This window comes from Arachis hypogaea, chromosome 16, assembly GCF_003086295.3.
Source record: "Arachis hypogaea cultivar Tifrunner chromosome 16, arahy.Tifrunner.gnm2.J5K5, whole genome shotgun sequence".
NCBI classification, from domain to species: Eukaryota; Viridiplantae; Streptophyta; class Magnoliopsida; order Fabales; family Fabaceae; genus Arachis; species Arachis hypogaea.
Window position 1 is genome coordinate 89,348,170 of NC_092051.1, and position 72,089 is coordinate 89,420,258.

Genomic DNA, 72,089 nt, shown 5'->3' on the forward strand with positions numbered 1-72,089 from the left:
CAAGCACAAGCCACCTTGATTAGAGCTTCCCATAAGTCCAACTTAAGGATAATAAATAAAAGTGCTAGGTGGGAGACACTCCACCATGGTAACATCTTTTCATTTTTCTCTTTTGTTAATATTGGTAAAATAAGTTTAATTTCATGTTTAGTTTTGTTTGTTGAGTTTAGTTAGTAGTATAGTATGTTAAATAAGGTTTTATGGTGTTTTGATAGCTGTTTGGAGGTTTGGAATGCTTGGTTTGGTACAAGAAATTGAAAAATTTTGAAAAATAGAGCACCCAGCCACGCGTACGCGTCACCCACGCGTACGCGTCACCCCAAGAATTTCAACCCCTCATGCGTAAGCCTCGCCCACGCGTACGAGTGACATTCAAAATTTTTAGGCGCAATACAAAAACCAGAGAGTTGCGCGCGTAGTGTGCTGAAATTGTGCCTCTAGCACAATTTTGACCCATGCGTACGTGTCACTTATCTCTCTCTTCACTCATTCGTGCACGTCGATGATGCGTACGCGTCGCACCTCACTTCTGCAGCTCATGCGTGCACGTGACATGAAGCGTACGCGTGACCCCTGTCCTGTTTTACCCACCTTCTTTTCTTCTCTTCTTTCCATTTCTTTCCTTCTTCTCTCTTCTCTTCTTTTCTTTCCTTCCCTCAACCATCATCCAACACTACAAATCACCATCAATCACCATCTCTTTTAGCTAGTTAGTAAGTTAGTTATTTAGTTAGTCTAATTTCTGTTTAATTTTCTATTTTTCATGGTAAATTTTGGATTATTGATTTTGTTTGCTGATTATTGCTGCTGATTACTATAAGATGTTATTTTAACATCATTGTTGTTAATTTTCATTGTTGGATTTCTTTATTGAAGTTACAAGTTGTTACTTGGTTTTGAATTTTTCATGCTTAACATTTGTGAATACCAAGTACATGTGACAATGCCTTCAAAGTATTTTAAGTCTTTTGAATTGTATGTTTTGGCCAGCATTTAATTTGATTTCATTCACCATGATAACGGAATTACTTTTCTTCAATACATTTTTTATTAGTTGATGCTTGTTTATGATTGATCCTTATTTACATCACCTATTTCATGCATTGAGACTGTGGAATTATGAAATTGGATCAAAAGCTTACCTAATGACATATTTTTGAGCTTTGTAAAGCTTTGTGGACCATGCTTCCTTTGTGATTGAGTTTAATTTCTATCTTCTTTTTCCTAAGTTCTATAGCACCCATGTGTTCCACCTCTATGTCACTTAGGTGTTGCAAATAAATTTCAATATGTGTCATTGTTTGATGTGTGAGTTCTATATTTCATTTGGTTCACTAAGTTTACTTACATACCAATCAATGTCCATTCATTATCCAATTCACAATTTGATTATTTGCTTGAATGCTTTCATGCTTCTTTATTACTTGTTTATTTATCTTAACCTACAAGTTTTCTTTGAAGTATTTCAAGCACACTAGAATGAGTGAAGTGCACCCTTCTTTTGTATAATTGTGACATGGCTTTTAAATAGTAGGGTGTGGGTTCTAAACCGTGCGCAATCTTAAAACTCACACACCAATTTTTTATCAATGTCACATTAATTCACCCACTCAATTCTAGTGATTATTACCTCATTCCAACAATCTATGCTTCCTTGCTTGTGCATTCACTTGTCTCATTATATCCTGTTTCCTATTGCTCAGGATGATTCACCATAAGCAAAAACGGAAGTGGAGGAAAGAACATGCAGTAGCCGTTTGACCCACCAACTGAAGGTGGCAACCCGCGTATCTGCCATACCCCCTTCCTTATCTCTAAATGCACCGAGGACGGTGCAAGATTTTAAGTGTGGGGAGGTCGTCCGACCGATCGGCCATTTTTGGGTGACAAATTTCTAATCCCAACACTTTTGTATTTCATTTTTAGGTCATTTATAACTTTTAGTTACATTTTCTTATTTTGTATATATATATATAATAAGCTTAGTCAAAGTAGTGAAATTTTCCAAGGATTTTATCTATAGGGCACCTCAATTAATTTGAGTAAAAAAATTTTTTTTTAAACTTGCTTGAATTATATATCGTGGAACATGTTTTTGAGCTAAGAACACATAAGCATGTGAGTTTTGAGCCTAATTGTGTGGTTACATCAAATAATCACTTTTTTCATTCTTGTGTGTATTATTCTCTTCCTATGATTGTAATCTTTGATTTGTTTGATTCTTTATGTCCATTACTTTGTGTATGAATGCATTTATATGACTGAGGCCATCGTTTCATTTAGCTCACTTACCCAAATAGCCTACCTTTTATCTTCCATTGTTAGCCAACTTTGAGCCTATGTTAAACCCCTCTTGTTCTTAATTTTAGCACACTACAAGCCTTAAAGCAAAAAATAATAAATGTCCTTTGTTTGGACCTTTGATTAGCTTAGGCTAGTGAGAATGTTTATCATTTAATTTTGGGAGAGTTGGGGACATTGGGTGTGATAAAAGTGTATTTTGTAGTTTTATTGAAAATCTTGGAAATTGGGTACACACTCATGCATTAAATGTTAAACCATATGCATTGAAATTCTTGTATATATTTTGGTTGAAGAAAAAAAATGAGAAAAACAAAAAGGAAAAATAAAAATAAAAAAATAAAAAAAAAAAGAAAGAAAAAAAAGAAAAGCAATAAAAAGGGGACAAAAATGCCCCAAAGTAAAGTAATAATAACAATGCATATGGGTTGTGATAAAAAAAAGAAACATGAGTATGTGAAAAAGTGAAGAATGGGTAGTTAGGTTTGCATTAGAATTGAATAGGTTGTTGTAGGTTAGGTGGGAAGCTCAAGTTAATCAAAGATTCAAATTTCAAGCTCACTTGACCAAATACAATCTTACCTTGACCTAGCCCCATTAAACAACCCATGGATAAGTCCTCATGCTATTTGTATGCATGCATTGAATAATTGTTGATTGTTAGATGAAAAACAAATCTTGGAAAGCATGATTAGGGGAAAATTGAGTGAATCAACCCTATACACTTGAGCGACTAGAGCGAACACAGATCCGGTGAGGGTTCGATTGCTCAATTACATGTTTTCACCTATGATAATCTCTTTTCTTGCAAATTTGTAAACTATTTCTAATAACTCAATTCAATTGTGGGTTTGATTTGATTGCTATTGCCTTAGCCCTCATGTTCACATATGCTCTCTTGGGAACCGATTTATTTTGACTAAGTAGATGCATTCATGTAGATAGATTGCATGTAGGTAGATTGCATATAGATAGTTTGCATTGAATAAATGCTGATACCCTTTGTCTCTTTCTTAAGTTTAGCATGAGGACATGCTTAATTTAAGTGTGGGGAGGTTTGATAAACCCCAATTTTGTGGTTTATCTTGTGCTTAATTTAGAGGATTTATCAACTTATCTCACATTTATTCAATGAAATAGCATGGTTTTGTAATTCTCGCTAAATTTGTGCTTAAGAGTGAAAATATGCTTTTTAGGTCTTTAATTTTCTAATTTTAATTCACTTTAATTCCATTCGATGTCTTGATTTGTTTGTAGAGTGATTTCAGGTTCATAAGGCAAGTATTGGATAGAAGACATGAAGAGAAAAGCATGCAAAGTGGAGATTTCATGAAGAAATGAGCATTTGGAGAATTCAGGGCCACGCGCATGCATCATCCACGCATACATATGATAAGGGCATTCATGGCCATGCGCATGCATCACCCACGCGTACGCGTGAGGAGCAAATCTGCACGGGTCGTCCACACGCACGCGTGACGTTGGTCACGTGACCTCATTAAAGTGAATATGCTGGGGGCAATTTCTATGCTTCCCAAGCCCAAATCCAACTCATTTCTGAGGCTATTTCATGCAGAATTGAAGATTGGACAAAGGGGGAGCAATTAGATTAGCTTAGGACCATGCTTTAGGTAGTTTCTAGAGAGAGAAGCTCCCTCTTCTCTCTAGAATTAGGGTAGATTTAGGGTAGATCTCTTCTAGGTTTAGTCTTTAATTATTGTTTTCATCTTGTTTTCTTTACAATTTCTTGTTCCTACATCTTTGTTGTTTTTAGTTCTCTTGTTAATTTTCCTTTTATGTCATTTTTATGTTGATGCATGATAAACCCATATTTTATGATATATTTTGTGCTTAATCTGAGTGATTTATTCAATCCTTCACCCACTTATTCATATTAATTGCATGGTTTTACTTTCCCTTCCTTATTATGTGATGTATGTGAAAAACATGTTTCCTATGCTTTAAAATTAACTATTTTAATTACCTTTATTTCCATTCGATGCCGTGATTAGTGTGTTGAGTAGTTTTAGATCTTCTAAGGCAGGAATGACTCAAAGGATGGAAAGGAAACATACAAAAATGGAAGGAAAGCATAAAATGGAGTTTGTGAAGAAACTGGCAGCCACGCGATCGCATGGACGACGCGGACGCATGCCAAGCGCGAAGAAGCAACGACGCGGTCGCATGACTGACGCGACCGCGTGACTTAAGCATAACACATATGACGCGGCCGGATCACTGACGCGACCGCATGACAAGGAAAACTCCGAATGATGCGACCGCGTGACTCACGCGGACGCGTGACAGAGGCCACGCACCAGAAATTGCAGAAAACGCTCCCAGCGAATTCTGAAGCCCTTTTTGGCCCAAATCCAAGTCCAGAAGGCATAGACCAGAGGTTATGAAGTGGGGGAATGCATCCATTCAAAGGAGAGTTTACTATGACCTCTAAACCATCAATCTCCCGCTCTTTCAAAATGGCGTCGTTGCTAGGGAACTGCAATCGTGTGCCTTATTATTGGTTATTGTAAATATTTTTCTTTTACTTGTTTATTTGTCTTTATTTTTCCCCTCTTTATTTCTTTTTAGCTACTATGAATTCTCACCCCTTCCACTTTTAGTTTGGTTCTAATGTTATTGAAAGGAATGGAAGTTATAACAGGAACATGCATCAAGTTCAGAACAATCAAAGATGGATGGAGCCAAGAGGATCTGATCAACCCTTTAGGCAACAACACCCTCCAAGATATCATGGACAAAGACCATTCTACAATGCATACCAAGCAAATAGACGTGGTGGACAACCTTGTAATTACCAACAAGCCCCACCCTGTGCTTATAGACCATCCTCTCAACATAACTTCGAACCACCACACTCACAAGCTCCTTTTCACCATTCACCACCGTATGATCCTTATTTACCCCAGTTCCAATCCAATCACTCCCAAACACCACCACTTCCCCCTGTACTATATCCAAATCTATCACCCCGAGAATCAGAGGCTCGCCTCAAGGAAACAGTAAATCAACTTCAAACAACCCTTCATCAACTGGAGCAAGCAGTAAGTCAATTATCTTCTAGACGTTCGAACATTCAAGGACATCCCACAGCCCCATGTGGACAATCTAACGAAGAGCGTAGTATGAAGGAGATACTAGAAACTCCAGTGGACAAGACAGAGCATGGCTTCGTACTGGAACAAGTAGAGGGAGCTGTTATTATTGAAGAAGAAGAGTTGGTTGAAGACTTAGGAGACACTGAACCTCCATAGGAATCCAAAGTCGTGGAGCATTCTATCCAGGATGTTACAATTGATGCTAAGGAGGATTGTGCGCAATCCCCAGAGCAAGTCTTTCATGAAGAACTAGACAAAATAACCAAAGAAGTAAATTTCCTTGATGATGATAGTCACAAGTCAAGTTCTCCTAGTTATGAACTTACATCCGCAAATGACTTCTCTGAGATCGAAGAATCTTCCCCAAGTGAATACGAAGATGATACAGAGGTAGATTTCTCTCAACCTCCAGTCTATGACTTAAGTGATGAGGAAGACATAGATGGCTTTGATCAAGACATGGATACATTTGAAGAGTCTTGCAAAGAAGTGGAGAATTTCACAGAAGAACACAAGGGAGTAGAACTCACAGAACCACTAGAACCACCTATCCCAAGGCCATTACCACCCAATACAAGCTTCAAGTAGGTACAATCCTTAACCTATAACTGTATTTTTCCACTTGAATATGGTTTGCTTGAAATAGATGGCCAGCTTAGAGCTCTCTGTGGCTTTAAGAGTAAAAAGGAAATGGCTCGTGCTCAGAGCTGGTGCACAAGGTTTAATAAGGTTCCACGCTTCAACTCGAAGCGCACGGATTGGCACCATGATCAATCGGATGGATCTCAGAAAATGTTTGGTTATCCTGGTGAGAATCTAATTTCTAAACCGCCCAGATGGAAAAGTATAGATCAAGACGAAGGTGGATTTAAAAGCAAAGTTTGGGATCCTGGAATTTATGCTGACATTCGTCTCCCCGGGAGCCTGACAATCTGTTTGAAGCTACTCAGAAGCTTCACATGCCTAGTTTGGGACCCCGGAGGCTATTGGCATTCCAAGCATTGGTGGAGATTTATGGATGAATTTAAGCATAAGCCGCCATAACAGGAAGCTCATCCAATGTCCAACTTAAGGACTTTAACTAAAAGTGCTAGGTGGGAGACAACCCACCATGGTATGATCGTTCCTTTTTCAATATTTTTTTTATTTAGTTTTATTTGCTTTCAAGTTTTATTTTATTTTATTATATTGAACCTGGAGTTTTGCATCGCATTCATACTAATCATTGCATTCTGCATACTGCATAACAAAAAAAAAGGGTGCGACGCGACCGCATCATTCATGTGATCGTGTCAAGTTGCAAAAAACACTTCCCACACGACCGCGTCATCCACGCGGCCGCGTGACTTGGAGATCGGCGTAAACATCCAACGTCCAGAAAGTTAGGCTGGAATCATGCGGCCATTGTGCGTTTTGCACAAATGACCCACGCGATCGCGTCACTCACGCGATCGCGTCACTTGCACAACCTCAATCCCACGCGACAGCGTGAGCGACGCGATCGCGTCGCATGGATTGCACAAACACCCCAAAGGAGACAGAGAGTTGCACTGAAACGACGCTGGAATTGTGCGTTTCGCACAAATGCCAGCGACGCGATCGCATGCCCCTGGCGATCGCGTCATTCACTCTTTTTGCCCTCTACGCGATCACGCCATTCATGCGATCGCGTCGACCTCCATTTCACCCCAACCACGTGACCGCGTGCCCCACGCGATCGCGTGGATTCAAATTTATAACCCCCCAGTCACGCAAACCCTATCAGTCGCGCCCCCCCAAACCCCTCTCCTCCCTCTCTTCTTCTCCAATCACACCACCACCACCCAGCCACCACCACGCCACTGCCAGATGCCGCCGACCACCCAGACCCTGCCGCCACCCACCCCCTTCCTCCTTCCCCCTTCTCTCTTCTTCTTTTTTCTTCTTCCCCCCTAACCGCCACTGCCCACGCTGCGCCACCACCACCACCGCGCCGCCATCACCGCCCAACACCACCCACACCCCCCTTCTTTCCCCTATTACCCCCTACCCCCATTACCCCTACCTTTCCCTCCCTTCCTCCGAACAGCAGCCATCGCCGCTGCGCCACCCTCTTCCGCCGTGCCGACGCCACCGCCGTCATCCTCAGCCACCTCTCTGCCCCACTCTCTTTCTTACGCCTACCAGGTTTCGACGAACGCCACCCTTCTATCCTTCGTAGTTAATTCATAATTTTTCTGTTTATGTTCATCATTAGGCTAGTTAGATATGCATGTTGTAGTGGATTCTAGGTTGTTAGGTAGCCTAGGATGTGGTTAGTGGATTTAGGTCTGTTTAATTGCGCTGTTCATGTTTCTTGTTTCATTATTTTCGCAATTCTGCTGTTACTGTGATGTTAGTTTTGTTCATATGCTGTAATTTCTCATTTCATGCTGCTCTTTACTCTGATTTTTCATGTTCTTATTCCTTATATGTAATTGCAGCTGTATTTTTTTTTCATATGAACTATTCTGTTGTTGTTTATTTTCCGGGAGAATCCAATTTTAGCCGGAATGCTGCCCAAATTTCTGTAAAATGTCTCCATTCATGTCTTGATTTTGGCATTTTCAACTGTGCTTCCCTTAGATTTAACCAAAACAATTCATGAATGCCAGGGCAAGCTTTCTTATTCTTTTTTATTTCCTGGTTCATAATTTGCATTTTTGATGTTTGATTCCAATTTTTGCTATTTCTATATCTATTTTGAATCATCATCAACCTGTTTTCCTTATTTGGATATGAGTTACTTATAGCTTCTAACTGTGAATACTTGTTACTTGGAATATTTTCATTATGCCACTTACTTTAACCTACTTTTTACTAACTCACTAATGTTAACTTCCTAAAATCTTTTTCAATTCTAACCAACCTAACCTTTCAAAACTTCTTTTTTGATTTTCTTTCACTTTCTTTTAACATTCTAACCATGGCATGATGTTAATTTTTCTATTTAACATGAATTCAATTACATTTTGGATTGTAAATTCTTCTTTTCAGACTTTTAACTCCTATACAATCCTTAATGCACATTTCCTTAACTCATTTTCCTTATCCTATTGCTCCTTTGCCACTTTGTATTTCTTTTGATTATTTGCCTCTTTGTTTTCCTATTTTCACTATATCCTGGTTTTCTGTTTTTCAGAATGTCTGCCAGCCAGAGAAAAGGAAAAGGAAAGGCTACTACTGGCAAACGGAAAAGAGGAGAATCCTCCATGTCCATTATGGATATTATGCACGATGACTCCTTGTGGGAGAAAAATTTTATCCCGCAGGAGAAGGCCGACCAGCTAATATCTGCTACTGATCCAGTGAAATTTGCAAACCAATACTGTGAGCTGAAGTATTCGGTGTTTGCAAACTCCAGGAACCTATACCTGGAGAGAAATTTGAAGATCCCAGAAGAACTCCAGCAATATACCTCTGACCAGATCAAACAAAGAGGCTGGTTCTTCCTGGAGAGAAACCTGACTGAGGTCAATGCATCTTGGGTTAGGGAATTCTACTGCAATTACTTCAAAACCTCCCTAGATGCAGTGAACCTTAGAGGAAAGCAGATTCTGGTCACTGAAGAAGCCATTGAAGATGTCTTGAAACTTCCGCCTAAAACTGATCAGCTGGATGGCTATCAAAAAGCTGAGGAAGATATGCGCTTCATGAAATTTGATTGGGATGCAGTCAAGGCCCGGATAGCCCTTGACCCAACCGTTCCTTGGATTATGGGTCAGAACACCACCATGCCAAAGGGAATCAAGCGGATTTACTTGAATGATGAGGCTCGGCTATGGCATCAGATACTTAGCAACTTCATTATGCTGAGTACTCACGAGACTGAGATACCAGCCGCTATGATCACCCTCCTATGGTGTGTGATGGAGGGTAAGGACCTGTACCTGCCACGCTTTATCCGGTACCATATGGCCAGGGTCCACGTCCGAGGCACTCTTCCCTTTCCTTATTTGGTTACACAGCTAGGCCGTCGAGCTGACGTGCCTTGGGAGGATGCTGATGAGAAGCCGCCTGCTGCAGAATGCAAGAAGATTATCCCTCACAGCAGGAACTTTCTAGCTTTGGGCTACAGACCTCCATTCCTCACTGCTACTGCCGACATAGCCACACCATCTGCCGGCCCCTCTTCTTCCACAGCTACCCCTGCCACCACCACTGCACCTCCACCTGCCCCAGAGCCCATCTATCATCTAGTGCACCGCCTGTTTCGATGGCTTGACCAGATGGAACGTCGCAACAAGCGACGCTATGAGCACCTGAAGCTGATGATACGATCTGGCGACATCCCTTCCTAGCCTGACATACCATCTGAGGCATCTGAGGAGGAGACGGATGATCACGAGGCAGAGACCCATCCCAGAGCGAGGCAAAGCAGGCAGGCACAGAGCAGGCCACATCACATCAGGAGGCTCTGCCTCAAATTTAGGCTGTAGACCCCGAGATCCCTATCCAGTCAGCACCTCCTCTGCAGCAGGCTGATCCTCCGACCGCCACCACAGAGACTCCAGCTACCTACCTTTCCAGTGATGACACCCCTTCATACCCTGCTTGAGTGAGCATCGGGGACGATGCTACATTTTAAGTGTGGGGAGGTCGCCATCTCTGGCGTTCTTTTTTGGTGAACCACTACATACTCTTTTTATTTATTTTGCTACTTTTCTGTATTTTTATTTTTATTTTTATTTTTATTTTCTCAGTACTTATATATATTGCTATTTTTATGTATTTATTTTATGTTGCACTCTAGTTCATATTTTAGCCATTTAGTTTTAGTAGCAATTCTAACTTATTAGTTATAGAAATTGTGGATTAATTAGTATAGTTTACCCTTTTTAGCATAAGATAGCTTAGTTTAAATTGAAAAATATAAAAAAGAAGTAAACTAGGAACTTGAACATAATAGAAACAATCCACACAACTTGTATATATAGCATTACATGTTAGTTAGTTAACAACATTTCATCAAGGAGAAACACTAGAACTTTAAAGCCATTCAATATAAGTTTTACATTGAGAATAATGGGAATTTTTAACTAAACCTGCATGACAACTGATAAATGATTTTTGAGCTAGAGAACACACACCCTGTGAGTTTTGAGCTTAATTGTATGGTTACATTCAAACCATAATATTTTATTCCTGTGTGTTCTGCCCTTCTTTTTTATTCTGATATTCTTTACTTTGTTTTAATCTATATGTCCGATTATAGAATATAACTACATACCAAGAGAGTGATTGAGGCCATTATTTGATTTTAGCTCACTTATCCCAAAATAGCCTACCTTTTACATCACCCTTGTTAGCCCCCTTGAGCCTTTAAATCCCCTTTTATTCTATAAACCACATTACTAGCCTTAAGCAGAAAAACAAAATAAAAATCCCAAGTTGAATCCTTGGTTAGCTTAAGATAGGAAGTATGTATGGTTTAAATGTGGGAAAACCTATTGGGAACATGGATGATGAAAACAAAAGGGTAGAAAAGTTAAAAAGAATGAAATAATTCAAAATAAAAAAGTTTTGGGAAGCATGCTCATGTAAAATCAAAATAATTGAATTACCATGTGCATTAAAAAAATTTAGTTTTCAGTATTTAAATAAAGGGGACACAAAAGAATTCCCCAAATGTGAAATAAAGCAATGCACATGGGATAAAAATAATAAACATTGAAACATGAGCATGTAACATCAAAAGTGAAAAAATATGGGAAAATAGGTAAAGAAGCTTTGCTTTACAAAGTATGTATGTTAGGTGAGATCTTAGACTAATTAAGGATTCACTTATTAGCTCACTTAGCCTTATACATATACCCTTACCTTTACCTTGGCCCATTACAACCTTAGCTAAAGACCTCATGATTTTTGGTATGTCTATATTCTATAATTGTTGATTGGTTAGATGAAGAACAAAGTTATAGAAAGTAAGAATAAAAAGAAGAATAGAGTGATTAACCCAATAAACACTGAGTGACTAGAGAGTAAACACAAAATCCAGTGAGGGTTCAATAGCTCATTAACATATATCTCTGCTAAAATTATTAATTGTTTTGCAAGTTTATAAAATGTTTTTCTCTCCCATCTCAATTGTAAAGGCACTTTATCATTATCTAAGGTTTGGCTCTATATATATGACTCCTTGAGAATGTGAATTAATTCAACTACATGTAAGCTTTATATACAAGTGAATAAAAATTAGAATTGCATCATTCATTTAGGTAGTTGCATTTAGATTAGATTGCATTGCATGACATTCCACCACTTTAACCTAACATTACTCTTGGACTTAGCATGAGGACATGCTATTGTTTAAGTGTGGGGAGGTTGATAAACCCATATTTTATGATATATTTTGTGCTTAATCTGAGTGATTTATTCAATCCTTCACCCACTTATTCATATTAATTGCATGATTTTATTTTCCCTTCCTTATTATGTGATGTATGTGAAAAACATGTTTCCTATGCTTTAAAATTAACTATTTTAATTACCTTTATTTCCATTTGATGCCGTGATTAGTGTGTTGAGTAGTTTAAGATCTTCTAAGGCAGGAATGACTCAAAGGATGGAAAGGAAACATACAAAAATGGAAGGAAAGCATAAAATGGAGTTTGTGAAGAAACTGGCAGCCACGCGATCGCATGGACGATGCGGACGCATGCCAAGCGCGAAGAAGCAGCGATGCGGCCGCATGACTGACGCGACCGCGTGCCTTAAGCAGAACACATATGACGTGGCCGCATGACTGACACGACCGCGTGATAAGGAAAACTTCGAATGACGCGACCGCATGACCCACGCGGACGCGTGATAGAGGCCACGCACCAGAAATTGCAGAAAACGCTCCCAGCAAATTTCGAAGCCCTTTTTGGCCCAAATCCAAGTCCAAAAGGCATAGACCAGAGGTTATGAAGTGGGGGAATGCATCCATTCAAAGGAGAGTTTACTATGACCTCTAAACCATCAATCTCCCGCTCTTTCAATGCACTCTTGTTGGATTTAGTTTTCATTTAATGCAATTTTATGTTTTCATGTTATTGATGTTTAATTGAGCTATTGTTGTTATTTCCTTGCATTGGGTAGTTGTAGAATTTATATTTCTTACAATTTACCATGCTTTTATTTTATGCCTTCTAAGTGTTTGACAAAATACTTGGTTGGATTTTAGAGTAGCTTTTTGAGCATTCTTTTCTTGGCTTGGAAAGAGAAATTAGGCAATCTTGAGCCATTAATACCTAACTTATGTTGGTGATCTAAGGTTGTTAGTTAATATTGTTTCGATTGACTCTAATCTCTGGTAATTCAATTAAGGAGTTGATTAGGACTTTTGGATTGAGATTAACTAGTCTTATTTGACTTTCTCTCAATGTGAAGATAACATTATACCTTCTTCCTATGTTGAAGATGACTTAATAGGATTAACTCTTGTTAAGTAATGTTGTATGATCATTAATGACTAGGATAGAAAGCTTAAATTCTCAATCCTTGCCATGAATGTCTCTCTCTTTATTACTTGCTTCCTTTAGTTGCTTGCTTTACTTTTGTTGCCTTTTTAATTTCTTGTTTTATCAACCCAACCCCCTTAAACCTCATAACCAATAGTTGGGCATTCGATTGCAATTCCTAGGGAGAACGACCCGGGACTAATACTCTCGGTTATTTTTATTGGGTTGGACTTATGACAACAAAAAATTAAACTTGTGACAACCGGGACTAATACTCTCGGTTTAGGCTATGCTCACAACGAAATTATTTTGTTAAATTCTGAACCGGTATAAATCCTCATATCAGATCCTATGCCAAAAAGTTTAGTTGGGTTTTACTAAATGTGAAGCAATGTAGTGTAATTAGAAAAGGTGTGTAATTTGTTGTGATGTTATTATGTTGTTACAAGTTGTATTCTATTTTTAAGAAAATACACTAAATTGATAAAACTCAGGGTATACCATATAAATATACCCTAAAAGTTGTGGAGAATAAAGGTTGATATTTCTGTGATCATTGTTAAAAAGTGGGATTTAATGATCCGTTGAGGTCACAGTTTCTTTGTGATGAATTCTCTGCAACCTTTTAACAGCAAACTTCTTTATGTGACCATGTTTTCTGCACTCAATGCTAAACTCTCGATTTTCAGAATTTTGATTTCTTACACCTTGCTGATTACAAATAACACTTCAATTCTTAGAGCTGATGAAGTTTCACTCATTAGGGTGATCTTATAGCAAAAATTTCAGTTGGGTTTTACTAAATGTGAAGCAATGAGGTGTGATTAGAAAGGGTGTGTAATTTGTGGTGATGTTATTATTTTGTTACAGAATTCTATTCTATTTTTAAGGAAAAATACTGATGGCCAAAACACTAGGTATACCATATAAATAAAAGCTATGCATTTATACTTTTATCTAAATTTCACACATAACTATAAACATGAGTCAGTCTACTTAACTAATTATATTTTGAGGAAAAAGAACTGAATGGCTAAAACTCAAAGTATACTACATGAGTAAGGGTATTTGACTTAGGTTACTATTCAGCGCTTTGTATTCGTGCTAATAATAGAACTTGAATAAGTTTTTCTCTAATTGAATTCCTTTATCTATGTCAACTAAGTCATGTGTCCAACTAACGTATACACATATTCTTTCAAACTGTGTTTCCTTGGCTGTTGGTGTAAGAATCAAGCCTAATTAACTAACTAATTAGATAATTAAATTGCCCAAAATAGAATCCAAAAATTTAGAACGAGAATTTAGGGATTTGAATGTGATTTTTGGACTCAATGGCTTTTTCTGAGTCAGAAAATGTATTTTCTACAAAAAACCGAGAAAAATTGCGATCCGACAGTTGAACCGGTTGAACTGGTTCAAGTCTGCCCGGTGCAGTGCGAGAGAAAATGAAAACAGTAAAAAACCTTAGAAAAATATTAGAAATACAAAATCGGGCGTTAATTTTAAAGGTTTGGCCCAAAGTTGGGCCGAACGGGATAAAAATGCTAACGGGTTTGACCGGGCCCAAGTTGGGCCGAAGCCCAACACATAAATAGGTTCATTTAGTGAACGCATTCAGCAACAACACTTAAAACACAACACCCACACACAGCTGAGAAGAGACGATGGAGAAAACCCCCATGAACACTATTCACTCTCATCTTCTCAATCTCATATCTTGAGCTACGGAGCTCCGATCGCCGTGCCGTCTACGGCCACGCGTTCCTTGTGAAGAGCTCTACAAAATCCACACAAGAAACTGTTAAGAAAATCACAGAATCTTTTCAGTTATTCTATCCAAATTTTCGAATCCCAAGGTGTTTGATTAAGTGAAATTTTGTGATTTTGGGTGTTTAGGTGCGCTCTAGCCTTTGATTAGCTTTGGATTTGGCATCCAAAACTATTGGGTAAGGTGAGTTATTCTTGAACCCTTGTAAATTGATTTATGGTGAGTATTATGTTTTGATTTATGTGAAATATGTGATATTAGCTTGAATACTGGAGCTTTTTCGTAACTGTTGGTGCTTGTGGGAGTTATATTAGTAGCTTGGATTGTGGTTGGAAGCTAGCTTGTGCTCATTTGGAGGTTTGGTTCATATTGGAAATTAGCCAAGGTATGATTGCAGTTTCCTCTATGTAGTATATAATATTCATGGATACTTAGGCTAGTGACCCATAGGATAGGTTTGAATTAAAATGGTTGTTAAGTTGTTGAATGATGATGTATGATGATTTATGATGGGTTGATGATTTTTGAGTTTAATTATGATGATTGATAATGATATGATGATGATGAATGATTGTGTGGATTGAAAAGTGGTTTGGTATGATATATGTGGTGTTGAGGTTGATGAAATGGTAATGTGGATGGAAAATTTGAATGAGTATTGATTATAGTGTTATACATTTGATGTTGAGGTTGAGAATAATGCAATGTGAATCAAAATTTAGTAAGAATGGTGTAATATGATACCAGGGGTAGATTTTGACGTAAAATGGAGTTTGGAATGGTTTTATTTGGTTTTGGTTGAGTATTGCAAGGAATTGAGAAATTAGTGAAAATTGGTAAAAACTGGTTTTTAGTAAACTTTGACAGGTCATAACTTGTATCTCAGTTTTCAAAATTGGTTAAAAGTTGTTTGGAATTAAAGTTTATTGAAAGGTCTTCAAATTGATATAAACTTTGTAAAATTTAGATTTTCGTAGAGGAAGTTATGATCATTCAAAGTTTGGTGTCAAAATCTGAGATTCTTCAAAGTTGTAGAATTTTGTGATTTCTGGTATGTGCGCACGCACAGCCTTGTGCGTACGCACACCCCTGTGAAAATTTAAACCTGTGCGCACGCACAGCCCTGTGCATACACACAGGCAGGGGAAGGTTTCCTAAGAGCGCTAGCACAGCTTGTGCGCGAACATAACCAATGAAGAATTACAGCCCTGTGCGCACGCACACGTTGGGAAAGGCAGTCTGTTGGGGGCGCTAGCACAGCTTGTGCGAGCGAACAGAATTGTAAAAATTTGTACTTGTGCGTACGCACACCCCTATGCGTACGCACACGTTTAAAAATTCTCTTGGACGTGTGCACGCACAGCCCTGTGCATACGCACACGCCTTGTTTAATAACTTAAACTTTGTTTTTAAACTATTTCACTTTCCCAACAAGCTTGTAAGCTTCTGTGACACCATTTTAAGACTCTTGGGCTTATTTTTAGGGCATTGAAACATGGGAAAGGTCTTAGGAGAAATGATTTAGTTTTTTATTTGAAAATGAGAGAACGGAGGCTTAGGTTTCTGGTGTACTGAGGATTGGTTTGGTGGATTGAGAAGGGCGAAAGATGTATGAGTTGAGAAAGTGACGAACTAATGAGTTCGGAATAGGAATGTTGAATTGTCAGTGGTTGAGATGAGTCGAGGACTTGGAACGAGATGATGGATCCACGATATACTGAAAGTTTTTTTGAAAACCACTGATGTATCATTTAATCCTGCCAGTTGATGTAGCGGCGGTGGCGTAAAGACGGTGGTTAATCCCGCTTATGTTGAGATGTAAGGTCTGTGGCAAGAGTATCCTCCTCGCATCCCTTCGGATCAATAGAGTGTGCCGGCACAAAATCCTGGAAGGTGATCCAAGCACCATATCTCAGGGGTTCCCAATGATGATTCCAAAGGGCGATATCTCCATGGAGATGTGTCGGGTTGGTAGTTGAACCGATAATGTGATATCACAGCCAATAGGACAAGCATTCATCATGTGCATCTTCTACCTGTTTATTTGCTTTGCCGACTTGTAATTGTATGCCTAATTGTATAATATGCCTAATTGCTTACTTGAATTACTTGTCTTATATGCTTCTACCTGTGTTTTACTTGCATTGAAATTATCTGTGTTTTCTATTGGGATTGAAGAGGTTCGAAAGGCGGTGGCAATGGGATCGCATGGAGGATAGGTTGGTGCAGGCTGTGGGACAGCGGAGAACTGTTAGACTAGAAAATCCTCTATGTTAGATTACCCTTTTAATATGTTAAGGTTTTGTATATGCTGTACTATTTTTACTTATGTCTTAGGATTGAATCTTGTGATGGATATGAAGTCTAAGATTGCCTTTGGCATCCCGGGGTCTTATATCTTACATCACTAGGTACTGTTACCATACTGAGAACCTCCAGTTCTCATACCATATTTCTGTTGTGTTTTTCAGATGCAGGTTGCAACCTACCTCGGTGAGTTGCTCTGATGGTGACAAACACGGAGGATCATGGATACTTTTTGGAGTCTTTTTGATTATTTTGTTTACATATCTCTCACTTTTGTATTTTATTTTTGCCCAGAGGCTTAATTTGAGAGAGAAAAACTTGTATAAACTATTTTTAAACTTCAGTTTCTGTTTGGTCTGTGTATACGGCTAGCCAGCTTAAACTCCGTGAGCCATGGCTAGATTCTTATGATATTAAGTTCTTATCTTTGTTATATTATATCTATATCTTGTGCTTTAAGTTAGTAGCTCTGTTAGTATGTTTTACGCTTTTCAAATCCTATTTTTGAGCTATACCCTTCATCGGGCTTCTAGAATATATTGTTTCTTTCTAAATATTATATGTCTGAGCTTAGAACTGTTGTAACCTTTGATTAACCTGTGCTTTACGATGCGAGGTAAAGCTTAGGCTAATTAGGGTGTTACATTTAGTGGTATCAGAGTGGTTCGTTCTCATGAGCCTGAGGTCTGGACCGATTTTACTTCATTGCATACTCTGTGTGTATTTTATTTGATGCTATTAGGTTATCTATTTGATATTGCATAGCATGCTTGTTTGTGAGTGACTATTTGGGATAATTGAAGCACTAGGCTTTTGATATTGAGACTGATCTCCTTGATATCGATTATTTGGTGTAGACAGGAACCCTGATGGCCACTCATAGACGAGGTCGTACACGTTATTGAGCTGAGAGTAAGAATACACAACACTATGGAGGCTAATACTACTGCGACTCTGCAAGCTGTGCAGAGGTTAGGCCAACCTGCTGGGAATGGAAATGGAAATGGCGAAGGAAACACGAATGAGAATGCTGAGGGAAACAGCGATAACATGGTAGGTGTTCCGATGACCTTGGCCACTTTTCTCAAGGTTCATCTGCCAAGTTTCAGAGAATTGACTAACCCCACGAAAGCAGACAGCTGGTTCCAGGCCATGGAGCATGCTTTACAGGCACAACATGTCCCAAACAACCAATATTTGGAGTTTGCCGCTTACCAACTTTCGAGAGAGGCCCAGCATTGGTGGCAAGTAGAATGCCGCTTGCTACAACTTCAGAATGCCGACGTTCCTTGGGATGTATTCCAAACGGCCTTCTATAGGAAGTATTTTCCTGAGTCTGCAAGGGAAGCGAAAGAGATGGAACTTATGCAGCTGAAGCAAGGTTCCTTGTCTGTGGCAGATTATACTAGAAAATTTGAAGAGCTTTGTAGGTTTTCTAGGGTGTGTCAGGGTGTCTGGAGACCTATAAAAGCTGAAAATGTATTAAGTACTGACGTTAGGATTTTATGGTGGTAAAGAATTTTATAAAAACAGTCGCGTTATAGATATAGTCTCTAAACCAACAGAAATCCCTTCGTACAAACGTTTTGGTTGTCACAAGTAACAAACCCCTAAATAAATTGATAACCGAAGTATTCAAACCTCGGGTCGTCTTCTCAAGGAACTGCAGGGAAGTATGTTCTTATTATTGGTTACGGAGATTGTAAATTGGGGTTTTGAGAATGAGGAGCGAATAGTCTTATTAGCAAATACAGTAAATGAAGAACAAGCAATTTAAAATAAATAAATGACTGTAAATAAACTTTTGGCAAGGTATGAGAAATTGGAGGTCCTATCCTAGTTATCCTTATCAATGATGATGAGAATTGAATCTTAATTCCACTTTGTTAACCTTTACTAAGATAAAGGAAGGTCAAGGGATTAATTGGTTTGATCTTTGGATCCTATTTATTTCCTAAGAAAAGATTGGGATTATTGAAGTTCAATTTAATTAACAAAGATAACAACTATCAATCATGTTTGAGTTTGATAACTCTTGAGTTATTGATTCCCTAACCAAGACCAAAAGGAGAAAAGTAAATCTACTGGAATAAAAATGTCTTCAGATGGGAATAACAATAATGTAGATAAAATAAAGCAAGATTAAACTGAAATACCTCAAATAACATTAATTCAAAAGAGTAATCTGTAACATGGAAGAATTCATAAATTAAATTGCAAAAGTAAATAAAAAGGAATATTGAACCTGATAAAGAGATAATCCTGAAAGCGAATAAAATTCTAATTCTAATTTCTAATCCTAAAGACAGGAGAGAGAGGAAAGAACCTCTCTCTAAACTAAATCTAAATCATGAAAACTAACTAAAGTGGAGACTCCCCTTGAATGGATGCATTTTCCCACTTCATAACCTCTGGTCTATGCCTTCTGAACTTGGATTTGGGCCAAAAAGGGCTTCAGAATTCGCTGGGAGCATTTTCTGCAATTTCTAGTGCGTGGCCTCTATCACGTGTTCGCGTGGGTCACGCGATCGCGTCATTCAGAGTTTTCCTTGTCACGCGGTCGCGTCAGTCATGCGACCGTGTCATATGTGTTTCGCTCGATGCGCACGGTCGCGTCAGTCATGCAACCGCGTCGCTGCTTCTTCGCACTGGCATGCGGCCACGTCGTCCATGCGATCGCGTGGCTGCCAGTTTCTTCACAAACTCCGTTTTATGCTTTCCTTCCATTTTTGTATGTTTCCTTTCCATCCTTTGAGTCATTTCTGCCTTAGAAGATCTGAAACTACTCAACACACTAATCACGGCATCGAATGGAAATAAAGGTAATTAAAATAATTAATTTTAAAGCATAGGAAACATGTTTTTCACATACATCACATAATAAGGAAGGGAAAGTAAAACCATGCAGTTAATATGAATAAGTAGGTGAAGGATTGAATAAATCACTCAGATTAAGCACAAAATATATCATAAAATATGGGTTTATCAACCTCCCCACACTTAAACAATAGCATGTCCTCATGCTAAGTCCAAGATAAATAGTAAGGTAAGGTTAAAGTGGTGGAATGCCATGCAATGCAATCTAATCTAAATGTAACTATCTAAATGAATGATGCATCATGCAATTCTAATTTTTATTCACTTGAATATAAAGCTTGCATGTAGTTGAATTAATTCACATTCTTAAGGAGTCATATATATATATATATATATATATATATATATATATATATATATATATATATATATATAGGCAAGCCTTAGATAGTGATAAAGTGCCTTTACAATTGAGATGGGAGAGAAAAAAAACATTTTATAAACTTGCAAGACAATTAATAATTTAAGCAGAGATATATGTTAATGAGCTATTGAACCCTGACTGGATTTTGTGTTTACTCTCTAATCACTCAGTGTTAATTGGGTTAATCACTCTATTCTTCTTTTTATTCTTTCTTTCTATAACTTTGTTCTTCATCTAACCAATCAACAATTATAGAATATAGACATACCAAAAATCATGAGGTCTTGAATTAAGGTTGTAATGGGGCCAAGGTAAAGGTAAGGGTATATGTATAAGGCTAAGTGAGCTAATAAGTGAATCCTTAATTAGTCTAAGATCTCACCTAACATGCATACTTTCTAAAGCAAAGCTTCTTTACCTATTTTCCCATATTTTCCCACCTTTGATGTTACATGCTCATGCCTTAATGTTTATTATTTTTATCCCATGTGCATTGCTTAATTTCATATTTGGGGAATTCTTTTGTGTCCCCTTTATTCAACTACTGAAAAATAACACTTCTTCTTTTTTTTTTAATGCACATGGTAATTCAATTATTTTGATTTCACATGAGCATGCTTCCCAAAACTTTTATTTTGAATTATTTTATTCTTTTCAACTTTTCCACCTTTTGTTTTTATCATCCATGTTCCCAATAGGGTTCTCATACTTAAACAATTACACAATTTCTATCTTAAGCTAACCAAGGATTCAACTTGGGATTTTTATTTTGTTTTTCTGCTTAAGGCTAGTAATGTGGCTGATAGAATAAGAGGGATTTAAAGGCTCAAGGGGGCTAACAAGGGTGATGTAAAAGGTAGGCTATTTTGGGATAAGTGAGCTAAAATCAAATAATGACCTCAATCACTCTCTTGGTATGTAGTTATATTCTATAATCGGACATATAGATTAAAACAAAATAAAGAACATTAGAATAAAAAAAGAAGGGCGGAACACACAGGAATAAAATATCATGGTTTGAATGTAACCATACAATTAAGCTCAAAACTCACAGGCTGTGTGTTCTCTAGCTCAAAAATCATTTATCAGTTATGTATGTCATGCAGGTTTAGTTAAAAATTCCTATTATTCTCAATGTAAAACTTAAGGTGGCTTTAAAGTTCTAGTGTTTCTCCTTGATGAAATGTTGTTAACTAACTAACATGTAATGCTATATATACAAGGCGTGTGGATTGTTTCTATTATGTTCAAGTCCCTAGTTTACTTCCTTTTTATATTTTTCAATTTAAACTAAGCTATCTTATGCTAAAAAAAAGGGTAAACTATACTAATTAATCCACAATTTCTATAACTAATAAGTTAGAATTGCAACTAAAACTAAATGGCTAAAATATGAACTAAAGTGCAATATAGAATAAATGCATAAAAATAGCAATATATATAAGTACTAAGAAAATAAAAATAAAAATACAGAAAAGTAGCAAAATAAATAAAAAGAGTATGTAGTGGTTCACCAAAAAAAATGCCAGAGATGGCGACCTCCCCACACTTAAAATGTAGCATCGTCCCCGATGCTCACTCAAGCAGGGTGTGAAGGGGTGTCATCACTGGAAGGATGGGTAGCTGGAGTCTCTGTGGTGGTGGTCTGAGGAGCTGCCTATGGCAGAGGAGGTGCTGACTGGATAGGGATCTTAGGGTCTACAGCCTGAATCTGATGCGGGGTCTCCTACTGGTGTGCTGCCTGCTGGGTGCCTGCCTGCTCTGCCTCCTGCTGTGGATGAGTCGCAGCCTCGGGCGCATCCGCCTCCTCCTCAGATGCCTCGGATGGTGTGTCAGGCTCGGAGGGGATGTTGCCAGATCGTATCATCAGCTTCAGGTGCTCATAGCGTCGCTTGTTGCGATGCTCCTTCTGGTCAAGCCGTCAAAACAGGCGGTGCACTAGATGATAGATGGGCTCTCGGGCAGGTGGAGGTGCAGTGGTGGTGGCAGGGGTAGCTGGGGCAGCTGTAGAGGAAGAGGGGCCGGCAGATGGTGTGGCTGTGGTACCAGGAGCAGTGAGGAAAGGAGGTCTGTAGCCCAAAGCCAGAAAGTTCCTGCTGTGAGGGATAACCTTCTTGTATTCTACAGCAGGTGGCTTTTCATCAGCATCCTCCCAAGGCACGTCAGCTCAACGGCCTAGCTGTGTAATCAGATAAGGAATGGGAATAGTGCCTCGGACGTGGACCCTGGCCATATAGTACCGGATAAAGCGTGGCAGGTACAGGTCCTTGCCCTCCATCACACACCATAGGAGGGTGATCATAGCGGTTGGTATCTCAGTCTCGTGAGTACTCGGCATAATGAAGTTGCTAAGTATCTGATGCCATAGCCGAGCCGCATCATTCAAGTAAATCCGCTTGATTCCCTTTGGCATGGTAGTGTTCTGACCCATAATCCAAGGAACGGTCGGGTCAAGGGCTATCCGGGCCTTGACTGCATCCCAATCAAACTTCATGAAGCGCATATCCTCCTCAGCTCTTTGATAACCATCCAGCTGATCAATTTTAGGCAGAAGTTTCAGAACATCTTCAATGGCCTCTTCAGTGACCAGAATTTGCTTCCCTCTAAGGTTCACTGCATCTAGGAAAGTTTTGAAGTAATTGCAGTAGAATTCCCTAACCCAAGATGCATTGACCTCAGTCAGGTTTCTCTCCAGAAAGAACCAGCCTCTTTGTTTGATCTGATCAGAGGTGTATTGCTGGAGTTCTTCTGGGATCTTCAAAGTCCTCTCCAGGTATAGGTTCCTGGAGGTTGCAAACACCGGATACTTCAGCTCATAGTATCAGTTTGCAAACTTTACTAGATGATTAGCAGGGAGTAGCTGGTCAGCCTTCTCCTGCGGGGTAAAATTTTTCTCCCGCCAGGAGTCATCGTGCATGATGTGCATGATGGACATGGAGGATTCTCCTCTTTTACGTTTGCTAGTAGTTGCCTTTGCTTTTCCCTTTCTCTGGGAGGCAGACATCCTGAAAAATAGAAAACCAGGATATAATAAAAACAGGAAAATAAATAGGCAAATAGTCAAAAGAAACACAAAGTGGCAAAGGAGCAATAGGATAAGGAAAATGAGTTAAGTAAATGTGCATTAAGGATTGTATAGGAGTTAAAAGTTCGAAAGGAAGAATTCACAATCCAAAATGTAATAGAAGGCATGTTAATTAGGAAAAAATTGTCAGTATGCCATGGTTAGAAGGTTAAAAGAAAGTGAAAAACCAGAAGAGATGTTTTGAAAGGTTAGTTTGGTTAGAATTGAAAAAGAGTTCAGGAAGTTAAAATTAGTGAGTTAGTGAAAAATGGGGTAAGGTAAGTGGCATAAGGATAAGTTTCTAAGTAACAAGCATTCATAATTAGAAGCTACATGTAACTCACAACCAAACAAGGAAAATAGGTTGATGATGATTCAGATAGATATAGAAATAGCAAAAATTGGAATCAAACATGAATGGAAATATTTTACAGAAATTTGGGCAGCATTCCGGCTAAAATTGGATTGTCCAGGAAAATAAACAGCAACAGAATAGTTCATATGAATCAAAAATAAAGCTGCAATTACATATAAGGAATAAGAATCATGAAAAATCAGAGTAAAGAGCAGCATGAAACAAGAAATTATAGCATATGAACAAAACTAACATCACAGCAACGGCAGAATTACAAAAATAATGAAACAAGAAACACGAACAGCGCAATTAAAAAGACCTAAATCCACTAACCACATCCTAGGCTACCTAACAACCTAGAATCCACTACAACATGCATATCTAACTAGCCTAAACATGAACATAAATAGAAAAATATGAATTAACTACGAATTGATAGAAGGGTGGCGTTCGTCGGAACCTGGTAGGCCAAATAAGGAGAGTGGGGCAGCGAGGTGGCTAGGGATGGCGGTGGTGGTGTCCGGCGCAGCGGAGGAGGGTGGCGCGGCGGCGGTGGCTGCTGTTTGGAGGAAGGGAGGGAAAAGGGAGGGGAATGGGGGTAGGGGGTAATAGGGGAAGGAAGGGGGCTGTGGTTGGCGCTGGGCAGTGGTGACGACGGTGCGGTGGTGGTGATCGCGGAGGAGGGTAGTGGCGGTGGAGGGAGGAAGAAGAAGAAAGAGGGGGGAAAGGAAGGGGGATGGGTGGCCGGCGGGGTCTGAGGGGTGGTCGGCAGTGGCGGCGGTGGGTGATGGTGGCTGGGTGGCGGTGCTTGGTTGGAGAAGAAGAGAGGAAGAAGAGGGATTTGGGGGGGTGGGGGCGCGACTGATAGGGTTCGCATGACTGGAGGTATAAATTTGAATCCACGCGATCGCGTGGGGCACGCGGTTGCGTGGTTGGGGTGAAATGGGGGTCAACGCGATCGTGTGAGTGGCGCGATCGCGTCGAGGGCAAAAAGAGTGAATGATGCGATCGCCTGGGGCATGCGATCGCGTCGTTGGAATTTGTGCGAAACGCACAGTTTCAGCGTCGTTTCAGCGCAACTCTCTGTCTCCTTTTGGGTGTTTGTGCAATCCATGCGACGCGATCGCGTCGCTCACGCTGTCGCGTGAGATGTGTGTTGTGCAAGTGACGCGATCGCATCAGGGACGCGACCGCGTGGGTCGTTTGTGCTAAACGCACAATGGCCGCACGATTCCAGCCTAACTTTCTGGACGTTAGATGTTTACGCCGATCTCCAGGTCATGCGGCCACGTGAATGACGCGGTCGCGTGGGAAGTATTTTTCGCAACTTGACGCGATCGCATGAATGATGTGGTCGCGTGGCACACCCTTTTTTTTATGCAGGTATGCAATTATGCAGTATGCAGAATGCAATGATTAATATGAATACGATGCAAAACTCCAGGTTCAATATAATAAAATGAAATAAAACTTGTAAACAAATAGAACTAAATAAAAAAAATTGAAAAAGGAACGATCATACCATGGTGGGTTGTCTCCCACCTAGCACTTTTAGTTAAAGTCCTTAAGTTGGACATTGGATGAGCTTCCTGTTATGGCGGCTTATGCTTAAATTCATCCAAAAATCTCCACCAATGCTTGGAACGCCAATAGCCTCCGGGGTCCTGAACTAGGCATGTGAAGCTTCTGAGCAGCTTCAAACAGATTGTCAGGCTCCTGGGGTGATGATTGTCAGCATAGATTCCAAGATCCCAAACTTGGCTTTGAAATCCGCCTTCGTCTTGATCTATACTTTTCCATCTGGGCGGTTTAGAAATTGGATTCTCACCAGGATATCCAAACATTTTCCGAGATCCATCTGATTGATCATGATGCCAATCCGTGCACTTCGAGTTGAAGCGTGGAACCTTATTAAACCTTTTGTACCAGCTCTGAGTACGAGCTATTTCCCGCTTACTCTTAAAGCCGCAAAGAGCTCTAAGCTGGCCATCAGTTTCAAGCAAACCATATTCAAGTAGAAAAACACAGTTAAAGGTTAAGGATTGTTCTAGGTGGTTCCAGTGGTTCTGTAGGTTCTACTCCCTTGTGATCTTCTGTGAATTTCTCCACTTCTTTGCAAGATTCTTCAAATGTATCCATGTCCTGATCAAAGCCATCTATGTCTTCCTCATCACTTAAGTCATAGACTAGAGGTTGAGAGAAATCTACCTCCGTATCATCTTCGTAGTCACTTGGGGAAGATCCTTCGATCTCAAAGAATTCACTTGCGGATGCAAGTTCATTACTAGAAGAACTTGACTTGAGATTATCATCATCAAGGAAACTTGCTTCTTGGGTTATTCTGTCTAGTTCTTTATGAAGGACTTGCTCTGGAGATTGCGCACAATCCTCCTTAGCATCAATTGTAACATCCTTGACAGAATGCTCCACAACTCTGGATTCCCATGGAGGTTCAGCGTCTCCTAAGTCTTCAACCAACTCTTCTTCTTTAATAATGACATCTTCCTCTACTTGTTCCAGGATGAAGCTATGCTCTGTCTTGTCCACTGGAGTTTCTAGTATCTCCTTCATGCTACGCTCTTCTTTAGATTGTCCACATGGGGCTGTGGGAGGTCCTTGAATGTTCGAACGTCTAGAAGATAACTGACGTGGGTGGAAATTGGCTAATTAAGAATGATTATAAAATATGCATTGCAAGTATAGTTCTCAACCAACCAGAAATCCGCTTTATCAATTTAGAAGGGTGTCACAAAATTAAAATTAAAATACTGGGAGTATAGATCCCAGGTCGTCTCCCAACGAGTTGCAGGAAAGTGTGCTATTTTATTAATCAGATGTTTTCAAAAGAAGTTGAGTTGGGTAAACAGGGAATTAAATTGGGGAAATTAAGTAATTTAAATAAAAGCCTTGACTGGGAGTTGATTAGATAGAAGCCCTATTCTTGTTGCAGTACTCTCAAGATTAATTGCCAATTGAGATTTATTGTGTTTAGTTGTCCCTTACTAAGTAAGGGAAAGTCAAACAAATTGGAATGCTGTTCTATCCACAGGTTCCAATCCACTCTTGGGAGGATTGGTGTTAGTGACTAGAGAGCAATCCAACAATAAACCCAATTACAATCTTTCTCTTGAGCATTCCAACTCAAGGATTCCTTTCATCGACTCCCCATCAAGTTAGGGGACTACTCGCTCATTGTAAATGTAAATTCATAACGTAAGAAAAGGAATTAAAGAAAGACATGATAAATAATGATCAAGGATTAATTAAAAATAAAAGTAATTCTTGTATTAATAAATGCTAAAATAATCCAATAGTAAAATTAAGTAAATCAAGGAACATGGGAGAGTAAAAGACAAGTGAAGAGAACGAACTAGAATGTCGAAGTCTTGATGAGGCAATAACTCTTCTCAATATCCCAATGCAAAACAATGAACATAGCAAATCCTAAAAAAAACTATGAATGTGTAGAGAGAAAAAAACCTAGAGGAGGAGTAAAACTAGATGTAAAAAGTAAAACTATGCGAAATGAATGTTCTCTCTGGTTTCTGCATGTTCTCTGGCTCTAGTCCGCTTTTCTGGGCCGAAAACTGGGTCAAAATGGGGCCCGAAATCGCCCCCAGCGATTCTGCAGATTATGCAGATCGCGCATGTCACGCGATCGCGTCGCTCATGCGGACGCGTCATTCGGCGTTCTGCTTTTCCACGCGGTCGCGTCATCCATGCGGCCGCGTTACTGCGATTTGCTCTTCTCCGCGCGGTCGCGTGATGCCAGGGCATCTTGGCCAGTTTCACTGACCTTTTCTTTACTGTTTTTAGGATAGTTTCATACATTTCTTTAGGAAATAAGCTAGTTTTGGGTAAATATTCACTTATGCCTTTATTCAAGCATACATTGTGCATTTTACATAATTTCATGAGGATTTTGCATAAGTTTAGTGACAAATATTATGTTGCATTACTCATGACTTGGACTAGAGCTTTGATGCACTTTATTGCTGGATTTCAGGACCAAAAAGGAAGCAAGAAAAGGGGAGGTAACTTGCAAGATTAATGAGAAAAGTGATTGCCAATAACATTCTCAAAAAGCCATCAATGCCCACGTTAGAGATTCACTTTAACTAAGTTAACGTGAACTCTAACATGGAGAAGAGAAGTTGAGCCAACGTTAGTGACACTTAACATTGTCACTAACGTTGGCAATTACTCATAAGTGGCCACGTTAGAAGCCACGTTAACCTAGTTAACGTGGCCTCTAACGTTAAGGGGGGGGAAGAGGAGCCAACGTTAGTGACACTCAACATTGTCACTAACGTTGGCCTATGGTGCAAAGTACCACGTTAACTCCCACGTTAACTTGGTTAACGTGAGAACTAACGTAAAGGATGAAGAGTTGTCGACAACGTTAGCGACACTCAACATTTTCACTAACGTTGAAGCAACCACACAACCCCTAAGAGTCACGTTAACCTCCATGTTAACTTAGTTAACGTGGAAGCTAACGATGAGGAATGAAGGATGAGCCAACGTTAGTGACACTCAACATTGTCACTAACGTTGGGATGGCTAAAGATGGCTACGTTAGAGGCCACGTTAACCTAGTTAACGTGGACTCTAACGTGAGACCCAGGGGCACATTGGAACGTTAGTGACAATGTTGAGTGTCACTAACGTTCTCGAAGGTTGGCAAGGACCATGTTAGAAGCCACGTTAACCTAGTTAACGTGGGCTTTAACGTGAAACAAGAAGGGGCACACTGGAACGTTAGTGACAATGTTGAGTGTCACTAACGTTCTCGAAGGATTAACAAGGCAACGTTAAAAGCCAGGTTAACCTAGTTAACGTGGGTTTTAACGTAAGGCAAAGGGGTGCATTGGAACGTTAGTGACAATGTTAAGTGTCACTAACGTTCTCGAACTTATATTCTCACTAAATATTAACACCCCTAACGTCCTGAGCTGAAGTCTCTGCCCACTTAGCACTTTCTCTCTGCAAATAAAGCCAAGCCCAAATGAAGAAAAGAACTGCTTCAAACTCAAGATCCAAAGGCCCAAGACTTGAAGAGTAAACTAGAAGCTGAGAAGAGTAGTATATATAGGAGTAGCTTTGAATTGTAAAAAAGCTCTGGAGGCTGGGAAAAAGAGAACCAGTCTCTGTATTTTACTTTCTTTGCAAATTCTAGTTTTATGATGTATTCTCCATCTTTGTTTTCATTTTCAAGAGCTATGAACAACTAAACCCCTTTCGTTGGGTTAGGGAGCTCTGTTGTAATTGGATGGATCAATACTAATTTTCATTATTCTTCTTCTATCTTTCCTCTTGATTTTACTTGAAAGCTTTCGATCTTCATCCAATTGAGTAGTTATCTTGGAAGAGAAGCTATTCAAACTTGGATCTCTTTTGAACCTTGAAAGAGGAATGAAGAGATCAAGCTAGAAATGCTTTCTCATGCTGGACCAAATTGGGTTTGGATGGGTATGTGACTATAACCCTCTCAATACTTGATTTGGGAAATGCATGTGGTATAATCAGTGACCATACTTCATCTCTTCTCATGAGCAATTGACCAAGGAATTGTCTATTGATCAAGATTTGAGAGATTGAATTGCAAGAAATTGTAATTCAATCACTTAAGATTGCCAAGGAGATCAATGAGTGCATTGATTGAGGAAGAGATGAAAATGAACTTGATCCGGAGAATTGCAACATCTCCTAAGCCCAATGAACTCCCCATCTCTGATCTTACCCATTCTCTTTAATTTCTGCCATTTACTTTTATGAGCAAATCCCCCATTCCCATTTACAATTCTGCAATTTATTTTCAGTCATTTACTTCCAGTCCTTTAATTCTAGCATTTACTTTTCTGTTATTTACATTCCCGCCATTTTATTTTCTGCAACTCTCAACCCAAATCCTGGTTTCGCTAAACTAGAACATTCTTCTAATTAAAGTTGCTTGATCAATCAATCCCTGTGGGATTCGACCTCACTCTATTGTGAGTTTTTACTTGACGACAACTTCGGTACACTTGCCGAAGGGAGATTTGTTGAGAGACAAGTTTTCCGCGCATCATCGCGTCGTCCATGTGGCCGCGTCGCTTCTCGCTGGTCAACTCCTTAATTTCTTGTGTTCCTTCCGTTTTTGCAAGCTTCCTTTCCAATCTCCAACTCATTCATGCCCTATAAAGCCTGAAACACTTAACATACAGATCACGGAATCGAATGGGATAAAGGAGAAATAAAATACGTAATTAAAAAGTCTCTAGAAAGCAGTTTTCAATCATGCAATAATTTTAGGAAGGGAATGTAAATGCATGCTAATTTAATGAATAAGTGGGCAAAGATCATGATAAAACCACACAATTAAACACAAAATAAACCATAAAATAGTGGTTTATCAACCTCCCCACACTTAAACATTAGCATGTCCTCATGCTTTGTTGAAGGAGATGAAATAAATGAGTAAGAACATGTAAAACCTATGAAATGCAATGCAATCTATATATATGAATGCAACTATATGACTTTTGTCCACTTGATCAAAAGTAAATAAGATCTTCAAAACAATTACAAATCCAATTCCATTAACTCAATTCTTATACAGTAAGAACAGACAAAAATGCAAGAAGATAGCTCATGAAAGCAGGGAACATAGAAATTCAATCATGGAACCCTCACTGATAATGTATGTACACTCTAGTCTCTCTAGTGTATAGGGTCATCACTCTATCCTTCTCTAATCATGCTCTCTAATTTTTGTTCTTCTCTTAACCAATCAACAACATTTAATATACCAATGCAAATATCATGAGGTCTTTTCAGGGTTGTAACGGGGCCAAGGTAAGGGTAAGGATATATATGGCTAAGTAAGCTTATAAATTGAATCTTTAATTAACCCAAGCTTTAACATAACCTATATATATTCTATATAACTTCTAAAATTCACACCTAGCTACCCAGAAATCTCTTTCACATCCATACTCATGTATCAACCTTTTTATTTTGATTTTATCATACATGCATTGATCTTTTGAATTCTTAACTTGGCATTGGGGTAATTTTGTTCCCTTATATATATATTTTGCATAAACATAAAAATGAACATAGCTTATCAATGCACATAGAGTTTTAATTCTTAAAGTTTCACATGAGTAACTATCCAAATTTACAGTATATTATCATGACTCATTCCTTTATTATCCTTTGTTCCCACAATTTCCCATACTTAAATAACACTCACAATTCTATCTTAAGCTAACCAAAGATTCAATTTGGGATATTTAATTGTTTTTCCGCTTAAGACTAGTAATGTGGTAAAATATAGAATAAATGGGATTTAAAGACTCAAAGTGGCTAACAAAGGTAATTGAAAGGGTAAGCTTATTTTGGATAGTAAGCTAAACAAATAATGGCCTCAATCATATGCAAGCATGTAAATATAATAAACATTGGACATATAAGATGAAACAAAATATAGATTACAATCATAGAGAAGTAAACACACAAGAATAAAATAATTATGGTTAAATAATGTAACCATTCATAAAGGCTCAAATCTCACAGGTAGTGTGTTCTTTAGCTCAAAAATCATGTTCCAAATACAACTTCAAGCAAATTTAACATAAAAGTTTTAATTAAAATTAGTGAAATTTTGTTCCAAAGATAGAGTCTTAGAAGAAACTTATTGTCTTTTCAATCAAACAGAACATGCATGCAACTAATCTATTACTATGCAATTTATCCTATTCTACAAAAGAAAAACTAACTGAATATCCTAATTTATTGGTGTATAGGGAAGAGAAATTACCTCCGAAAGTCAGGTACTGACCGACCTCCCCACACTTAAGGCTTTGCACCGTCCTCGGTGCCATCTGTCAAGAACAAAGGTGGGCTGGTAGCAGTATCTCCACAGTTGGGACCATCATGGCTCCCTGTGCTGGTAAAGAAAGTGGAGTCCGGGGTGTCTGAGTCCTTGAAGTGTTCCTTGAGTAGCTCCTTGAGGTGTTTGAATCGGCGCTCGTTACGGTGCTCTCTCATCTTAGCTTTGTGTTCCTGCCAATCCAACCTTTCAAGTATCTGATAGAGCAGTTGGGCTGTTGTAGGTGCTTGTGGTGTTGAAGAAGGAATATCTTCAACTGGTTCAGTATGCTGGCTAATAGTGGCTGCTGGAAGTCTAAGGTACTTCCCATTGGGGACATACTGATCATCTCGCGAAAGCATGGCTTTGGTGTCCCCAGCTCTGTAGGAGACTCCGGCGGCTGAGACAAGATCTGAGACCAAGGCGGGAAAAGGTAGGTTGCCCGCAATTTGTACGTGTCCCATGGCATTCCGGATATGTCTTGGTAGATTCAGAGGTTGGTCTGTAAGGATGCATGATGCCAGGGCATCTTGGCCAGTTTTACTAAACTTTTCTTTACTGTTTTTAAGGTAGTTTCATGCATTTTCTTAGGAAATAAGCTAGTTTTGGGTAGATATTCACTTACATCTTGATTCAAGCATACATTGTGCATTTTACGTGATTTCATCAGGATTTTGCATGAATTATATGATAAATTGGATGATGCATGATCCATGATTAAGAGCAAGACTTTGATGCACTTTGTTTGATTGATTTCAGGCCAAAAGAAGAAGAGAAGAGCCACGTTAGTGGCTACGTTAGTTACACTAACGTAGGCACTAATGTGGAAGGAAGGAAAGCCCCAACGTTAGTGAGAAAAGTTAGTGGCATTAACTTTGAAGAAAGGAAATGGAGCCAACGTTAGTGACAATTAACATTATCACTAATGTTGGACCAAGCTCATAAGTGGGCACGTTAGTTGCCACGTTAACTTAGTTAACGTGGCCTCTAACGTTAAGAAAGGGGGAAAGCCAACGTTAGTGACATTCAACATTGTCACTAACGTTGGCCTAAGTTACAACAAAGCCACGTTAGCTCCCACGTTAACTTAGTTAACGTGGAGAAAGGTGGTGATCGACAACGTTAGTGACACCAAACATTCTCATTAACGTTGGAGTGAACTCACAAGCCCCCAATAAGCCACGTTAACTCCCACGTTAACTTAGTTAACGTGGTAGTTAACGTGGGCAAAAGTCCCACCTGGCAGCCTGACCATGCCTTCTTCAAACATGCATAACTTGAGCCACAAAGCTCCAAATGAAATGATTCCAGTGGCATTGGAAAGTAGGATTCCAGAGCTTTCCAAGCATATATAGAACTACATGGTTGACACTAAATTTGAGGGAGAAAACCTGCCCCGAAAGTGCAATGATGAACATGGTATCAGCCTGTATTTAGGCCAACTGACCTCTTCACCTTCCAAGAAGTATAACTCGAGTTGTATAGCTACAAATGATGCGCTTCGAAAAACATTGGAAAGTAGACATCCAGGGATTTCCAATGATATATAATAGTATGGGGTGGACACTAAGTTTGAGCTTCAGAAACGGGAAATCGCTAGCGTTATTGGCAATCAACATTTCCAGTAACGTTGGCATATATGCCAGTGATCATTTCCACTTCAAAGGAGCATAACTTGAGCTACAGAGGTCCAATTGAGGTGATTCCAGTTGCGTTAGAAAGGTGACATTTAGAGCTTTCCAATGATATATAATACTCTATAGTGGGCATGAAATTTGAGCACAAACAAGAGGCATCTTTTAAGCCCCAAAAATACCAACTGGGCAGCAAGTGCAACGTTAGCCACAATAACTTTAGCACTAACGCCACACTTGTAGCATTAGTGTGGCTAACTTTAGCACTAACTTTAGCACCTGGACCTCAACTTAACTCACTTCTCTCTCAAGTCCACTTCCAAGCTCAAGCAAGCAGGCCCACAATTGTCAACCAATCAAGGCCGCAAGAAGCATCTAGAATAGGAATTTTCATTTAATTGTAATTTGCTTTTAATTTCATTTTGTAATTTAGGAGAGCCTATATAAAAGGCCTTAGTCTTTACATTGAAAGAAGCCCGGAAAAAGGGAGAATTCTGAAAAGGGGGATTGAAGAGGGGTCTTCGGACTCCCTTCCCTCACACACTTTTCTTTTTCTTTCTTTGTACATTTCATTTATAAATTTTGAAGTTTTATTTCTAGTTTTAATCTTCATCTTTACTTTTCTGCACTTTCTTTCTTTTCTATTTTTGTAGAGCAATGATCAACTAACTCTTTACATTGGGTTAGAGAGCTCTATTGTGATTCAATGGATCAATTGTAGTTCTTATTCTTCTTCTTCTTTCTTTCCTCTTGATTTTACTAGAGAGCTTTCGATCTTCATCCAATTGGGTAGTTATCTTGGAAAAGAAACTATTCATACTTGGATCTCTTCTGAACCTTGAAAGAGGAATGAAGAGATCATGTGAGAAATGCTTTCTCATGCTGGACCAAATTGGGTGTGGATGGATATGTGACTATAATCCTTCCAACACTTGATTTGGGAAATGCATGTGGTATAATCAGTGACCATACTTCATCTCTTCTAATGAGCAATTGACGAAGGAATTGGCTATTGATCAAGATTTGAGAGATTGAATTACAAGAAATTGTAATTCAATCACTTAAGATTGCCAAGGAGATCAATGAGTGCATTGATTGAGGAAGAGATGAGAATGAACATGATCCAGAGGATTGCAATATCTCTTGATCCCAATGTTCATTTTATTTTTAGTTCTTACATTTACTTTTCTTGTCATTTTACTTTTTTGCACTTTATTGCTTTCTTTACTTCTCTGTCAATTTACATTTCCTTGTTACTTATCACTCCATTATGATTCGTCTAACTAGGATAATCAATTAACCATTGATTGCTTAATCCGTTAATCTCTGTGGGATTCGACCTCACTCTATTGTGAGTTTCACTTGACGACAATTCGGTACACTTGTCGAAGGGAAATTTGTTGAGTGACAAGTTTTCCGTGCATCAAGTTTATGGTGCCGTTGCCGGGGATTAATTGTGATTAACAAACTACCGGTTGATTGATTTACTAGATTAGACACTTTTCTTTTGTCTTTGTTTTCTTTTATTTCTTTATTTTCTTTTGCTAACTAACTGTTTGTGATATTGCCTCACTGAAAATTTCCTCATCTGTGACAATGGAGATTCCAATTTCTTTTGGTGATTATTGTTTGAGACAGAGCTTTCTGCAGGAAAGAAAGGAGCATCCATCATATTCTAGTCAATCAAATTTCATGGGAAACTCTCCACCACCACAGAATGATTCAGTTTACTATGCTCATGGTGGGTGGGAGTATCAAGAACATGAAATGGGGTACTTTCCAGAGCCACAAAATGATCCATATTTTGGTGAAATTGATCACTACTCAAGTTGTGGCTGGGAAGATCAAAATCAAGGAGATTTCACTCATTCATACCCCATTCATCAAGAGCCATCACCTCTCAATTATACAACCTCACCTCCAAGTTTCACATGCCTAAATCCTTCATCATTTGAGTATGCCTCAGCACAAAAGTCTATCCAAAATCCATACAATTCATTTCACCATCCACAAAACTCAATCCACTACCCACAAGAGTTATACCACTTTCAGAACACACAACCACAAAACAACCAATTCCATTCACAAACCAACCCCGCCCAACCATTACAACCTACCCAACCACCTTTAGATAGACTTGCTAGGATGGAACTCTTCATGGAAGAGCTCAAAAGAAGTAGAGAAGAAGAGAGACTCACTAGGATAGAACTCCTCCTTGAAGAAATAATGAAGACAAACAAAGAGGAGAAAATAGCAAGGGACCATGAAGAAAAATTGAGACAGAATGCACAACTCTATTCTAAAGAATAATGCATTGAAGAGCTGAGAGCACAAAGAGAGACCACTTCACTCTCTCCAGAAACAGAGGAGTTCATTCAAAGGTCAAGAACAATGGAGGAAGTCAATCAAGGGAGCCCACACTCCAATGAAACAGAGAGTTGCATAGAGGGTGAGTTCATTGAACCACCAATTCAAGAAGTTCTTGATGAAGAGGATGCTTCAACCATCATACAATACCCAAATCCTGAAATCAAGGTCGTAAAGGCAATCAACATGAACACTAACAAAAGGATGGTGACCAAGAATAGAAGGACAATATTCATGAAGAAGAAAAGGTCAACTAAAAGCTATCCCACCCCTACCCCCAACAAGCAAGTTTACTCAAGCTAACAACAGAAGAAGGCTTGCTGGGGAGAGGCACTCAAAACAAGGGGCATTAACTTGCTCCTCTTTCCTCTTGAGGTCATTCCTCTTAACAAACTGGAAGAAGAGGAAGAAAGTTGTGAACAACATGTCAAGCTAATGACATTAAAAGAGCGCTTGTTGGGAGGCAACCCAACCGTAGGTAACATTTTCTTGCTTTGCTTAGTTTACTTTCAATAATTTGGCATATGATTGCACTTTAAGTTTGGTGTTGCCATGCAACAATTTGATTTCCAATCTTCACTGGGTACTTGCAACAGTCTAAATCGACAGTGGCACACTAAGTTTGGTGTTGCCACTTAACTTTCATGCAAAGTACCATGCCAACACCACTCATCAATGCAATCACATTGTCTCTGTTTTACTTCTTGTGCTTTTGTTGTGATCCATAATCTTGCTTGCTGAAACACATGCATACTCACACTTTATTTTAAGACATTCATGATCCATCATAAACCCCGTCACCACTGTTTTAATTGTTGCTTGAGTATAAGCAATCATTCTATGTCTGGTGTGGGAAGGGGAAGAATAGGAGGAAAAGGGCAACAACAATGAAGATAAAATACAAAGTGGTAAAGTTCCTTTCTCCTCTTACTTATTTCCAGAACTTTAATTTGCATGATTGTCTTCTATGTTCTTTGTATGCATGTGTGATTTCTCCCTGTGAATAAGCATGTCAATTCTGTCTTTTAAGCTTTTTGTTGATTAGAGCTGTGTTTGCTAGTCTGAATGTCATTACTGCATCATCTCCTTACTTACTTGTATGCTTGTCCTTTTGAATCAAATGAAAGGAGAATGAGTGTTTTTAAAAGACCAGAGTAGAGTTCATACTATGAAATGAGTTCATGAGTTTGTGGTGTGGTCATAAGTTAGCTAAGTTGGTTCAACCACAAGGGTGGGAAGACAACTATCTGTCATGAATACTATGCTGGAGACACACCCCATGAGACTAGCTAAATAAGAAGATCCTTATAAGAAAGAGGGAAAGAACAATGAAAGTGGAAGAATAAAAGAAAAAAAGTAAGCAATAAGGCTAGGCACCAATGGTTTTAATCTTGAAGCATGTGTCTGTGGTGCACCTGTGTGAGGGATCTACTTGGATGAATAAGCACTTTGGGGTGCTTCATCACTTGGTAACTTGGGTTAACTAACCCGGGATTATCAGCTGAAAGTCCACTATCAAGAGTAACCCTCACTACAGAGCATTTAGTAACCCAAAGAGGTGCTGGACACCAAGGTCTCAAGAAAAGAAAATAAATAAACTATATGCCTGTGGTGTGTATGTATGGGGGAGAGACTTGAGCAAGTAAGTCCTTAGGGGTGCTTCAACACCTAGCACCTTGAACCAACTGGTTCGGGAGTGTTGGCTGAAAGCTTATTTTAAAGAGTTGCCCCTTACAGAGCACTTAGCTTAAAGAACACAAATAAGCCCTAAAATGACAACAAAAGGATCAATGAATAAAAGTCTCATGGGATGCAATCACAGTGAGTATTCTAGGACATGATAAAGGTCTGAAAGCCAGTAAAGGAATGAACCTAAGTTGCTATGCATGAAACCACCATAAAACCAGGGACATGACTTCCACAAGAATGACTCATTTCTCTTGGAATTCATTCATCATTCTCTTGTTGCAGTACTTGCTTAGGGACAAGCAAGCTTTAAGTTTGGTGTTGTGATGCCAGGGCATCTTGGCCAGTTTTACTGACCTTTTCTTTACTGTTTTTAAGGTAGTTTCATGCACTTTCTTAGGAAATAAGCTAGTTTTGGGTAGACATTCACTTACATCTTAATTCAAGCATACATTGTGCATTTTACGTGATTTTATCAGGATTTTGCATGAATTATATGATAAATTGGATGATGCATGATCCATGATTAAGAGCAAGACTTTGATGCACTTTGTTTGATTGATTTCAGGCCAAAAGAAGAAGAGAAGAGCCATGTTAGTGGCTACGTTAGTTACACTAACGTAGGCACTAACGTGGAAGGAAGGAAAGCCCCAACGTTAGTGAGAAAAGTTAGTGGCATTAACTATGAAGAAAGGAAATGGAGCCAACGTTAGTGACAATTAACATTATCACTAACGTTGGACCAAGCTCATAAGTGGGCACGTTAGTTACCATGTTAACTTAGTTAACGTGGCCTCTAACGTTAAGAAAGGGGGAAAGCCAACGTTAGTGACATTCAACATTGTCACTAACGTTGGCCTAAGTTACAACAAAGCCACGTTAGCTCCCACGTTAACTTAGTTAACGTGGAAGCTAACGTGGAGAAAGGTGGTGATCGACAACGTTAGTAACACCAAACATTCTCACTAACGTTGGAGTGAACTCACAAGCCCCCAATAAGCCACGTTAACTCCCACGTTAACTTAGTTAACGTGGTAGTTAACGTGGGCAAAAGTCCCACCTGGCAGCCTGACCATGCCTTCTTCAAACATGCATAACTTGAGCCACAAAGCTCCAAATGAAGTGATTCCAGTGGCATTGGAAAGTAGGATTCCAGAGCTTTCCAAACATATTTGGAACTACATGGTTGACACTAAATTTGAGAGAGAAAACCTGCCCCAAAAGTTCAATGATGAACATGGTATCAGCCTGTATTTAGGCCAACTGACCTCTTTACCTTCCAAGAAGTATAACTCGAGTTGATAGCTCCAAATGATGCGCTTCCAAAAGCATTGGGAAGTAGACATCCAGGGCTTTCCAACGATATATAATAGTATGGGGTGGACACTAAGTTTGAGCTTCAGAAACGGGAAATTGCTAGCATTATTGGCAATTAACATTTCCAGTAACGTTGGCATATATGCCAGCAACCATGTCCATTTCAAAGGAGCATAACTTGAGCTACAGAGGTCCAATTGAGGTGATTCCAGTTGCGTTAGAAAGGTAACATTCAGAGCTTTCCAAAGATATATAATATTCTATAGTAGGCATGAAATTTAAGTACAAACAAGAGGCATCTTTTAAGCCCCAAAAACACCAACTGGGCAGCAAGTGCAACGTTAGCCACAATAACTTTAGCACTAACGCCACACTTGTAGCATTAGTGTGGCTAACTTTAGCACTAACTTTAGCACCTGGACCTCAACTTATCTCACTTCTCTCTCAAGTCCACTTCCAAGTTCAAGCAAGCAGGCCCACAATTGTCAACCAATCAAGGCCACAAGAAGCATCTAGAATAGGAATTTTCATTTAATTGTAATTTGCTTTTAATTTTATTTTGTAATTTAGGAGAGCCTATATAAAAGGCCTTAGTCTTTACATTGAAGGAAGCCCGGAAAAAGGGAGAATTCTGAAAAGGGGGATTGAAGAGGGGTCTTCGGACTCCCTTCCCTCACACACTTTTCTTTTTCTTTCTTTGTACATTTCATTTATGAATTTTGAAGTTTTATTTCCAGTTTTAATCTTCATCTTTACTTTTCTGCACTTTTTTTCTTTTCTATTTTTGTAGAGCAATGATCAACTAACTCTTTACATTGGGTTAGAGAGCTCTATTGTGATTCAATGGATCAATTGTAGTTCTTATTCTTCTTCTTTTTTCTTTCCTCTTGATTTTACTAGAGAGCTTTCGATCTTCATCCAATTGGGTAGTTATCTTGGAAAAGAAACTATTCATACTTGGATCTCTTCTGAACCTTGAAAGAGGAATGAAGAGATCATGCTAGAAATGCTTTCTCATGCTGGACCAAATTGGGTGTGGATGGATATGTGACTATAATCCTTCCAACACTTGATTTGGGAAATGCATGTGGTATAATCAGTGACCATACTTCATCTCTTCTCATGAGCAATTGACGAAGGAATTAGCTATTGATCAAGATTTGAGATATTGAATTACAAGAAATTGTAATTCAATCACTTAAGATTGCCAAGGAGATCAATGAGTGCATTGATTGAGGAAGAGATGAGAATGAACATGATCCGGAGGATTGCAATATCTCTTGATCCCAATGTTCATTTTATTTTTAGTTCTTACATTTACTTTTCTTGTCATTTTACTTTTCTGCACTTTATTGCTTTCTTTACTTCTCTGTCAATTTACATTTCCTTGTTACTTATCACTCCATTATGATTCGTCTAACTAGGATAATCAATTAACCATTGATTGCTTAATCCGTTAATCTCTGTGGGATTCGACCTCACTCTATTGTGAGTTTTACTTGACGACAATTCGGTACACTTGTCGAAGGGAGATTTGTTGAGAGACAAGTTTTCCGTTCATCAATGCACCATAGTAGAATGGCCATGTCTGCAGTGAAGGAGGACTCGTGAGTGCTCAGAAAGACGTAATGGGACATGATCTTTGCCCAGACGTGAGCCTCCAAGGTAAGTGCTGAAACCGAAATTCTCTTAGGGCGAGTACGATGGTATCCGTAGATCCATCTGCTGCCCGGTAATGCGATAACTCTGAGAACAGCGTCCCAGTCAAATTGGTACATCTGGCGCTTGAGTGCGGCTTCTTGAAAGGCGTCCAATCCTTCTGGAATAGTGGGAAGACTTTGAGCTTTCTGAATGGCTTCTTCTGTAATGGGGACTTACTTCTGACGGACAAAGATAGACTGCAGGGTTGGCAGGTAGAAGTTAGAGTAGAACTCGACTACCCAAGAAAGATTGATCTGCCTCGGTTGTCTCTGTTGGAAGCCCCATTGTCTTCGTGCAATTTGCGGCTCAACAAAAGTAGCAATATGGGGCGGAAGGATAAAAAGGTGTTCGTTGTTGTAACTCCGTTCAGCTAGAATGGGGAACATCTGCTCACAGTAGTGATTGGAAAATCGCGCAGTGTCCTTTGCTGGGAAGGCTTTTTCTTTTCATCAACCTTTATAATCCTCTTAATCCTTTTGATGCCAGGGCATCTTGGCCAGTTTCACTGACCTTTTCTTTACTGTTTTTAGGATAGTTTCATACATTTCTTTAGGAAATAAGCTAGTTTTGGGTAAATATTCACTTATGCCTTGATTCAAGCATACATTGTGCATTTTACATAATTTCATGAGGATTTTGCATAAGTTTAGTGATAAATATTATGTTGCATTACTCATGACTTGGATTAGAGCTTTGATGCACTTTATTGCTTGATTTCAGGACCAAAAAAGAAGCAAGAAAAGGGGAGGTAACTTGCAAGATTAATGAGAAAAGTGATTGCCAATAACATTTTCAAAAAGCCATCAATGCCCGCGTTAGAGAGTCATGTTAACTAAGTTAACATGAACTCTAATGTGGAGAAGAGAAGTTGAGCCAACGTTAGTGACACTTAACATTGTCACTAACGTTGGCAATTACTCATAAGTGGCCACGTTAGAAGCCACGTTAACCTAGTTAACGTGGCCTCTAACGTTAAGGGGGGGGAAGAGAAGCCAACATTAGTGACACTCAACATTGTCACTAACGTTGGCCTATGGTGCAAAGTACCACGTTAACTCCCATGTTAACTTGGTTAACGTGGGAACTAACGTAAAGGATGAAGAGTTGTCGACAACGTTAGTGACACTCAACATTGTCACTAACGTTGAAGCAACCACACAACCCCCAAGAGTCACGTTAACCTCCACGTTAACTTGGTTAATGTGGAAGCTAACGATGAGGAATGAAGGATGAGCCAACGTTAGTGACACTCAACATTGTCACTAACGTTGGGATGGCTAAAGATGGCTACGTTAGAGGCCACGTTAACCTAGTTAACGTGGACTCTAACGTGAGACCCAGGGGCACATTGGAACGTTAATGACAATGTTGAGTGTCACTAACGTTCTCGAAGGTTGGCAAGGACCACGTTAGAAGCCACATTAACCTAGTTAACGTGGGCTTTAACGTGAAACAAGAAGGGGCACACTAGAACGTTAGTGACAATGTTGAGTGTCACTAACGTTCTTGAAGGATTAACAAGGCAACGTTAAAAGCCACGTTAACCTAGTTAACGTGGGTTTTAACGTAAGGCAAAGGGGTGCATTGGAACGTTAGTGACAATGTTAAGTGTCACTAACGTTCTCGAACTTATATTCTCACTAAATATTAACACCCCTAACGTCCTGAGCTGAAGTCTCTGCCCACTTAGCACTTTCTCTCTGCAAGTAAAGTCAAGCCCAAATGAAGAAAAGAACTGCTTCAAACTCAAAATCCAAAGGCCCAAGAATTGAAGAGTAAATTAGAAGCTGAGAAGAGTAGTATATATAGGAGTAGCTTTGAATTGTAAAGAAGCTCTGGAGGCTGGGAAAAAGAGAACCAGTCTCTGTATTTTACTTTCTTTGCAAATTCTAGTTTTATGATGTATTCTCCATCTTTGTTTTCATTTTCAAGAGCTATGAACAACTAAACCCCTTTCATTGGGTTAGGGAGCTCTGTTGTAATTTGATGGATCAATACTAATTTTCATTATTCTTCTTCTATCTTTCCTCTTGATTTTACTTGAAAGCTTTCGATCTTTATCCAATTGAGTAGTTATCTTGGAAGAGAAGCTATTCAAACTTGGATCTCTTTTGAACCTTGAAAGAGGAATGAAGAGATCAAGCTAGAAATGCTTTCTCATGCTGGACCAAATTGGGTTTGGATGGGTATGTGACTATAACCCTCTCAATACTTGATTTGGGAAATGCATATGGTATAATCAGTGACCATACTTCATCTCTTCTCATGAGCAATTGACCAAGGAATTGGCTATTGATCAAGATTTGAGAGATTGAATTGCAAGAAATTGTAATTCAATCACTTAAGATTGCCAAGGAGATCAATGAGTGCATTGATTGACGAAGAGATGAAAATGAACTTGATCCGGAGAATTGCAACATCTCCTAAGCCCAATGAACTCCCCATCTCTGATCTTACCCATTCTCTTTAATTTCTGCCATTTACTTTTATGAGCAAATCCCCCATTCCCATTTACAATTCTGCAATTTATTTTTAGTCATTTACTTCCAGTCCTTTAATTCTAGCATTTACTTTTCTGTTATTTACATTCCCGTCATTTATTTTCAGCAACTCTCAACCCAAATCTTGGACTCGCTCAACTAGAACATTCTTCTAATTAAAGTTGCTTGATCAATCAATCCCTGTGGGATTCGACCTCACTCTATTGTGAGTTTTTACTTGACTACAACTTCGGTACACTTGCCGAAGGGAGATTTGTTGAGAGACAAGTTTTCCGTGCATCAAGTTTATGGCACCGTTGCCGGGGATTGATTGTGCATCAACAATGATTAGATTGGAAGATCACTAGATTGAGCATTTTATTTTGTGAATTTCATTTTCTGTTTGAGTGATTTACTTTTTGTTTTAGTTATACTTCTTCCCTTCAACCTCTACTCTTTTGTTTTGTCTTTGTTATTTTTAATTCTGTTTGCTAACCCACTAACTGTTTGATATATTGCATCACCCACAACTAATAGCAATTCTGACACAAATACTGTCTGCACCTATTTTCTCTGCTTGTACTTGTTGGTTGTATGACAGGGAGAAGAAGCGGGGCTTCAACTTCCTTTGATTCTGAACCGGAGAGAACCTTCCTTAGACTAAGGAGGGAGGCAAAAGAAAAACGAGTAGTTGGTGCTGAAAAAGAGGAGGAACAGTTTGAGGAATACTTTGAACCAAACATGGAAGAAAACATGGAAAATCATCATGAAGAAGAGACTCACAACCATGGCAGAGGAGGTGGAGCAAATCATGCTGGGGAGGATAGAAGAGTTTTGGGCTCTTACATTAATCCAAACCCAGGCAATTGTGGAAGTAGCATCCAAAAGCCAACAATCCATGCCAACAACTTTGAACTTAAACCACAGCTCATCACCCTTGTTCAGAACAACTGTTCGTTTGGAGGAGGTGTTCAAGAAGACCCCAATCAATATTTGACCACCTTCCTGAGAATATGTGACACAGTGAAATCTAATGGTGTTCATCCTGACGCCTATAGACTGCTCTTATTTCCCTTCTCACTCAGAGACAAGGCAGCCAAGTGGCTGGAATCCTTCCCAAGGGAGAGCTTGACAACTTGGGAGGATGTGGTGAACAAATTCTTAGCAAGATTCTACCCTCCTCAACGAATCAATAGGCTGAGAGCTGAGGTTCAAACCTTCAGGCAACAAGATGGTGAGACTCTATATGAAGCATGGGAGAGGTTCAAAGACTTAACAAGGAGGTGTCCACCTGACATGTTCAACGAATGGGTCCAGCTGCACATTTTCTATGAAGGGCTCTCTTATGAGTCAAAGAAGGCAGTAGACCATTCATCTGGAGGATCCTTGAACAAGAAAAAGACCATTGAGGAAGCCATAGATGTTATTGAAACAGTAGCAAAAAACGACTACTTCTATGCTTCCGAAAGAGGGAACACAAGAGGAGTGATGGAGCAAAACAATGTAGATGCTCTGTTGGCCCAAAACAAGCTCATTACCTAGCAGCTGGCTGACCTCACCAAGAAGATGGAGAGGAACCAAGTAGCAGCAATCTCCACTTCATCAACAACACAAGAAGGAGTAAACGAAGAAGCAGAGGGGAGTCAGGAGCAAGCCAACTACATTGGGAATTCACCAAGGAAAAACTATGATCCATACTCCAAGACTTACAACCCTGGATGGAGAAATCACCCGAACTTTGGGTGGGGAAGTGAGCAAGATCAAAAGTAATTCACCCAGAGGACATCTCAACACCCCCACAACAACACTTCTCCACATACTTATCAAAACCAAAATAGCACATCTACTCCGAACCACTCATCAATTGATGACAAGCTCTCTAAGATTGAAGCCTTACTTGAAGGAATATGCCAAGAGATTCAAGAAAATAAGGTGTTCAAAGAGGAGGTGCGAGTCAATATTAAGAACCAGGGAGAGACCATTAGGAAGCTGGAATTCCAGGTGGGATATTTAGCTGAGAAGATTCCCAAACCTACTGATAGCTTCCCAAGTGACATGGAGAAAAACCCCAAGGGAGAAGCAAAGAAAGTAAGATGGGAAGATTGCAAAATGGTCACTACAAGTGATCAAGAGATTGAAGACAAGCAAGGAAAAATGCGCAAACAACCTGAAGACAACTCAACAAAGGAGGAGGATAGAAAGCACAAAGAACCAGAAATCTCACAACAAGAGCTGCTGAAGCTCTATGCACCATTCCCTCAACTGCTAAATGGTGCTGTGGGAAAAATAATATACTCAAGGTTCCTAGACTTGTTTGCATCTCTGCATGTGAACATACCATTCATCAAGGCAATTCAACAAATGCCTGCATTCATCAAGTATATGAAGGAACTTCTTCCCAGGAAAAGCTCACTCAAGGGAGGGCAGATGATGAGCGGATAATTTATACGCTTTTTGACATTGTTTTTAGTATGTTTTTAGTAGGATCTAGTTACTTTTAGGGATGTTTTCATTAGTTTTTATGTTAAATTCACATTTCTAGACTTTACTATGAGTTTGTGTGTTTTTCTGTGATTTCAGGTATTTTCTGGCTGAAATTGAGGGACTTGAGCAGAAATCAGATTTAGAGGTTGAAAAAGGACTGCTGATGCTGTTGGATTCTGACCTCCCTGCACGCAAAGTGGATTTTCTGGAGCTACAGAACTCGAAATGGCACGCTTCCAATTGCGTTGGAAAGTAGACATCCAGGGCTTTCCAGAAATATATAATAGTCCATACGTTGGCCAAGAATTGATGACATAAACTGGCGTTCAACGCCAGCCTTCTGCCCAAATCTGGCGTCCAGCGCCAGAAAAGGATCCAGAACTAGAGTTGAACGCCCAAACTGGCACAGAAACTGGCGTTCAACTCCACAAATGGTCTCTGCACGTGCTACACTTAAGCTCAGCCCAAACACACACCAAGTGGGCCCCGGAAGTGGATTTATGCATCAATTACTTACTCATGTAAACCCTAGTGACTAGTTTATTATAAATAGGACCTCTTACTATTGTATTAGGCATCCTGGATTGTATTTTGATCCTGTGATCAGGTTTTGGGGGCTGGCCATCTCGGCCATGCCTGAACCTTCACTTATGTATTTTCATACGGTAGAGTTTCTACACTCCATAGATTAAGGTGTGGAGCTCTGCTGTTCCTCAAAGATTAATGCAAGTACTACTGTTTTCTATTCAATTCATCTTATTTCGCTTCTAAGATATCCATTCGCACCCAAGAACGTGATGAAGGTGATGATTATGTGTGACGCTCATCACCATCTCCCATATGAACACGTGCCTGACAAACACTTCCGTTCTACATGAAATAAGCTAGAATGAATATCTCTTAGATCTCCTAACCAGAATCTTCGTGGCGTAAGCTAGAATGATGGCGGCATTCAAGAGAATCCGGAAGGTCTAAACCTTGTCTGTGGTATTCTGAGTAGGATTCAATGATTGAATGACTGTGACGAGCTTCAAACACGCGAGTGCTGGGCGTTAGTGACAGACGCAAAAGGAGGGTGAATCCTATTCCAGCATGATCGGGAACCAACAGATGAATAGCCGTGCCGTGACAGGGTGCGTGAGCATATTATTCACTGAGAGGAGGGGATGTAGCCACTGACAACGGTGATGCCCTTGCATAAAGCCAGCCATGGAAAGGAGTACGACTGATTGGATGAAGATAGCAGGAAGGCAGAGGTTCAGAGGAACGAAAAGCACCTCCATTCGCTTATCTGAAATTCCTACCAATGATTTACATAAGTATCTCTATCCCTATTTTATTATTCATTATTCGAAAACCATATCACTGTTTTATATCTGCCTAACTGAGATTTACAAGGTGACCATAGCTTGCTTCATACCAACAATCTCCGTGGGATTCGACCCTTACTCACGTAAGGTATTACTTGGACGACCCAGTGCACTTGCTGGTTAGTTGTATCGAAGTTGTGACAATTTATGAATTGAGATTAGAGCACCAAGTTTTTGGAGCCATTACCAGAGATCACAATTTCGTGCACCAAGGTTTTGGCGCCGTTGCCGGGGATTGTTTGAGTTTTCGGCAAGCTTTTGGTCCGGTAACATCAGTGCCAGATTCCCTTTTGATCCGGCAACAGCACCAAGTTTTTGGCGCCGTTGCCGGGGATTGTTTGAGTTTGGACAACTGACGGCTCATCTTGTTGCTCAGATTAGGTAATTTTCTTTTCGTTTTGTTTTCAAGAATTTTTCAAAAATATTTCTAAAATTTTCTCATCTGTTTTCGAAAAAAATAAAATAAAAATGTTTTCAAAAATTTATTCAAAATTTTTAAGAATGAATTCTAGTGTTTCATGAAGCATGTGAAGCCTGGCTGGCTGTAAAGCCATATCTAAATTTATTTGGACTGAGGCTTGCACTTTGTTATCAAAGAGCAATATACTCTCGTGTTAAAGACTAAAGCTTGGCTGGCCATTGGCCATGTCTAGTGTTTTGGACTGGAGCTTTCATTGAAAGCTTGGCTGGCTAGTGAGCCATGTCTAATTCCTGGACTGAAGCTTTAGACTAACATGGCAAGATTCCTAGAATTCATATTAAAAATTTTGGAATCCTTATTTTTTTCTTTTTTTCATATAATTTTCGAAAAAAATCCAAAAAAATTAGAAAATCATAAAAATCAAAAAAATATTTCATGTTTCTTGTTTGAGTCTTGAGTCATATCATAAGTTTGGTGTCACTTGCATATGCATCTAGCATTTTTCAAAAATTTCATGCATTCATAGTGTTCTTCATGATCTTCAAGTTGTTCTTGGTAAGTCTTCTTGTTTGATCTTGATGATTTTTTGTTTTGTGTCTTTTCATGTTTATCATATGCATTCTTGAATTCTTAGTGTCTAAGCATTAAAGAATTCTAAGTTTGGTGTCTTGCATGTTTTCTTTGCATTAAAGATTTTTCAAAATTGTGTCTTGATGTTCATCATGACATTCAAAGTGTTCTTGGTGTTCATCTTGACATTCATAGCATTCTTGCATGCATTCATTGTTTTGATCTAAAAATTTCATGCATTGCATATTTTTCATGTTTTTCATAAAAATTTCAAAAATAAAAAAAATATCTTTCCCTTTTTCTCTCATCAAATTCGAAAATTTGGATTGACTTTTTCAAAATTTTTTAAAATCAAATTGTTTCTCATGAGTCAAATCAAATTTTCAATTTGAAAATCTTATCTTTTTCAAAAATCAAATCTTTTTCAAAATTCTTAGTTATTTTCAAAAATTCCAAAATTATTTTTCAAAAATCTTTTTCTTATTTTTATATAAAATTTTCGAAAATAACTAATCAATTAAGGTTTTGATTCAAAAATTTGAAGTTTGTTACTTGCTTGTTAAGAAAGATTCAAACTTTAAGTTCTAGAATCATATCTTGTGATTTCTTATGAATCAAGTCATTAATTGTGATTTTAAAAATCAAATCTTTTTCAAAAACTAATTTCTATCATATCTTTTCAAAAAAATCTTCTTATCTTATCTTTTTCAAAAATATCTTTTCAAAATATCTTTTCTAACCTCCTAACTTCTTATCTTTTCAAAATTTGTTTCAACTAACTAACTAACTTTTTGTTTGTTTCTTAACTTTTTCAAAACCACCTAACTAATTCTCCCTTTCTAATTTTCGAAAATACCTCCCCCTTTTTTAAAAATTTCTTTTTAATTAACCAATTATTTTTATTTCTATTTTCAAAAAAAAAATTTTTCGAAAAAAAAATTTTACTAAATATTTTTCAAAAACGATTTTCAAAAATCACTAACTCCTTTTCAAAAATAATTTTCGAAAATTATTCCTCCCCCATCTCATTCTATTTATTCATTCATATCCTAACATCTCATTTCATCTCTCTTCCATCCTCACAGTTGCATTTCTTCCTTTACATCACATTCTTTGTCTCCCCCTTCTCTTCCACTCACAAAGGGATCCCTATACTGTGGTATAAAGGATCTCTATTATTATTATCATTTTTCTGGCCATTCTTCCTTGTCATATGAGCAGGAGCAAGGATAAGAACATTCTTGTGGAAGCAGATCCAGAACCTGAAAGGACTCTGAAGAGAAAATTAAGAGAAGCTAAAATACAACAATCCAGAGATAACCTTTCAGAAATTTTCGAACAGGCAGAGGAGATGGCAGCCGAAAATAATAATAATGCAAGGAGGATGCTTGGTGACTTTACTGCACCTAATTCCAATTTACATGGAAGAAGCATCTCCATTCCTGCCATTGGAGCAAACAACTTTGAGCTGAAACCTCAATTAGTTTCTCTGATGCAGCAGAACTGCAAGTTTCATGGACTTCCATCTGAAGATCCTTTTCAGTTCTTAACTGAATTCCTGCAGATATGTGATACTGTTAAGACTAATGGAGTAGATCCTGAAGTCTACAGGCTCATGCTTTTCCCTTTTGCTGTAAGAGACAGAGCTAGATTATGGTTGGATTCTCAACCTAAAGACAGCCTGAACTCTTGGGATAAGCTGGTCACGGCTTTCTTAGCCAAGTACTTTCCTCCTCAAAAGCTGAGCAAGCTTAGAGCTGATGTTCAAACCTTCAGACAGAAAGAAGGTGAATCTCTCTATGAAGCTTGGGAAAGATACAAACAGTTGACCAAAAAGTGTCCTTCTGACATGCTTTCAGAATGGACCATCCTGGATATATTCTATGATGGTTTATCTGAGCTATCAAATATGTCACTGGACACTTCTGCAGGTGGATCCATTCACCTAAAGAAAACGCCTGCAGAAGCTCAAGAACTCATTGACATGGTTGCTAATAACCAGTTCATGTACACTTCTGAAAGGAATCCTGTGAGCAATGGGACGCCTATGAAGAAGGGAGTTCTTGAAGTTGATACTCTGAATGCCATATTGGCTCAGAACAAAATATTGACTCAGCAAGTCAATATGATTTCTCAGAGTCTGCATGGAATGCAAGCTGCATCCAACAGTACTCAAGAGGCTTCTTCTGAAGAAGAAGCTTATGATCCTGAGAACCCTGCAATAGCAGAGGTAAATTACTTAGGTGAACCTTATGGAAACACCTATAACTCAACATGGAGAAATTATCCAAATTTCTCATGGAAGGATCAAAAGCCCCAACAAGGCTTTAATAATGGTGGAAGAAACAGGTTTAGCAATAGCAAGCCTTTTCCATCATCAACTCAGCAACAGACAGAGAACTCTGAACAAAATGCTTCTAATTTAGCAAATCTAGTCTCTGATCTATCTAAGGCCACTGTAAGTTTCATGAATGAAACAAGATCTTCCATTAGAAATCTGGAAGCACAAGTGGGCCAGCTGAGTAAGAGGATCACTGAAATCCCTCCTAGTACTCTCCCAAGCAATACAGAAGAGAACCCAAAAGGAGAGTGCAAGGCCATTGACATAAGTGCCATGGCCGAACCTGTAAGGGAAGGAGAGGACGTGAATCCCAAGGAGGAAGACCTCCTGGGACGTCCAGTGATCAATAAGGAGCTTCCCTCTGAGGAACCAAAGGACTCTGAGGCTCATCTAGAGACCATAGAGATTCCATTGAACCTCCTTATACCCTTCATGAGCTCTGATGAGTATTCCTCTTCTGAAGAGAATGAGGATGTCACTGAAGAGCAAACTGCCAAGTTTCTTGGTGCAATCATGAAGCTGAATGCCAAATTGTTTGGCATTGATGCTTGGGAAGTTGAACCTCCCTTGTTCATCAATGAACTAAGTGATCTGGATCAACTGACATTGCCTCAGAAGAGACAGGATCCTGGAAAGTTCATAATACCCTGTACCATAGGCACCATGATCTTTAAGGCTCTGTGTGACCTTGGTTCAGGAATAAACCTCATGCCCCTCTCTGTAATAGAGAAACTGGGAATCTATGGGGTGCAAGCTGCTAAAATCTCACTAGAGATGGCAGACAGCTCAAGAAAACAGGCTTATGGACAAGTAGAAGATGTATTAGTAAAGGTTGAAGGCCTTTACATACCTACTGATTTCATAGTCCTGGATACTGGAAGGGAAGAGGATGAATCCATCATCCTAGGAAGACCTTTCCTGGCCACAGCAAGAGCTGTGATTGATGTTGACAGAGGTGAAATAGTCCTTCAATGGAATGAGAACTCCCTTGTATTCAAAACTCAAGGATCTCCCTCTGCAACCATGGAGAGGAAGCTTGAAAAGCTTCTCTCAAAGCAGAGTCAACCAGAGCCCCCACAGTCAAACTCTAAGTTTGGTGTTGGGAGGCCACAACCAAACTCTAAGTTTGGTGTTGAACTCCCATATCCAAACTCTAAGTTTGGTGTTGGAGAGTCTCAACAAAGCTCTGCACATCTGTGAGGCTCCATGAGAGCCCACTGTCAAGCTATTGACATTAAAGAAGCGCTTGTTGGGAGGCAACCCAATGTTTATCTAATTCTTATTTTTATTGTTTTTCATGTTTTCTTAGGTTCATGATCATGTGGAGTCACAAAATAAATATAAAAATTGAAAACGGAATCAAAAATAGCAGAAGAAAAATCACACCCTGGAGGAGCATCTGTCTGGTGTTCAGCGCCAGAACAGAGCATGGTTCTGGCACTGAACGCCCAAAATGGGCAGCTTCTGGGCGCTGAACGCCAGAACAGGCATGGTTCTGGCGTTCAACGCCAGAAATGGCACACAAATGGGCGTTGAACGCCCAAAATGGCCACCAACCTGGCGCTGAACGCCCAGAGTTGGATACAAAGGCATTTTTACATGCCTAATGGGTGCAGGGATGTAAATCCTTGAACACCTCAGGATCTGTGGACCCCACAGGATCCACTCAGGATCTGTGGACCCCACAGGATCCCCACCTACCTCCACTCACTTCTTCTCACCACTCTCTTTCACACAACCCCATAAACACTCTTCCCTAAAAACCCTCACCAATCACCTCAATCTCTCTTCCCCACTAAACCTTCACCACTCACATCCATCTCCTCTTCCCCATAAACCTACCTCATAAACTCCACCTACCTTCAAAATTCAAAACCAATTTCCCACCCAAACCCACACATATGGCCAAACCAATACCCCCCCTCCCCTTCCCTATATAAAGCAATACCCCCCCTCCCCACCCTAAACCCTCCATTCTTCATCAAATTCACACAACACACCCCTCTACACTCCTCTTGGCCGAAACCACATCTCCCTCTCCCTCTCCATATTTCTTCTTCTTCTTCCTCTATTCTTTTGTTTATTGCTCGAGGGCGAGCAATATTCTAAGTTTGGTGTGGTAAAAGCATAGCTTTTTTGTTTTTCCATTACCATTGATGGCATCTAAGACCGGAGAATCCTCTAGAAGAGGGAAAGGGAAGACAAAAGCTTCCACATCCGAGTCATGGGAGATGGAAAGGTTCATCTCCAAAGCCCATCAAGACCACTTCTATGATGTTGTGGCCAAGAAAAAGGTGATCCCTGAGGTCCCTTTTAAACTCAAAAGAAATGAGTATCCGGAGATCCGACATGAAATTCAAAGAAGAGGTTGGGAAGTTCTAACAAATCCCATCCAACAAGTCGGCATCTTAATGGTTCAAGAGTTCTATGCCAATGCATGGATCACCAAGAACCATGATCAAAGTAAGAACCCGGCTCCAAAGAACTATGTTACAATGGTTCGGGGGAAATACTTAGATTTTAGTCCGGAGAATGTGAGGTTGGCGTTCAACTTGCCATACATGGAAGAGAACGCACGCCCCTACACAAGGAGAGTCAACTTTGATCAAAGGTTGGACCAAGTCCTTATGGACATATGTGTAGAAGGAGCTCAATGGAAGATTGACTCCAAAGGCAAGCCGGTTCAACTAAGAAGATTGGACCTCAAGCCTATAGCTAGAGGATGGTTGGAGTTTATTCAATGCTCAATCATTCCCACTAGCAACCGGTCTGAAGTTACTATAGACCGGGCCATCGTGATCCATAGCATCATGATTGGAGAAGAGGTGGAAGTTCATGAGATTATACCTCAAGAACTCTACAAGGTGGCTGACAAGTCCTCCACTATGGCAAGGTTAGCCTTTCCTCACCTCATTTGCCACCTATGCAATTCAGCTGGGATTGACATAGAGGGAGATATCCTCATTAAAGAGGAAAAGCCCATCACTAAGAAAAAGATGGAGCAAGCAAGAGAGCCCAGTCATGGAGCTCAAGAAGCGCAAGAAGCTCATCACCATGAGATTCCGGAAATGCCTCAAATGCACTTTCCTCCATAAAATTATTGGGAGCAAATCAACACCTCCCTAGAAGAATTGAGTTCCAATATGGGACAACTAAGGGTGGAACATCAAGAGCACTCCATCATGCTCCATGAAATAAGAGAAGATCAGAAAGCAATGAGGGAGGAGCAACAAAGACAAGGAAGAGACATAGAAGAGCTCAAGGACATCATTGGTTCCTCAAGAAGGAAACGCCACCATCACTAAGGTGGATTCATTCCTTGTTCTTGCTTTCTCTATTTTTCGTTTTCTATATTATGTGCTTATCTATGTTTGTGTCTTCATTACATGATCATTAGTAGTTAGTAACTTTGTCTTAAAGATATGAATGTCCTATGAATCCATCACCTCTCTTAAATGAAAAATGTTTTAATTCAAAAGAACAAGAAGTACATGAGTTTCGAATTTATCCTTGAACTTAGCCTAATTATATTGATGTGGTGACAATGCTTCTTGTTTTCTGAATGTATGCTTGAACAGTGCATATGTCTTTTGAAGTTGTTGTTTAAGAATGTTAAATATGTTGGCTCTTGAAAGAATGATGACTAGGAGACATGTTATTTGATAATCTGAAAAATCATAAAATGATTCTTGAAGCAAGAAAAAGCAGCAAAGAACAAAGCTTGCAGAAAAAAAAAAGAGAAAAAAAAAAAAGTAGGCGAAAAAAAAAATATAGAAAAAAAAAGGAAAAGAAAAAGCAAGCAGAAAAAGCCAATAACCCTTAAAACCAAAAGGCAAGGGCAAATAAAAAGGATCCCAAGGCTTTGAGCATCAGTGGATAGGAGGGCCTAAAGGAATAAAATCCTGGTCTAAGCGGCTAAACCAAGCTGTCCCTAACCATGTGCTTGTGGCGTGTAGGTGTCAAGTGAAAACTTGAGACTGAGCGGTTAAAGTCAAGGTCCAAAGCAAAAATAAAGAGTGTGCTTAAGAACCCTGGACACCTCTAATTGGGGACTTTAGCAAAGCTGAGTCACAATCTGAAAAGGTTCACCCAATTATGTGTCTGTGGCATTTATGTATCCGGTGGTAATACTGGAAAACAAAGTGCTTAGGGCCACGGCCAAGACTCATAAGGAAGCTGTGTTCAAGAATCATCATACTGAACTAGGAGAATCAATAACACTATCTGAACTCTGAGTTCCTATAGATGCCAATCATTCTGAACCTCAATGAATAAAGTGAGATGCCAAAACTATTCAAGAGACAAAAAGCTATAAGTCCCGCTCATATGATTGGAGCTATGTTTCATCGATAGTTTGGAACTTATAGTATATTCTCTTCTTTTTATCCTATTTGATTTTCAGTTGCTTGGGGACAAGCAACAATTTATGTTTGGTGTTGTGATGAGCGGATAATTTATACGCTTTTTGACATTGTTTTTAGTATGTTTTTAGTAGGATCTAGTTACTTTTAGGGATGTTTTCATTAGTTTTTATGTTAAATTCACATTTCTGGAATTTACTATGAGTTTGTGTGTTTTTCTGTGATTTCAGGTATTTTCTGGCTGAAATTGAGGGACTTGAGCAGAAATCAGATTCAGAGGTTGCAAAAGGACTGCTGATGCTGTTGGATTCTGACCTCCCTGCACTCAAAGTGGATTTTCTGGAGCTACAGAACTCGAAATGGCGCGCTTCCAATTGCGTTGGAAAGTAGACATCCAGGGCTTTCCAGAAATATATAATAGTCCATACTTTGGCCAAGAATTGACGACGTAAACTGGCGTTCAACGCCAGCCTTCTGCCCAAATCTGGCGTCCAGCGACAGAAAAGGATCCAGAACCAGAGTTGAACGTCCAAACTGGCACAGAAACTGGCGTTCAACTCCACAAATGGCCTCTGCACGTGCTACACTTAAGCTCAGCCCAAACACACACCAAGTGGGCCCCGGAAGTGGATTTATGCATCAATTACTTACTCATGTAAACCCTAGTGACTAGTTTATTATAAATAGGACCTCTTACTATTGTATTAGGCATCCTGGATTGTATTTTGATCCTGTGATCACGTTTTGGGGCTGGCCATCTCGGCCATGCCTGAACCTTCACTTATGTATTTTCATACGGTAGAGTTTCTACACTCCATAGATTAAGGTGTGGAGCTCTGCTGTTCCTCAAAGATTAATGCAAGTACTACTGTTTTCTATTCAATTCATCTTATTTCGCTTCTAAGATATCCATTCGCACCCAAGAACGTGATGAAGGTGATGATTATGTGTGATGCTCATCACCATCTCCCCTATGAACACGTGCCTGACAAACACTTCCGTTCTACATGAAATAAGCTAGAATGAATATCTCTTAGATCTCCTAACCAGAATCTTCATGGCGTAAGCTAGAATGATGGCGGCATTCAAGAGAATCCGGAAGGTCTAAACCTTGTCTGTGGTATTCTGAGTAGGATTCAATGATTGAATGACTGTGACGAGCTTCAAACTCGCGAGTGCTGGGCGTTAGTGACAGACGCAAAAGGAGGGTGAATCCTATTCCAGCATGATCGGGAACCGACAGATGAATAGCCGTGCCGTGACAGGGTGCGTGAGCATATTATTCACTGAGAGGAGGGGATGTAGCCACTGACAACGGTGATGCCCTTGCATAAAGCCAGCCATGGAAAGGAGTACGACTGATTGGATGAAGATAGCAGGAAGGCAGAGGTTCAGAGGAACGAAAAGCACCTCCATTCGCTTATCTGAAATTCCTACCAATGATTTACATAAGTATCTCTATCCCTATTTTATTATTCATTATTCGAAAACCATATCACTGTTTTATATCTGCCTAACTGAGATTTACAAGGTGACCATAGCTTGCTTCATACCAACAATCTCCGTGGGATTCGACCCTTACTCACGTAAGGTATTACTTGGACGACCCAGTGCACTTGCTGGTTAGTTGTATCGAAGTTGTGACAATTTATGAATTGAGATTAGAGCACCAAGTTTTTGGAGCCATTACCAGAGATCACAATTTCGTGCACCAGCAGACTATAGTGATGAACAAGGAATGTAGTGCCCTTATTCAACCTGAGTTGCCTACAAAAAGAAGAGACCCAGGAAGTTTTCATATACCTTGTGCCATAGGTGAAAACATGTTCGACAGAGCACTATGTGATTTAGGGGCCAGCATCAACTTACTGCCCTTATCCCTGGTGAAGAGGCTGCAGATCAATGAGATAATGCCCACAGATGTCATTATCAGACTGGTTGACAAAACTCAAAAGCAAGCAATAGGAGTGGTGGAAAATGTGTTGCTAAAAGTTGGGAAGTACTTTCTCCCAACAGACTTTGTCATTCTGGACATGGAAGAAAGTCACACTCATCCAATCATATTGGGAAGACCATTCCTAGCTACGGCCAGAGCACTTATTGATGTAGAGAAAGGGGAGCTAATATTGAGAATCCATGATGAACGACTCAGCTTCAATGTTTTCAAACTCTCACAAGAAACAGATCAAGAGGACAAGGAACTAAGCACAAATGATAATGAGACACTGAAGGAGGAAATAAGCACTGAAGCACAGCCAGTTCATTCTGAGATCCCCTTAACTGACAAACAAGGAAAACAGTAATTGCCACAACTCAAGGAAAAGTTGGAGGAACCTAAACCTCTTGAGGCAGGTGAAGACAGCACCACAGCTCCTTTAGAAAAAGAGGTCACCAAGGGGAAGGCAACCTCAAAAGAAACAAAGAAGAAGGTACCAAGAGGGTGGAAGAACAAGAAGATCCCTACGGAAGACTTCTCTCCAGGGGATAGAGTTGTCTCAGCCTACTTCCCAGATATTCCCCCTAATCTCCCTACTGTGCCATCTCAATTACCTAAGGTCTTCACTATCAACAGAGTTCTTTTCCTGGAACATGTGGAGATTATTGATCCAACCAATGGATACAAGTCCACAGCAAGAGGGGAGGACTTTAAGCACTACCAACCACCATGATGAAGGAAAAACGTCAAGCTAGTGACGCTAAAGAAGCGCTTCATGGGAGGCAACCCATGTTTTATATGCTTTCAGATGATAATGAATAAGTCAATCTTTATGAGCTTCAATCCAAACTTAACAAACAATTGGTGAAAATCTTCTTATGCAAAATATAGTGGGGAACAAGTTTGGTGTTCAAAGCAAACCAAGATGCATGCTAGTCTTGGAAGCTTTGAACAAAACTTTTCATCACATTGCTTCAAACTAAGTTTGGTGTCACCCCATGGTGCCACCAAAATGCATATAAGGACCCACCAATAGTTAGTTAGTTAGTTAGAATTCATAAACAAATAATCAAATCCTTTCTTTCATTTTTTCTAGCCGTAGATTTTTTTTATGATATTAATTTCCTTGTTTTAAATCTTTATAGAAAAGGAAAAGAAGCATAAAAAGGGATTGATTGGACAATTAAATGGGGGAGATTTCGCCACTTAATGAAGAGCACTACACACATGTCTCAAGAGGAAACGCATGGGGAAACGCTGCCATGCAACATTGGAGAAAGAAAACCCTTGAAGACCGAACCAATCACTATCATTAAAGTGATGATCCTTGTCTTTCCTTCATATACAACCCCATCCGTCCATCTAGTAAACATTCATGCAATCCACACCCTTCACTCACTCATGATTTTCTTATATAAGTGAACCTTAGTCCATGCTCACTCCTCACATCCAAATCCCCACTCTCCACACTTCTATTGGCACACTAAACTCTTCATCACAAATTGCTTTAACCAACCCACTCTTCATCTATCCGAAGCCCCAAATCCCCTCAAACAACAATTCAAGTCATGGCATCATCAAGCTCAAAGAGGCAAAAGAGGAAAGGGCCTATGGAGAGTGCTCCTTTTGATGACAAGAGATTCAAGACTGCCTTTCATGAGCATGGATTTGAGCGGATAAGTGCCAGAAGGATATTGCCAGAATTAATCTTCCAAATCAATGCCAATGAATCACCACAGATTTGGAGAAAAATCGAACAGAGGGGGTGGCAATTGCTCACCAGTCCAGAGGGGAAGATCAATGAAAACCTCATCAAATAATTCTATGCAAATGCAGTTAGAGAGGATAAGACCAAAGCCCCAACCTTCAAAAGCTATGTGAGAGGAAGGGAGGTGGACTTCAGCCCAAGTGCCATAACAAGAGCTCTTCACTTAAAATCACCTCATTTTGATGAGGAGAGTTATCAGGCAAGGATAAGTAGAAGCCCCGATAAGGATGAGCTCTCAGAAATAGCATCAGATATCTGTGTCATAGTCGCTGACTGGGAGAGGTATTCAGATGGGAGACCAAAATTCATAAAAAGGGGAGACCTTCACCCTGAGGCCAAAGGGTGGTTTGAGCTTGTAAGGAGGTCCATCCTACCAGCTGCTAATAATTCAGAGGTTAACATCAATCGAGCCACTATGGTACAATGCTTAGTGCATGGTGGGGAAATCAAAGTGCATGAGCTCATTGCCGAAGGGATTCAAGAGTCAGCTGAGAAAGCTGACTCAGGTGCCAAACTTTGGTACCCCAGCACCATTCTCCGCTTGTGCAACAAGGCCAAGGTAATATTTGAGGACAGCAGCCCAGACTGGGTGAACCCAGGGAGGCCAGTCACACTCGAGCGAATGGTCTATACCATACCGGCTCAGCAACTAAGAAGGCCACATATAGGAAGGCAAAGGGCCCAGGAAGAAGCTCATCAAGAGGAATATCATCAAGAAGAATATCATGACCCAGCCAACTTGAATATGACTCACCTTCTAAGAGCCGTTGAAGATTTGGGACAGAGACATATGGAAGGACAAGAGCAAATGCTGAACCTTCAAACCAACTGGCTGAGCCAACAAGAAGCATGGCAAAAACAACAAATGGAGCAGCAGCAGGAACACTACTCCCGGCTCACTCAAGCCATCAACCAAGTGAATGAGAGGCAAGAACTTCAAGAGAAGCACTTGCAAGAACTCAACCAGCGGCAGATAGCCCAAATGAAAACTTTCAATGAGTTCAGTGTACTCAATGAAGGAAGGCAACTACATAGGGAGGAGTTCTATGTAAATACTCAAGCCAAGTTGAACTACATGACCAGTAATATGCATCAGCTATACTATGCCATCCCTACATATGATGAGGTCTAAAAAGATTTTGTAGAACAAGAGAGGAAGGTGAAACAGCAAAAAGAGACACTCAAAAAGAAGATGGAAGATGGTGGTTTCTGGAAGAAGCTGCTTGAAAAAGACAAAGGAAGTAGAAGCACAAGCATTCAAGAGAGACACAATGAGGACAAGTAAGGAGGGGAGCAGGGACATCCACATGAATGAAAGGTGGTGGAGATCTTTTTAGTCCATTGTTTTATATGCTTTAAATAAGGAAGATCTTGTATGAAATAGAACCTGCTTCCATGTTATGTTTAAACTTTTTAAAATTCTGTCTTTTAAATTGTCCTTCTGAATAGGTCCATGATTTCTGGTTTAAATGTCACTGCATCATTCCCTTATTTACTTGTAAGCTTGTCCCTTTTGAATCAAATTAAAGAAGAGAATGTTTATGTTTTTAAAAGACCAGAGTAGGGTTCCTAATGTGGAGGTGCATTCATGAATCTTTGGGGTAGTCATAAGTTAGCTAAGTTGGTTCAACCACAAGGCTAGGAGGACAACTATCTATCCTGAATACCTTGCTTTGGATACACTCATGAGACTAAGTTAATAACAAGATCCTAAGAAGAGAAAAGGGAAAGAACAATGGAAGTGAAAAATAAAAGAAAAAGAGTAAGCAATAAGGCTAGGCATCAATGGTTTTAAGCTTGAGGCAAGTGTCTGTGGTGCTCCTGTGTGAGGGATCTACTTGGATGAATAAGCTCTTAGGGGTGCTTTATCACTTGGTAACTTGGGTTAACTAACCCGGGATTATCAGCTGAAAATCCATTATCAAGAGTAACCCTCACTACAGAGCATTTAGTAACCCAAAGAGGTGCTGGACACCAAGGTCTCAAGAAAAGAAAATAAATAAACTATATGCCTGTGGTGTGTATGTATGGGGGAGAGACTTGAGGGAGTAAGTCCTTAGGGTTGCTTCAACACCTAGCACCTTGAACCAACTGGTTCGGGAGTGTTGGCTAAAAGCTTATCTTAAAGAGTTGCCCCCTTACAGAGCACTTAGTCTAAATAACACAAATAACCCTTGAAATAACAATAAAAGGATCAATGAATAAAAGTCTCATGAGATATAAACAAAGTAAGTGTTTAGGGACATGATAAAAGTCTGAAAGCCAGTAATGGAATGAACCTAAGTTGCTATGCATGAAACCACCATAAAATCAGTAATATGACTTCCACAAGGATGACTCATTCCTCTGGATATTCCATTCATCATTCTCTTGTTCCAGTACTTGCTTAGGGACAAGCAAGCTTTAAGTTTGGTGTTGTGATGCCAGGGCATCTTGGCCAGTTTCACTGACCTTTTCTTTACTGTTTTTTGGATAGTTTCATACATTTCTTTAGGAAATAAGCTAGTTTTGGGTAAATATTCACTTATGCCTTGATTCAAGCATACATTGTGCATTTTACATAATTTCATGAGGATTTTGCATAAGTTTAGTGACAAATATTATGTTGCATTACTCATGACTTGGACTAGAACTTTGATGCACTTTATTGCTTGATTTCAGGACCAAAAAGGAAGCAAGAAAAGGGGAGGTAACTTGCAAGATTAATGAGAAAAGTGATTGCCAATAACATTCTCAAAAAGCCATCAATGCCCCCATTAGAGAGTCACGTTAACTAAGTTAACGTGAACTCTAACGTGGAGAAGAGAAGTTGAGCCAACGTTAGTGACACTAAACATTGTCACTAACGTTGGCAATTACTCATAAGTGGCCACGTTAGAAGCCACGTTAACCTAGTTAACGTGGCCTCTAACGTTAAGGGGGGGGAAGAGAAGCCACTCTTAGTGACAGTCAACATTGTCACTAATGTTGGCCTATGGTGCAAAGTACCACGTTAACTCCCACGTTAACTTGGTTATCGTGGGAACTAACGTAAAGGATGAAGAGTTGTCGACAACGTTAGTGACACTCAACATTGTTACTAACGTTGAAGCAACCACACAACCCCCAAGAGTCACGTTAACCTCCACGTTAACTTAGTTAACGTGGAAGCTAACGATGAGGAATGAAGGATGAGCCAACGTTAGTGACACTCAACATTGTCACTAACGTTGGGATGGCTAAAGATGGCTACATTAGAGGCCACGTTAACCTAGTTAACGTGGACTCTAACGTGAGACCCAGGGGCACATTGGAACGTTAGTGACAATGTTGAGTGTCACTAACGTTCTCGAAGGTTGGCAAGGACCACGTTAGAAGCCACATTAACCTAGTTAACGTGGGCTTTAACGTGAAACAAGAAGGGGCACACTGGAACGTTAGTGACAATGTTAAGTGTCACTAACGTTCTCGAAGGATTAACAAGGCAACGTTAAAAGCCACGTTAACCTAGTTAACCTGGGTTTTAAAGTAAGGCAAAGGGGTGCATTGGAACGTTAGTGACAATGTTAAGTGTCACTAACGTTCTCGAACTTATATTCTCACTAAATATTAACACCCCTAACGTCCTGAGCTGAAGTCTCTGCCCACTTAGCACTTTCTCTCTGCAAGTAAAGCCAAGCCCAAATGAAGAAAAGAACTGCTTCAAACTCAAGATCCAAAGGCCCAAGACTTGAAGAGTAAATTAGAAGCTGAGAAGAGTAGTATATATAGGAGTAGCTTTGAATTGTAAAGAAGCTCTGGAGGCTGGGAAAAAGAGAACTACTCTCTGTATTTTACTTTCTTTGCAAATTCTAGTTTTATGATGTATTCTCCATCTTTGTTTTCATTTTCAAGAGCTATGAACAACTAAACCCCTTTCATTGGGTTAGGGAGCTCTGTTGTAATTTGATGGATCAATACTAATTTTCATTATTCTTCTTCTATCTTTCCTCTTGATTTTACTTGAAAGCTTTCGATCTTCATCCAATTGAGTAGTTATCTTGGAAGAGAAGCTATTCAAACTTGGATCTCTTTTGAACCTTGAAAGAGGAATGAAGAGATCAAGCTAGAAATGCTTTCTCATGCTGGACCAAATTGGGTTTGGATGGGTATGTGACTATAACCCTCTCAATACTTGATTTGGGAAATGCATGTGGTATAATCAGTGGCCATACTTCATCTCTTCTCATGAGCAATTGACCAAGGAATTGGCTATTGATCAAGATTTGAGAGATTGAATTACAAGAAATTGTAATTCAATCACTTAAGATTGTCAAGGAGATCAATGAGTGCATTGATTGAGGAAGAGATGAAAATGAACTTGATCCGGAGAATTGTAACATCTCCTAAGCCCAATGAACTCCCCATCTCTGATCTTACCCATTCTCTTTAATTTCTGCCATTTACTTTTATGAGCAAATCCCCCATTCCCATTTACAATTCTGGAATTTATTTTCAGTCATTTACTTCCAGTCCTTTAATTCTAGCATTTACTTTTTTGTTATTTACATTCCCGTCATTTATTTTCTGTAACTCTCAACCCAAATCCTGGATTCGCTCAACTAGAACATTCTTCTAATTAAAGTTGCTTGATCAATCAATCCCTGTGGGATTCGACCTCACTCTATTGTGAGTTTTTACTTGACGTCAACTTCGGTACACTTGCCGAAGGGAGATTTGTTGAGAGACAAGTTTTTTGTGCATCACCTTTTTGTTGAGGGCTTGACTGTAGTTGAAGAGGGTTCTGCTACTAATGCTCTTTTTGTACCTCTTCTTGCTGGTTGTTTGGGAGTAGCTTTCTCCTTTCCTTTCTTGGTGGCCATCCTGAAAAAGGGAAGAGAAAGTAAAATAAATTGAAAGGAATAGAGCGAGGAAGAGGGTGGTGTAAGTGATAATCAATGCACAATAAAGAAGAAGACGTTAACACATGGTCCGGATTACATGTGAAAAGTTCATCAATAGAAATATAGCAAGTGCATGTAGGACAATGAAATGCAAGAGGTTTATTGGCATGCAGGCAAAGGCTTGAGTAGCATAGATCAAGCATTCAATGTCCAATTTAAATATGTTATCACTCGTAACGAACCATCACGTTTGTATTGACAATTAAATTTAATGAATAAAATAGTAAAAGGAATTTGTGAAAATCAAGCATTGAATATTAGAGTAGAAAGTTGTAGAGAAGTTCATAATGCCATATGGACTTTTTCACAAACACATAGCATGCATGTAGAAGAAGCTCTTTAAAGTAAGAATTAGAACATGCCAGTAATCCCTAAAAAAATGATATATCATTGTCAAACAGATTTACAACAATCCACAAGCAAAAAATAATGACTCACATAAATTGATAACACCAAGTAAAAAGGAAAGAGAAAGAAAAAGAAAATATGAATAATGAAGGTAAAAAGAAAAGAAAAGAAGATGACATATAAAAATGAGAAGAATAATAGAAAAGTAGTAAGGGGAGAAGTAAAAAAAAAACTTGTTAATGGGGGTGAGGGAGAGTAAAAAGTGAAAAAGAAGGAAAACGGGAAGAAGGGAGGGGGAAGAAATAAGGAGGGAAAAGAGAAAATAGGATTTGGGGAGAAAAAGATATGATAATTGGCAAATTAGGGTGAGCTGTGCGGCGTAAGCGACGCGGACGCGTGGGGCACGCGGTCGTGCGACTTGCACTGAAGTGGATTGACACGGTCGCGTCGATCACGTGGTCGCGTGACACAATCTATGCTACTGGCTCGAGGGCAGCCTCGCACTCGCACAACTCTCTGTTCAAATTATTATTAGTGCTGAATTTTAAGTGACGCGATCGCATGGGGCATGCGATCGCGTGAGTCGGCTTTAGAAGAATGTGACGCGGTCGCGTGGGTGACGCGGCCACGTGGGTAGAATTGTGCGTTCAGCACCAATCCAGCACCACTCTAGCACAATAATTGGTTGTGCACCCTTTTACATCGAAATCCAGGGTATGCGGCCGCGTGGGGCACGCAGTCGCATGGGAGGCCATTATTCCCATATGACGCGGTCGCGTCGCTGACGCGGTCACGTGGGACGATTTGTGCCATTGGCACGCTTCCAGCGCTGCTCCTGCGTAACTTTCTGTTCATATTAATATTGTCTCCCATCTTTTTGCGGCGCGGACGCATCGCTGATGCGGTCGCGTCGCGTGCTCAAAATTTTTTTTTAAATAAACGTATGTAAATGCAGGTGCACGAAATATACTAATGAAGAGAAGAGTTATTGAATAAGAAAACTAAAAATAAAGAAAAGAACGATTATACCATGGTGGGTTGTCTCCCACCTAGCACTTTGCTTTAACGTCCGTAAGTTGGACGCTCCACTAGCTCAGTCTTCGACTATGTGGGGATCTTCCAAGCGGAAGATCTCGAGCTCCTTGTCTTTCTTCCGCTTCTCGCCATGGTACAGCTTTAAACGATGTCCATTAACTTTGATAAGTTCAGAGCTTGAAGGATAGCTAAGGTGATAAACTCCGTATGGTTCAGCCTTCTCTACTCTGTATGGACCTTCCCATCTAGATCTCAACTTGCTGGCATAAGCCTCAGTCGAGACTTGTAAAGGAGGACTGAGTCCCCAGGTTGGAAATCTTTCCTCTTGATGTGTTGATCATGTACAACCTTCATCTTCTCCTTGTATAGTCTTGAGTTCTCATAAGCTTCTAGGCGAAGGCTTTCCAGTTCTTGCAATTGCAACTTCCTTTCAGCTCCAGCTCCCCCAATTCCCATGTTGCATTCCTTTACTGCCCAAAAGGCTTTGTGCTCTATTTCAACAGGGAGATAACAAGCTTTTCCATAAACTAAGTGGAAAGGACTCATCCCAATGGGTGTTTTGTATGCTGTTCTGTATGCCCAGAGTGCATCTTGTAGCCTGGTGCTCTAGTCTCTTCTATGAGGTTTGACTATCTTCTGCAAGATGCGCTTTATCTCTCTATTTGACACCTCGGCTTACCCATTAGTCTGAGGATGGTAGGCTGTTGCAACTTTATGAATTATTCCATGCTTCTTCATTAGTCCTGTTAGTCTCCTGTTACAAAAGTGGGTGCCTTGATCGCTCACGATTGCTCGTGGTGATCCAAAGCGACAAATAATATGGTTTCTCACAAAGGAAACAACAGTGTTAGCATCATCAGTGCGGGTAGGAATTGCTTCCACCCATTTGGAAACGTAATCCACAGCTAACAATATATAAAAATAACCATTGGAATTTTGGAATGGACCCATGAAGTCAATGCCCCAAACATTAAAAATTTAACAGAAAAGCATAATTTGTTGAGGTATCTCATCCCTCCTTGATATATTACCAAATTTCTGGCATGAAAAACAAGATCTACAAAATTCAGCAGCGTCCTTAAAAAGAGTAGGCCACCAGAATCCACAGTCTAAGATTTTTCTAGCAGTTCTTTGAGGGCCAAAATGTCCTCCACTCTCAGATGAGTGACAGGCCTCTAAGATGGACTAGAATTTTGATTGAGGCACACACTGCCTAATTATCTGGTCAGCGCCACATCTCCATAAATATGAGTCATCCCATATATAATATTTAGACTCACTTTTCAGCTTGTCTCTCTGATGCTTAGAAAAGTGTGGAGGAAAAGTGCGGCTAACTAGATAATTAGCTACAGGCGCATACCAAGGGACTATCTCGGATACTGCTTGCAGGTTATCAAATGGGAAATTATCAGCTATAGGAGTGGAGTCATCTGTAATGTGCTCAAGGCGACTCAAGTGGTCTGCCACTAAATTTTGGTTACCACTCCTGTCCTTAATTTCTAAATCAAATTCTTGTAATAGCAGTATCCAACATATAAGCCTTGGTTTGGACTCCTTTTTAGATAATAAATACGTTAGAGCTGTGTGGTCTGAATACACTACTACCTTCACACCAAGTAAATAGGCTCGGAATTTATCTATAGAAAAAACAATAGCAAGAAGCTCTTTCTCAGTGGTAGTGTAATTGGACTGAGCAGCATCTAAAGTTTCAGATGCATAAGCAATAACAAAAGGATCCTTACCTTCACGCTGAGCCAGTGTTGCTCCTACTGCATGGTTGGAAGCATCGCATATTATTTCAAATGGTTGGCTCCAATCTGGTCCTTTTACAATTGGGGTTTGAGTCAGTGCGGTCTTCAGCTTATCAAATGCTTGTTTGCAATTTTCACTGAACTTGGACTCAATATCTTTCTACAGTAATTTGGATAAGGGAAGTGCTACCTTACTGAAGTCCTTAATGAACCTCCTGTAAAAACCTGCATGGCCAAGGAAAGAACAGACCTCCCTCACAGAAGAGGGGTAAGGTAAACTAGAAATAACATCCACCTTTGCTGGATCGACAGAAATGCCAGTATTAGACACAACATGTCCTAGTATAATCCCTTGTTTAACCATAAAGTGACATTTTTCAAAATTTAATACAAGGTTTGTACTGACACATCTATCTAATACTCTAGATAGTCCATCTAAGTCACCATAAACGCTAAAATCGTCCATAAAAACTTCCATACAGTCCTCAATAAGATCAGAGAAAAGACTCATCATGCACCTTTGGAAAGTAGCTGGTGCATTGCACAAGCCAATGGGCATTCTCTTGTAAGAATAAGTCCCAAAAGGACATGTAAAAGTAGTCTTTTCCTGATCCTCAGGAGCTATATGAATCTGGAAATAACCTGTGTAACCATCTAAGAAACAATAATGTGATTTACCTGACAGGCGATAGATGATATCTGCATCCAGTAGTCTGGTCACTTCCTTCTTAACAACCTCTAAGATAGTGGGGTTCAGTCTTCTCTGGGGTTGATGGACAAGTCTTGCTCCCTCTTCTAAAAATATTCTGTGCTCACATACTTGAGGGTTTATGCCTACTATGTCTGCCAAACTCCAACCAATTACCTTTTTGTGCTTCCTCAGCACACCAAGTAGCTGCTCTTCCTATTGAGGAGTGAGTTCCCTTGCAATGATAACTGGGAACTTCTGCTTGTCTTCAAGGTAAGAATATTTGAGGTGTGGAGGAAGGGGTTTCAACTCTAGCTTCTGCTCATGGTCAGGCTCTGGATTATCTGAAGCTAGTGAAAATACCGAAGTGCCCTCATTGTCGTTCACGAGTATCCCCACACTCGGACCTTGTCCTGTGTGCTTCTCTTCAAATTCCTCCTGATGGACCGCAGCTACTGTTTCATCAATGATGTCACACTGGAGGATAAAATGATCCTCCAGAGGATGCTTCACAACTCCATTCAAATTGAAGATTACTACTCGGCCATCTATTTCAAAAGAGTATGTTCCTGAAAAAGCATCTAATTTAAACTTTGAGGTCTTCAAGAATGGTCTTCCGAGTAGGACTGATGATGGCTTTTCTGAGTCATTTGGGGGCATTTCTAAAATATAAAAATCAGTGGGGAATGTGAATCCCTTAATGCCCACTAAAACATCTTCAGCAACTCTAGCCACTGTAATAATGCTTTTATCTGCTAACACAAAACGAGCTGCCGACCTTTTTAAGGGAGGGAGCCTCAAAATATCATATATAGACAAAGGCATTATACTAACACATACTCCTAAATCACACATGCAGTCAGAAATTATTACACCACCAATAGTACAATTAACCATACAAGGACCTGGGTCACTACACTTTTCAGGTAAACCTCCCATTAAAGTAGTTATGGAACTACCTAAAGGAATAGTTTCTAATTTATTAATTTTGTCTTTATGTATACATAAATCTTTTAGAAACTTTGCATATTTAGGTACCTGTTGAATAACATCAAATAAAGGAACAGTTACCTCAACCTTTTTGAATATCTCTACCATTTTGGGATCAGGTTCCAGCTGCTTCTTGGGCTTCCTTGCAAGTTGTGGAAATAGAATGGGAGTGGTATCTTCTACAGTGTCTGCGCCTTTTGGTGCTCCCTCTTGTGGTTGCGCTTCTTCTTCTTCAGCTATGTCCTGTATGTCCTCTTCTTCTTCAACATCTTCTATTTCCACTACCTCTTCAGCTAAGGCTTGCTCTGGTGGGTTTGGCTCCTCCTGGTTCCTCTCCTGCAGTGTGGTTTCGGACCTGAGGGTAATGGCGTTAATACCACCCTTTGGATTGGGTAATGGTTGAGAGGGGATTCCACTGGAGCTCAAAGACTGATTATTGGGGTTATTCATTGATCCAATCTGTGAGACAAGAGCTTGCAAAGTAGCGTTCAGACCATTCAGAGTGGTTTGAATGTTATTTTCTATGGTCTATTGTCTCCGATCAATAGTTTGTAGTAAGTCATCATTAGAAGACGAAGAAAGATAAGTAAATTGAGAAGTCTACTGTTGGGTATTCTGTGGTCCTTGGGATTGCCTCAGGTGAGGTGCTCTGTAAGGCTGATTCTGATTTTGCTGCCTGTTGTTGTTGTTATTCCACCTCTGATTTTCCTGATTATCTCTACCTCCTCTGTTGTTGTTGTCCCTCCAATTCTGGTTAGAATTATCCTGCCATCCATGGTTGTAATTGCCATATTCATCAGTATAATGACTATAATCAGCACAAATTCCACAGACTCTCTGTAGGACTAACTGTTGGCATTGCTGCGCTGGAGAAGGTTGAGCTTGCTGAACTTGTTGTTGATTCAATTGCATTTGCTTCAGCAAGTTGGTAATTTCACAGATACTCTGAGTTAGTTAGAGCAGCAGTCTCTCTACTAGAGGATACTTCTGTAACGGCTTTTGAACGGCCTTGTTTCTGCCTATGGTTCCTAGTAGATTCAGCTAAGTCGCTGATCAAATGCCATGCCTCATCAGTGGTCTTGTACTTCTTCATAGACCCATTGCTAGCACTTTCCAATGTGGTCTTATCCTGGGGCCTCATGCCCTGTGTGACATAACTGAGTAACACTATCTTGTCAATCATGTGGTGGGGGCATGCTTCCAGAAGATTATTGAAGCGCTCCCAGTATTCATAGAGAGTCTCGTTGTCATCCTGAACAATCATGGAGATGTCTTTCCTCAGTTTATCAGTAACTTCAGCTGGGAAGAAGTTTTCCAAAAATTCTTTTCTGAGTGTATCCCAGTCGGATACAGTTGCTGCGGATTGAGTATAGTACGACTCTCTTGCCTTTCCCTCAAGAGAAAATGGGAAAGCTTTCAGCAAAATTGAAGTTTCATTTGCACCGTCACGCCTGACAGTAGAACAGGCTGCTTGAAAATCTCCCAGGTGATTGATAGGCTCTTGAGCAGGTAAGCCATGAAACTTGGGCATCAGGTTGAGCAGTGCGGTTTTTAATTCAAAGTCTGTAACCACCGCTGGGTGATGCGCTTGAAACGGTTGCACGGTAAAATTAGGGGCTCCTTCCTCCTGGATGGTAACTCTCCTAGGTGCTGCCATGTCGTCTACACATAAAATAACCGAATCAGTAGAACGGGGGCTGGTTTCTTCCTCAAATGACATTTCAGATCCGCCCTCAGAGAGGACTAATTGACGTCGAGCTTGCCTTATTCGTGAGATGGTTCTTTCAATCTCAGGATCGAATACTGGCAAGCTTGGATTAGGAAGTGAACGCGTCATCTAGCGAAAGAAACAAGCAGCTCATAGTAGCAAAATAAAATAAAATGCAAATAAATAAATAAAAATCCAATTAATAACTTTAGCACTCTATTGCAACTCCCTGGCAACGGCGCTAAAAATTGACGTGGGCGGAAATTGGCTAATTGATTATAAAATATGCGTTGCAAGTATAGTTCTCAACCAACCAGAAATCCGCTTTATCAATTTAAAAATCCGCTCTTCTGTGAATTTCTCCACTTCTTTGCAAGATTATTCAAATGTATCCATGTCCTGATCAAAGCCATCTATGTCTTCCTCATCACTTAAGTCATCGACTGGAGGTTGAGAGAAATCTACCTCCGTATCATCTTCGTAGTCACTTGGGGAAGATCCTTCGATCTCAAAGAATTCACTTGCGGATGCAAGTTCATTACTAGAAGAACTTGACTTGAGATTATCATCATCAAGGAAACTTGCTTCTTAGGTTATTCTGTCTAGTTCTTCATGAAGGACTTGCTCTGGGGATTGCGCACAATCCTCCTTAGCATCAATTGTAACATCCTTGACAGAATGCTCCACAACTCTGGATTCCCATGGAGGTTTAGCGTCTCCTAAGTCTTCAACCAACTCTTCTTCTTTAATAATGAGAGCTTCCTCTACTTGTTCCAGGACGAAGCTATGCTCTGTCTTGTCCACTGGAGTTTCTAGTATCTCATTCATGCTACGTTCTTCTTTAGATTGTCCACATGGGGCTGTGGGAGGTCCTTGAATGTTTGAACGTCTAGAAGATAACTGACGTGGGCAGAAATTGGCTAATTAAGAATGATTATAAAATATGCGTTGTAAGTATAGTTCTCAACCAACCAGAAATCCGCTTTATCAATTTAGAAGGGTGTCACAAAATTAAAATTAAAATACTGGGAGTATGGATCCCAGGTCCTCTCCCAACGAGTTGTAGGAAAGTGTGCTATTTTATTAATCAGATGTTTTCAAAAGAAGTTGAGTTGGGTAAACAAGGAATTAAATTGGGGAAATTAAGTAATTTAAATAAAAGCCTTGACTGGGAGTTGATTAGATGGAAGCCCTATTCTTGTTGAAGTACTCTCAAGATTAATTGCCAATTGAGAATTATTGTGTTTAGTTGTCCCTTACTAAGTAAGGGAAAGTCAAACAAATTGGAATGCTGTTCTATCCACAGGTTCCAATCCACTCTTGGGAGGATTGGTGTTAGTGACTAGAGAGCAATCCAACAATAAACCCAATTACAATCTTTCTCTTGAGCATTCCAACTCAAGGATTCCTTTCATCGACTCCCCATTAAGTTAGGGGACTACTCGCTCATTGTAAATGTAAAATTCATAACGTAAGAAAAGGAATTAAAGAAAGACATGATAAATAATGATCAAGGATTGAATAAAAATAAAAGTAATTCTTGTATTAATAAATGCTAAAATAATCCAATAGTAAAATTAAGTAAATCAAGGAACATGGGAGAGTAAAAGACAAGTGAAGAGAACGAACTAGAATGTCAAAGTCTTGATGAGGCAATAACTCTTCTTAATATCCCAATGCAAAACAATGAACATAACAAATCCTAAAAAAAAACTATGAATGTGTAGAGAGAAAAAAACCTAGAAGAGGAGTAAAACTAGATCTAAAAACTAAAACTATGTGGAATGAATGTTCTCTCTGGTTTCTGCATGTTCTCTGGCTCTAGTCCGCTTTTCTGGGCCGAAAACTGGGTCAAAATGGGGGCCGAATTCGCCCCCAGCGATTCTGTAGATTATGCAGATCGCGCATGTCATGCGATCGCGTCACTCATGCGGACGCGTCATTCGGTGTTCTGCTTTTCCACGCGGTCGCGTCATCCATGCGGCCGCGTTACTGCGATTTGCTCTTCTCCGCGCGGTCGCGTCGTCCATGCGGCCGCGTCGCTTCTCGCTGGTCATCTCCTCAATTTCTTGTGTTCCTTCCATTTTTGCAAGCTTCCTTTCCAATCACCAACTCATTCATGCCCTATAAAGCCTGAAACACTTAACATACAGATCACGGCATCAAATGGAATAAAGGAGAAATAAAATACGTAATTAAAAAGTCTCTAGAAAGCAGTTTTCAATCATGCAATAATTTTAGGAAGGGAATGTAAATGCATGCTAATTTAATGAATAAGTGGGCAAAGATCATGATAAAACCACACAATTAAACACAAAATAAACCATAAAATAGTGGTTTATTAATAATAGACTTAAGACTTGCTCCAGTTGATGAAGGGTTGTTTGAAGTTGATCTACTGTTTCCTTGAGGCGAACCTCTGATTCTCAGGGCGATAGATTTGGATATGGTACATGGGGAAGTGGTGATGTTTGGGAGTAATTGGACTGGAATAGGGGTAGATAAGGATCATACGGTGGTGAATGGTGAAAAAGAGCTTGTGAGTGTGGTGGTTCGAAGTTATGTTGAGAGGATTGTCTATAAGCACATGGTGGGGCTTGTGGGTAATTACAAGGTTGTCCACCATGTCTATTGGCTTGGTATGCATCCTAGAATGGTCCTTGTCCATGATATCTTGGAGGGTGTTGTTGCCTAAAGGGTTGATCAGATCCTCTTGGCTCTATCCATCTTTGATTTTT

At 39.7% G+C, this 72,089-nt stretch overlaps 2 non-coding genes across 2 annotated transcripts; both read right to left on the reverse strand.

The window, feature by feature from the left end:
- Positions 1-43,852: 43,852 nt before the first annotated feature.
- Positions 43,853-43,956, reverse strand: LOC112760474 (small nucleolar RNA R71). Its single transcript, XR_003180912.1, has one exon. It is a non-coding gene; the product is annotated as a small nucleolar RNA R71 (small nucleolar RNA).
- Positions 43,957-49,250: 5,294 nt separating this feature from the next.
- Positions 49,251-49,358, reverse strand: LOC112761912 (small nucleolar RNA R71). Its single transcript, XR_003182282.1, has one exon. It is a non-coding gene; the product is annotated as a small nucleolar RNA R71 (small nucleolar RNA).
- Between the last annotated feature and the right edge of the window lie 22,731 nt (positions 49,359-72,089).